Genomic DNA, 72,089 nt, shown 5'->3' with positions numbered 1-72,089 from the left:
GCTCAAACTGGGTTCCAGGCTCCTGGTTTTGCTATGGTCCAGCTCTGGCAGTTGTAGGCAAATGGGGCGCAAACCAATGGATAGATCACTCTGCTTCTTTCTTTGAAAAACTGGAAGTAAACATATTTTAAATGATGCAGAATAATTAAACTCTGTAAAAATATATTTTCAAACTTTCATTGCTGAGCGAAGATTGGATGTTCACATAGCAGAAATTTTAACTATAATAGGTTACTCAATCTTCCTGCAATGGGAAAAATCTCCAGTTAACTTACATGTTTGCATTATAATATTTTTAAACATGCATTGGGTTATAGGGAAGCTGAAGGACAAAGTCTTTATGAGTCGTGTGGCCACCACTAACATGCAATACCTCCACCCCTTCCTGGAGCAGTTATGCTAATAAGGAAACAACCTTGCTAGAGAATTCTACATTTACCTCTCGACATTTATTACAGTTACCACTCTAAAGTTCTGACATTCAGACTTCTTAAACTTAAGTACTGTAGTCAATATTATTATTTTTCATACATACAGAACTTACATTTTAACTCTACGAAACATTTATTAAATGGGAATTAGCTACAAATATACTATCCCCACCTCTTGCTGTAATTGAAGAAAAATTTAGGTGGGTTGGCCTTAGAAAACTAATTAACATGGCTAACCATTTCAGGAATTTAAAAAATTCTTCTAAGTTGTACCACTGTCATCTTAGAATTTTCCCAGACCCAGCCATCATGTAAACCAGATTTCGTGTTAGCATTAAGGGAAAGAAAAGAATAGGAATGATTTGGATTGCAAAGAATGGCAAAAAATGTGCATGTCAGGAGGAGACTTCTGGAAACAAGTGTGCAGCAAGACAAAGGAGGTGAGAATGTGTTTGAGACACATCAGGAAGAGAGGGAATGCCAAATGCTTTCCAGTGTTCACCATGCACAGGAACCCAGAGAATGAGAAGCTTGGATTCTGCAGTTTGAGAGGCTCCTAGGCGATGACAGAGGAGGAGGAACAAGAGCATGTTAAACCCAGCAGCACCGTGACTGCATGACACGTGTATGCAGATGCTATGGCCTCTTAGGAGCAGCAGCCTTGGCATTTGATCACAAGGTTGATGAGCGATCTGAGAGATACCTGGCCTTATCTGACCTCTGCAATGGACCATTTCAGTAAGCTTTGGGGACTCAGGATTGTACTTCACACTTAACTTGTTGTTTTAGTTTTTTTTAGACTTTCTCCTTTTTTAATGTAAATTATTGCAACCACCGTAAAACTCATTCTGGAGATTTCTCAGACAACTGAAAATAGATCTACCATATGACTCAGCCATCTTACTCCTGGGAATATATCCAATTAAATTAGATCTACACACGAGACATACCTGAATCTCCACGTTTATACCAGTGTAACTCACAATAGCTAAGACATAGAAATAGCAGAGATGCCTATCAACAGAAGAATGGATAAGGAGAAGGGTACACTTACTCCATAGAATACTACTCAGCCATAAATTAGAGTGGAATTAATCATTTGCAATAAAATGGACCCAGCTCGAAACCTTTATGTTTAGTGAAATAAGCTAGTTCCAAAAAGACAAATATCATATATTCTCTCTGATATGTGACAACTGACAACTAATACACAGTACACACACACACGTCATAAACTCTGGAGGGGGGATTGGCAAACTGAGAAATAATGCATGTTTACAGAGCATGTCTTCTGAATAATAGCAGGAGCCCTAATATTATTTTTAATTTTACATATATATTTAAGATTTATTTTTAAAATTTTACTGAAAAGTCAGATATACAGAGAGGAGGAGAGACAGAGAGGGAAGATCTTCCATCCATTGATTCACTCCCCAAGTAGCTGCAATGGCCAGAACTGTGCCAAGCCAAAGTCAGGAGCCTCTTCTGGGTCTCCCATGCACATACAGGGTCCCAAGGCTTTGGGCTGTCCTTGACTACTTGACTGCTTTCCCAGGCCACAGGCAGGGAGCTGGATGGGAAGCAGGGTGGCTGGGACATGAACTAGTGCCCATATGGGATCATAGTGCTTGCAAAGTGAGGACTTTAGCCACTAGGTTACCACACCAGGCCCTTTTAATTATATTTTTATGTTACATTACTCTATTCTTCCTTTTCCTACACTTGTCATGTTATGATACATTTATATATCTGCACTGAAACTATAATGGTGAAATGAATGGCTCTACTATTGCAATAACTTGGAGACAAGTAATAGAAGGTGGGTCTTAGGAAGGGGGGGTGGGAGCACGAAGGAGGAAGAGGAAGGATCCCTATACATGTCAATCTATACAATGGGAAAAAAATAAATCTTTTTATTAAAAGATGAAGCATGATTTTTTTTTAATTCTCCTTTTAGCAAGTTTTTAAGATCACATCCAGTCTTCCACACCTTTCTTTATCAATTGAGTATAACTAGATAAGCCAGTGTTAAAAATGCACCATGCTCAAAGAAGCTGAAAAAGGCCTCGTTAAAAGCAAATAGGTGGGCTCTGCATTGTGTAACAGTGGATAAAGCTACAACCCCAACATCCCATATGACTGCCGCTTGATGTCCTGGCTGCCCCACTTTTTACCCAGTTTACTGCTAACGCACTTGAGAAAATCAGCAGAAGATGGCCCAAATGCTTGGTCCCCTGCTACCCATGTTAGAGATCTGACGGAAGCTTCTGTCTCCTGACTTTGGCCTAGTATAGCCCTGGCCATTATCACTGCCTGGGTAGTAAACCTGCAGACAGATAATTATCTCTCCCTCCCTCCCTACCCACCTCTTTGTCTCTGTCTCTGTCTCTGTCCCACTCTCTGTGTTACACTGACTTTCAAATACATCAATAAATGTTAAAGATTCATTTATTTACTGTGTAATTCTGTCTTGCACAAATGTACATTAGGAATCTTCAAAAGAGAGATTCATATGAACAGATGGAAAAGCTTCCCTACACTGTGAAGAGTTAGGTTTTGATGGCTAGTTCTGGCTGCCATTGTCACAGACACCTCTTGCTCGGTGTCATCACTGACCTACATGTAAGAGGAAGTCAGTGAGATCCTGCAGAGAGAGACAGAGCACCAGGTTACAGAGCTCAGGCGACATGGCAATCACCTATGCGCTATTGATCAGGTGCAGTTGAGCGGAGTATGGCTACTGTGGGAAAACTCCAGAATAAACTTCAAGATGCGAAAGAGTCGAAGGCAGATCATAGAATTAGGATATTGAAAGCAGCCTTTTCTAACAGTTCATAAGGAAATGATTGTGGCAAACAGGAGGCGTCTTCCTGGTACCAAACAGAAACAGAACTCATCAGTTGACAAATGTCCATCACAGACACTGAAGCTCATCAGAGCATGTCCGACCCCATGTTGTCTTCCTCTCATTACCTTCACGGGTGAAAAGAAAAGTGAAACGCTTCCCGACAAAACTTGCTCAGGGGTCAAGTGGTGGGACAGTGGGTTAGACTGTCATCCGTGAGGCCAATTCCTTCCTAGCGTGCCTGGGGACGCAGTAGAAAACTTTCACTCTACTTTTCAAATAAGTAAACAGATACTAAAAAAAAAAAAGCTCTTGCCCACTGGGTCCACTAGCAGAAAAGCTTTTAATCGCATAAAATATCTGAAATGATAGTTGATTCTTTTTTTTTTTTGACTGCTCATATGGAAATAAATAGTAGATTGAGATTTTGCTGAGCTTGAGCTGTTTGGGTAGGTAGGGTGAATTCTGAGTAAGTCTGTCATGAGTGATTTTAATAGACGGGTGTATTGTTCAGAGAGTTCCAGCAGGACGATGTTGCACCTAAAATTCCATGCTTTCAAACTTCAGGAGGAAGTTGCAGCAGTACCTCCTGAAACAGTAAGTCTGCAATATTAGAGTTCTATCTCGCAGGCAATTGGCATGCAATCATTCTCAAAATTTAGCTACACCAGAATAAGCCAGAGAGCTGTTAAAGCACCAGTCACTGGGTTCCACCATAGACTCAAGCACTGGAGAGGAGCCCAAGGATTTGCATTTCATAGAAGTTTTCAGGTGATGATGACACTGGTCCTGGTGCCACATGGGGAAGAACACTCCTGGAATGCAAAGAGTCTTAGCTCAGACACAACCTTTGCCTTGCAGATGAGGCATCTGCTGTAGAGTGTGAGGCCAATGGCAACCTCCTGGCCACAGGTCCTGAGTGTAATCACTGCACTCTACTCAGCTGTGCCTCACCAGTGTGACGCATGCCCAGAATCTCAAACGTGTGCAGCCGCTCTTCCCATCCCACCCCTCCATTTCCTTAAAACATGAGTCATGGAAGGCTTTGATATGGGCAAAAAGATTGCAGGTGCTTTGTCTAGTGTGACTTTGCCTTTTATCATCACTCAACTGTTTTACAATTAAGCTTGTGAAAACATGAAATAATGCAAATAATGCTTGTCTGAAGAAATGAAAGAAAGGGGTAAGCATTTTGTGTATTTGTTAAGATATCAAAAGGGGGGCCTGGCATGGTATCCTAGTGGCTAAAGTCCTCCCCTTGCATGCATCGAGATCACATATAGGCCCCATCTAGGTCCTGCTTGTGGCCTGGGAAAGTGATAGAGGACAGTCCAAGGCCTTGGGACCCTGCACCCACATAGGAGACTCGGAAGAAGCTCCTGGCTCCTGTTTCGGATTAGTTCAGCTCCAGCATTTGCAGCCACTTGGAGAGTGAACCAGAGGATGGAAAATCTTTCTCCTGTCTCGCCTTCTCTCTGTGGGTCTGACTTTGCAATAAAAAGGAATAAATCTTTTGAAATCTGACTTTCCAACAAAAATAAATATTCATAGTTTTTAGAAAGCTATCATGTGGGACTCCCACATGGCATGTCAGAGTGCTGGGTTTGAGTCATGCTTCTGCATCCTGTTAATGGGCACGTGTGGAGGCAGTAGATGGCAGCTCAAGTATTTGGGTCCTTGCCACTCATGTGGAAGATCTAGATTGAGTTCCAAACTCTTGACTTAGTTCTGGTTATTGCAAGTGTTTATGAAGTGAACCAGTATGGGGAAGACGTCTCTCCCTCTTTCAAATATAAATACATACATACACACATACGTTCATACATTTTTTTTTAAAATGAATTGAGCCTTCTGAAATATAATTGACCATTGAACTGTAGGTGTTCATCAAATGTGCATCTGTTCGTCAAACTACTAAACTACTTCAGCATTCTCAGTTGCTGGTATATGTTTGTATTCTTCTAATTCTCCTTTATATAATATCTTAATGAGCAACTCAACACATAATAGGTTAAATAAAATCTTCAGCATGCCATTTCATATCTTTATGATTTGGAAAGCAATTATCTTTAACATTCTAAAAGAAAACAAAATCCCCCTTTCTCATCCTAAAAGAGAGAATATACCCTAAATGGAAGAATAAGAAGAAGCCACAAAAAAATCTGCTCCTTCATAAAAGGAATGAGGACAGGGTTAAAAATCAAAATCAACTTTTTCAGAACTCTGGGAAATAAAGCACTGTAAAATACCAAGGTGTATCAAGTAAAGAAAAATGACTGAAAATTGGTAAGAATGATGAGCTGCTTTGGAATGTTTTAGCTTGAGCCCCATCCCTCTCTCCTTGGCTACATGACAACAGTGGAAACCAACAGCCTTGTCGCTGTGGTCAGCTACGGACAGGGTAGAATGGGTTTGAACCTGCCAAAGGCCACATAGCTGATAATATTTGCCCTACGTGGCAGCTCATTGAAAGTTTCCATTACTATCATAGTTTGTCCTTATTTGAACTAATTCAGAATTTTATCTGTGCCAAAAGCCCTATGTCTAGTACATTGCTTTTTGACAATATGTAGAAATTATTTAACACTGTGGTTGCCTCCGACCATCTTATTGGTTGGAGCTAATGGGTGGCTAAGCAAAACACACACTTGGGGAATAGAATGCCCATCAGAAACTTTAAAAAGTCAACACATATTCCTGGAAATCCTGAAAGCCATTCCACATGTGCCAGGCTGAGTGCACACAAGGCCAAGGCCTGATGAATTTCTAATCTTTCACCTTTTCTTATCTTGAGGCTTTGTACGAGCAGAAGAAAGGCTAAGGCAGAATGCAAACTGTTTGCAGGAGCATTAAAGATATCCCTGAAGACAAACTTAGATTCTATCAGCAAAGACTGGCAAACTCACTTATAAAGGTGTTTAGACAAATCCCTGTCTAATCATTAACTGACTACTATAATAAAACCAGGCAAATACTGCAATGGTGATAGACCTTATAGAATTAGCACAGGAGAGTCATTTAACAAATGAACAAGCAAAAAGCAGTAACAGTAATAACAAAAACGCAAGGGGAGCATACATTTAACACAGCCTTCAAGCCATTGCTAAAGGAAAATATAAGTGTCTCATCAGACACAAAATTATAAAAGATAGAAATTCTAGAATTTAAAAAGCATAACAAGTATAGCAAAAAATTTCACTAGATGGAATTAACAATGAACTGGAATCAATGAATTGATTGAGTAGAAGTGGGCCAAACATGACATAGCAGGTAAAGCTGATATCCCATGTGAGTGCTGCTTCAAGTCCAGCTGCCCTGCTTCCAATCCAGCTCTCTGCTGGTACACATAGAAAATCAGAGGAGGATGACCCACATGCTTGGCCTCCTGTATCCATGTGGAAGGCGCAGATGAAATGTCTGATTCCAGATCAACCTGGCCCACCACTGAACATTGTGTCCATTTGGGGAGTGAACCAAGGAATGGAAAATCTCTCTATTTATCCCCCACCCATTGCCTCTCTCTGTGTGTAATTATTTTTTTAAAAAAAATAACTTTTTTTAAAAATTAAAAAGAAGGCTTTGTGAACTTGAAGATAGGCCATTTGAGACTCTCCAGGACCACAAAAAAGAAATGACTGAATTATAGTAACAGAGCCTATGAGGCTTAAGAGACATAATCAAACATGCTAATGTATGGATAATGGGAGTCTCAGAGCATAGAAGTGCGGTTAAAGAAATAACATTTGAGGGACCTCATGCAATGGCCTAGTGGCTAAATTCTTGCTTTGCACATGCCAGTGCCCAGTTGGGCACTGGTTCATGTCCAAACTGCTCTACTTCCCATCCAGATCCCTGCTTCTGGTCTCGGGAAACAGCAGAGGATGGCCAAGACCTTGGGATCCTGCAACTGCATGGGAGACCTGGATGAGGCTCTGGCTCCTGGCTTCAAATCAGCTCAGCTCTAGCTGTGGCAGCCACTTGGGAAGTGAACCAGTGGATGGAACATCTTTCTTTCCTTCTCTCCTACTCTCTTTAAATCTGACTTTCCAATAAAAATAAGTTAATCTTTAAAAAAAAATTTGAGACCAAAAATTTTCCAAATTTGATGTAACATGTAATCTAGATATCCAATAATCTCGGTGAATTTAAGTAGGATTAAAGAATATAGTGTTATGGTCTCAAAAGGACGTGGCTCCTGAACTCAAATAGATATTTAATTTACCAAGTTGAGTGTTCATGTACTGAGAAGGTGGATCTGTAATTCAATCATGGTGCCTAAGAGGTGAGGGCTTCATGGATGTTTGGGGTGTGCGCCCACAAGGAGGTTCTCATGGAAGCTTAAGTTCTAAAGGTCTGAGCTGAATCAGCCACTCCACCTGCTCCTGCATTTTCCTGGGATCCCTCTTCCACCTGCGCTCCCTCGTGGCCTGCAATGGTCTGTGCCACTTTGGCTCTCTGCCAGCAGGAATGCTATTAAAACATGTCACACCAATGGGATTGCCCACCTCAGATGGTAAGCCAAAATCAAGAACCCAAACATGCCTCCTTTGTTTATAAGTAGATTGCCGTATATGTATTCTGTTGTAGAAACAAAGACAGATGATGCTTTGTGGCATAAACAATTAGCTAGCCGCCTGCAACGCCAACACCCTTGTTGTTCCACTTCCAAAACAGCTCCCTGTTTATACATGGGAAAACAGTGGCTAGCCTCCATTGTTTTCTCAGGCCTCAAGTGGGAAGCTGAATCCGAAGTGGAAGCAAGAATCGATGCCAAAAGGCAGAGGATTAGTCAGTTGAGCCATCACACAACCGCCAAAATGAATTGCATTTCTATACACTAGCAGTAAACAATCCAACATTTTAAACAGAAAACAATCCTGCCTTTCTGATTGCATGACTCCCAGCTAGCAGCCTTCAGAGGGAAGTCAGCATTGGTGAGTAGAAGCACCTCCAGGAGCTACAGAGGAAGAAGTTAAAAATTTGACAAATATTTCTTCAAAGATATACAAACAGCCCATAATAAGTACATGAAAAATGCTCATTAGAAGTCATTACAGAGGTGTTGATAAAAAAAAATTACAATTTGATACCACTTTCATGCTTTATGCCAGACAGGGGAAATCAAAAAAGACTAACATTAAATTTGGAGGCAAATATGAAGCTGGCACCCTCACACATTGTCAGTGTAAATATAAAATGTCACAGTTAATCTGTAAAACAGTTTGGCAGTTCTAAAAAAAATTTTTTTTAAGTTGTCTCCATATTTGAATGGAAGAATTAGAAGAGAGCCTGGCTCACTCCCCACAAGGTCACAACAGCCAGAGCTAAGGCTGAACCTTTTGGGGAGCCGGGAACTTCTGAGTCTTCCACACGAGTGGCAGAGGCCCAAGGACCTGAGCCATCCTCTCCTGCTCTCTCAGGTGCATCAGCAGGGAGATGATTGATTAGCCAACCAGTTGGAACCAGGACCCACATGGAATGCTGGTCCACGAGCAGTGGGTTAGCCCTGCATCCCACAACACTGGCCCCGCCCCTCAAATTTCAACTATAAAGACAAAGGCAATTCAACAATTCCTAGGTATGCACTCAATTCCCACTTCTATCCAAGAGAACTGAACATGAACATCCATGGTCACATTGACCTGGCTGCCAGGCACAGGTACCCCAAGCGGGGGATGGGGATAGAAGGCCTTCATGCCTGAAGACACTGCCCATCCCAGAGTACCAGGTGAAGGCTGGAGCAAAGGGCTTCCAGACTGGAGGAGGGTAGATGCTACAGTTTGCCCAAGGAAGGGGATCTGGAGACATTGAAATAGGGGTCACCAAGTGCATGTTTGATAGGTACAGAATGACTTCTGGGGCTTCCAAGAAGCGGGCCACTATATTCACAGGTAATCAAGGGAGCTGAGACAGAATGGTTCAGAAAGGGAAATGCAGAGGGCATGTCTGGGTCAGGCTAAGGCACCCACCCAAGTGGGAGACCTGGGCTGGGCTAGGTAGCACTGCTCACCACCCACTGACATATGCAAAAGCTGGGGCTGGAGGGTATGCCTGGCAGAGCTAGGTTCCAGCACCTGCCTGCAGGTATTAGAGAAGGAGGTAGGCTGGGCCACAGCACACCAGTCTGGGCCACAGCACACCAGATTGCCAGAGAGAACTGGAGTTTTGGGTGGATTCTGCAAGGGATTTGTGGGATCACCCCTACAGGACTACAGTACCCGCTGGTTTGGGTACTGAGCTGAGGTTGGTGACAGGTTGGTGACAGGTCGATCCAGGCAGGACCACAGAATTTATCAACATTCACAGGAGCCAAAGCTGGGAGCCCAGTTCACCTAGTCACTTCACAAATAAAACTTCTCTGTCTGTGACCAGTTCCTGGCTTCTTATTTCTATATAAAGCTGAGGAAAGAACCCACTGAGCTTTTCTAGTAAAAAAAAATTTTTAACCAGATTGATGTGGAATCGCTACAGAAAACCCTCAAGTACATGTTCTAACAACTTAGCCGGTGTGTGGTAGAAGAGCCAACACAGCAGACAGGAAGATGGAGCAGGGGTTTTCCTGAGGGTGTGGCAACAGAATGACTCATGCTACTTCCTTGTTCTCACCCTTTTCATTAGCAGGGTGGAGAAAAGTCACAGTCGGCCTGGGGGAAGCTGCCTTTAAATTAGAGGGTACCTTGCTTTCTGTTTTCCTTTTGCCATAGTGCAAAGCAAAGTAAGGAAATGGGAGAATGGAGTTGAGAGCTGTAACTCTGGGAAGTTGGCCTTGGAGGTTCCGGTCAATGCCGCTGTGGGGTGCTGAGGACTTTGAACTAAAGGACAATGGAAATCTCAGAACTATACTCTCTGGCCTTCTCCCTGCCTGTCTCTGTCCTCTCACTCTTGCCCAAATCCTCGTCCCCAAGGTGGGTCATAAAAACTAGAACCCCCTTTCCTCAAAGCAAGTCATTAAGTCCAAAAGTATTCCTCCAAGTTCCCACTATCTTTCTGTGCAAGAGTTGGCTATAAAGAAATTCTCTGACCTACTTTATCCAGTGATAAATCATGAGACCTTTATTCCAGAAAGAGTCCTTCCCTGTTCCCAGGAAGGAAGGGAAATTACACTTAAAGAGGCGTGCTTTGGTGAATTTTCCCAGCTTGTCTGTACATTAGGACATGTGCTTTTGTCAATCATATTTCTGCAGAGCTGTCTATTCTAAGTGAATCTAGCCCCCCGCCCCAAAAAAAGACATCATTCTCTAGATCTTGGAGTCTTCATTCTGAAAAGTTCTGTGATCAAATTAATTGACCATCTATTCCTCTTACTAACCTATTATTATTATTATTATTATTATTATTATTATTATTAATATCAGTCACAGCCTTTGTGAAGGCTCAGGCATCCCCCTTTTACCCCTTCAGACACAACAAGAAAAGCTCATCTACAATACAAATGAACGCTCACCAAATTTAGCTCTTGTGTATATAAAACAGAGTTAAACTCAGCCAGTTTCTTTTTGTGTAACTAAGTACTGAAGACTTTTCAAGCATACAGAGCAGTAAACCAGAGCAGACACAAGAGCGAGGAATGCAAAGAGGGTAAGTGAGAATCAATGAGCTCTCCTTTGTGGGTCGTCTCAACGTGACCTCGGTTCCCTAAATGACGCTGAGTTTATAGATCCGCTGCTTAATACTTTACACATTTTTTTCTCAGAATGAATAGAAATCAACAGTTCCAGACAATCTGCTCAAAGGAGTCAAGTACTCTTCAATTCTCTCCACTCACAAAAGAAGGAAAAAAAGGGAGGTTTTCAAAGCATTGCACAGAGATTACAATCAGCAATTCTGTAATGTGTTCCATAGCTTGAAACTGAGGACAAGACAAGCTTTTCAGGAAAATGGAGCCCCCAAAATGATGGCTGTTTAACTCACGAAGCCAGACTGCTTTTGAAACACTATGATTCAGTTCATTCCATGAAATTTGCTTCTTCCTTCTCTGTCAAAAACAAGGCACTGAGGATAATTGACCCAAATCACTCCAAAAAAAATGTTTTATTTTACAGACCAAGTTTACAAAGTAAACTAATGTTTCAGTTTCTGTGTCAAATTACAATCGATAATTCTTAAAGGAAACCAGTTTTCTTGCCATTATCTAACATAAATTTAAATCTCAAATTTCTGAAAGTGAATATCTTAAGTATAATATCTCAAATGTGAAACCCCAAAATATGACCAGAGGATACCAAAGTTGTGCTACCCCATCACACACCTTTTTGGCATAATGATAATTTTAATAAACTGTTGGTAAAGAGAAAGCTGCAAAGACAGAGTAATAGCTGTCCTGCCTTCAGGAAAATTTATGTCTTATAAAGAAATCTTCAGTTGTAAGACTATCTCTCCACCTGAGACCAACTGTATGTGAAGAGGCTTATTTAACTCATGTCTTGGGGGCACATATATGGGTGGATAGTGGGGCTGGTTGGGTTGAACTAGGCTTCAAGGCCCATTCTTATGTATGAGAGCTTAATGGGATGTGGGACAGACTGGACTAGTCTGCTGTACATACTGGCAAGTACAGGAACCAGGGCAGGGAACGGGCCTGGTGGGAGTTACTGTGAGTCACTCTGACTAGGCGGCTGCTCCCACTGAAGTACGTATATAAAGGCCAAGAGTGTGATGGGTAGGATCGGGCTGGACTGCAACACCCATTGATTTGTGTAGAACACAGGACTTGAGGCAGAACTGACCCAGCAACTGCAACCAATAGCATGTGCATAAGCTGATTTGGGGTGACAGATTGTGTTGGACTCTGTTTTGCCAGGCACGCACAAGAATCAGGTGTGAGATCACCTCAGATGAAGTTTCTTTGTGGATCCCTACAAGTAAACTGCTGAACTCAGAACCCCAACCATGGAGAGAATTGCAGGTTCCATGGTCTGACCATGAAGTGCATGTGTCAGAGCTGGGCCTCCTTGGTGGCTCAGAGCAGTGGATCCAGGTACACGTGGAGGACATGACAGTACATTGGAGTCTGCAGAGAATACCTGGTACCACAACAGAAGACAAAAGACAAAACAAATTGATCCACTGCCCCAGCCAAATGTTGGCAGTGAAAATCTGGACAAATGGAGACTCTAAAGTGGACTATGTCAACCAGTGGATTCTGGAGAGATTTCATCATGCTTGGAGTGGCAAGACTAGCAGTAATTCAGAACTGCTGAACTATTATTGAAACCACTTGAGCAGGACCCTCAGAGCATGCGTCACTTTGGGGACTCTGGGATGATGTCAGGTGGCTGTCCTTCATCCCAGGGTGCAGAGGCATTTGGGGGCTGTTTCAGAGGCTGGGTGTGGCTTCTCCACTTATCTTCCCCTTTCCCCAGATACAGGAAGGAAAAAAACAGAATGTGAAAATGGTGATCTTACTCACTTTCTCGTAACCCTTGACCCTTACCATCCTAATCAACCATGTAAAAATTATCAAAAAATAGAAATAAAAATAATTTAAGTTAATCTGGGCAAAATTAATTATAATACAAATAATTCCTATCCATAAAATGCCAATTAGGCTTGTCTAAATATCAAGCAATTTTGCATGTTTTGTTTGTTCACCTACCATTCCTTCTCTGACTATACAATATAATTCTTTCCAATAACATTGCCAAAACTAATTTTTGAATTCAATTAAATCATTGACCCACGTTCATTTTCTTTTATATGAAACTTGTCATCCTATTATCACTTCAAATATAGTCTTTGACTGGTATAAACTCATGGAGAAGCACATCTGGAATTCATACACGTAGCTTCCTTGCAAATTTTCTCCTCAAGTTCAGAATAACACCTTTTGTCCTGAGATGTCCAGGCAGCCATTGTCATAGACTCATTCACTCGAAGGTTAGTATCTAAGCCCTGGCAATTTTGAATACTTTTTTTTTCTATACAAGAAACATCTGCGAATCATAAGTCTACACACATAAAGATTTAACCAAATGAGGTGAGGTGGGGGACAATGCTTGGAGAGAAGATACAGAAGCCAAACTTGATCGTCAAAGGACAGTAACATCAGCTCACCCTTTGAGAGAGTATTAAGAACTATTTGACGGGTGGGTCTCAGGACGGGGCGTCTCATGCCTGGATCCCGGACAGCCGCCATGTGCACAGGGTGAGCTGTTCCCCGGGCCTGCTGGGTTCCGGAGGCTGCTTCCTTCGGGGTGAGTAGACCGAGCGGGGAGGCCTCTGGGACTGGGCAGGTCCGGGACCCACTCGCCGCCTTCATTGGGCAGTGAATGGGATTTGGGAGGGGCACGACCTTGGGCCTGGGTTATTTAAACCTCCAGCAGCCTCCTGGCAGCTGGTGGGTCTCAGGACGGGGCATCTCATGCCTGGATCCTGGACGGCCGCCATGTGCACATGGTGAGCTGTTCCCCGGGTGGCAAGTGCGCCATTTGGTGCCAGGCTCCGCCTACTGGCCGCCCGGCCGGGGAGCTCTGGGGATTTGGTTCTTTGAGTCCTTGCTTAATTAGCTCCAGGTTGAACCCATTGTGCTTCTTGGACCTGAAACAGGCAGTAACTCTTCCTTTGCAAAACTTGTAATCACTAATAATGCTGAGCACCAAATACCAGTCCATGCAGAAGCTATAGCTTGGGGCTTGTCCTGCAAAAGTAGCTCCAACAGCTGGCTAATGTGTCAACTGGTAATGGAACAGAGTAGATCAGGCACGACTGAGCAAACCTTAGCCCACAAGTAAAACTAGAAACCAGGAGGGAGCAAAGGTCATGCCAAGCTAGGTTCTTGTACCTACTGGTCTGTGGAAGCCAGGGACGCTAAGCCAAGTGTCTAAGGCAGAGTTCGGGACAGGGGAGGGGCTGTGCCATGTTGAGTCAGAGCATCCACTGACAGGCCAATGATCTATGGCTGAAAACAGGCCTGGTTGGGGAGCTAAGGGGACAACCCTAGCTGGGCTGAGGTTCCCACCAAGAGGCACGTGGCCTGGAAGGGGGGCTGCGTTCTGATCTGGAAACAGTTGTAGTCTCCCTTGGCACAAGTGTGGACTGGGATTGGATGCACTGAACCGGGCCGGACCCCAACTCCCCTTGGTGTTCTGGAGGGCCAGGGCAGATGTGGGATGGACTAGGCAAGGTCTCAAACCCCTACTGAGCCATGTGTGAGCCATGCGTGGGTATGGACAAACCATGGCTGGGCTGGACCATCCAACAGCAAGAACCAGATTGGGTGGAAGGCCAGTCAGGAAAAGCCACAGTTCCTGCTATGACAGGAGGTGGACTGAGTAGGGTTGGCTCATGGACCCACTGGTAAGCGTGAAACCTGGCATTGGGAGAGGTTCTGATGGGGAAGCCCGGGCAACTCCTCTGGCAGGACACAGACCCGGCAGGTAAGCGCAAGAAGCATGATAGGAAACAGCCCAGAAAAGGCCATGGAAAGTTACACACTGGCATACAATTGGCAGACGTGGGGGCAAGACCAGGCTGAATCTGTCCATGTCATCCACTGGCAAATCCAGGCACCAGTGTGGGTCGAACCAGGTTAGGTCGCAACAAAGACTAGTGCACAATATGGAATGCCAAGGTGAGGTTGCCTGTACCAGAAGGGACCACAGTGCCCAACCAGCCTGAGAACAAGAAAGGAAGTGGGCAGAGCCAGCACGGGAATAAGGGAGGGTTCCTTTGCTGGGCAGCTACTTCCACAGGAGAGCAGGGGCTGGGATGGGGGCAGACCAGACTAGGCAGAGCTACCAGACCTGTGCGCCTCATGTGGACTAGATCAGGGAAAAGCCAGGCTGGGCAGATTATTCCTACTGGTGCAAACAAAATTAAAGTGGGCGAGGGTTGTTTGGGCTTAGACGCAGCATCAGCTGGAATCTGGGAATGGGAGAGGCCTGGGAGGGAAATAGTGGGCTCATCCCTCTTGGGTTACCACTTCCACAGGAGGACATAAAACTAAGATAGCGGCTGGGGTGGAATGGGGTGTGGGACAGACTGGATTACTGCTACACTTACTGGCAAACCAGGGTAGGGGGTGAGCCTGGTGGGGGTTATTGTGGATCGCTCCAACTAGGCTGCAGCTCCCATTGGTTTATGTGAGGGCCAAGTATGTGCTGGGCAGAACCAGGCTGGACTGCAACACCCATTGGTTCCAGTGGAAGTCGGGAGTGAAAACAGAACCAATCCAGCAATTGCAACTACCACCTGATTGGAGAGATGGACGGTGCCAGGCCCTGTACTTGTTAGCACATACAAGAAGTTTCATTGGAGATCTTCCTAATCTAAATGCTGGACTCAGAACCCTAACGAAGAAAAGAGAGAAGACAGAACAGGTCAACCAACCATCTCAGCTATGATGGACTATGTCAATCAGTGGATTTTTCAAAGCCCTCATAGTGCTTGGAGTGGCAAGATTGACAGCAATTCATGACTGTTGCAATATCAAAACCACTTGAGCAAGAACCTCAGAGCAGACCCTACATCTGGGACCTGTGGAGGGTGGGAAATTGGGTGGGCCTTCTCCCTTAATACCCCCCTTTAAACATGAAGGTAACAATATGGAAAACATACTAGTATTATCCACTTTCCTGTAGCCCTTGAAACTTCTTACCCTAATTAACTATGTAAAGAATGTCAAAATAAAATTTTATTTAAAAATAAATAAATAAATAAAAAGAACTGTTTGATGTCTGTAAGTAAAATTCTGGAATGATTTTTGAATAACAAAATATCAAGAAAACTTTAATTTATGCATTTTATTATTATACTTATTTTTAATTAATTGTCAACAAACTACTAGTAACTTATTAGAAAATCTTAATAGCTTATTCAGCAACTTTCCTCTAGAGAATATATTGCTGAAATTCCCAGCCTTTCTTTTTACTGACTTTAATCTTATGTAATTAAAGAATTGAACGTTTTATAGTCTATAACCTCACTCCAGTTATGAAAGTAACATTTTATGTAATTGAGATAATTATGTGGCAGTAATTTAGTCAACCCAACTATATGACCATTCATGTAGGTTATAAAATTACAAAAAAAATTAATACATGCTTCTTATGTGAATGCGTGTCACTCCTGACAAGAATGGCACTAAAGTAGTCATTTAACTGGAGATTATAAATTATGATTATTTAATGAATACGACTAAGGACGTTTAACAGAAAAAAGGAGAAAGTTGTGAGAACTTATACATGTAATCAATTTGGAACTCTAATAAAAGACACAGAAAGCTAGTGAGAACTTTTCAGGATTAAATACTGCATGTGTTTTTATTTTTTTAAGAGAATTCAAACCATGTTTTTACACAGATAAAGGAATAGGACAGTAATGAAATTCAAATCAAGTTACAGAAAACAATTATAAGCATATTTCACCTTTTCAAAAATGGCTTCTAAACTCCATTTACTTGAATTCAGATCCAACTGACAGATAGTTTTCAGGTGTTAGGTTTTGTTCTTTGTCACACAGCCCCTTTAATAAACTTTCATAACTGTGTGGGAAACTAAAGGTAGGTATCAATTAACATTGTTTTCAGGGTCATTGTGATGGCTTAATTGTCTGATCTTTTGCCTGTAAACTCTGGGAACCCAAATGAGCACCAGATTGTGTTCTGGCTTATCCGCTTCTGATCTAGCTCCCTGCCTAAGGCCTGCAGAGGCAGAAGAAAGCAGTGCAAATGGCCCAAAGCCCGAGTCCAGGAAAAAAGTTCCTGGCTCCTTATTTTGGATTGGATCAGCTCAACTCTGCATGTGTTTTTATAACTCTTAATGTGGTTAAAGAAACTGTGGCACATCTACTCCATGGAATATTATTCAGCTATTAAGAAGAATGAAATTATGCCATTTACAACTAGGTGGTCCCAACTAGAGACCATTTTGCTTAGTGAAATGAGTCAGTCACAAAAGAACAAATACCATATGTTCTCTCTAATATAAGGAAACCAGCATGGAAACTGTAACTTCAATAATCTGATCCATACTGGTTTGCTTTGGTTTTGTTTGTTTGCTTATTTGTTTGTTTTTGAGTGCATCCCATGTGTTTTGATATTTTTTATTTCAGTTTCATTTTTCCAAATACTTTCTTTTCTCTTGTCGAATTCATCACTGGCTCATGGATTACACAGAGGCATAATTTTTCCCAAGAGACTTTTGTGTTTCCTTTTTGTCACCCATTTGTTGGTTACTCAGTGCAGTGTTTCTTTTTTTATGGTGCTGTAATATGTTGTTCTTGTTATTGTTGTGGCTATTGTTCTAATTCATACCAGTTGTTGACATTGTTTCATGGCTTCTCATTTATGGAAATGTATAGTCATCGAGTACTGGGGTCCACCATATCCAGAGGTGGGGGTATAATGCAACATACATTCCTGCTTCCAAACAAAAGATGGATTCCCAATGAAACTGTTGGAAATGTGTAGACAATGGGATGCCGGACTGTCTGACATGTCTGTACCAGCAATGTTGTGGCACACTTAAATAAGAGACTGATGGAATTATGACTCCTTAGGAAGAACTATATTATTACAGCAATGTGGGGAAAACCTGTTGGGGGGTGGAAGTCTGGAGTGGGGGAAATCCCAAGTAAAATAAAATTAAATTAAAAAAAACTCCTAACGTTTCTTTAGTTATGAGTGCTTTTCATATATCACCTGCAATTAGTCAAATCAGAAGTTGAGACATTTTGTCAATCACTAGCAAAATACCATCATCCTTACTGGGCACTAGGCACAATTAGTTGTGCTTTGCTTTCTGTTCACACAGTGTATCTGCCATAAATGCTCAATAACTGTAATTTCTCTTTGAATACCAATGTACAAATGTGGTATAGTAGAAGTAGCTTACAAGAGGGTCTTCTAAAAGTTCGTAGAAAATGCATATTATGAAAAACATTCATGATTTCAAAAACAATTTTATACACCCCAAGTGACTTGGCTTTCCATTCCATTTTAACAAACTTTTTGAAATACCCTCATAAGTGTTGGCATCGCATCAGATTTGAATTCCACAATATTACTTGTCAATTCACAGATGAGCAAATAAACATTGTGAGAATCAGCAAGAAATACATTAAAATGGGCATAGTATATTCTACATTCATGTATACAAAGTGCTACAGTATTATTGTGAAGATTAAGGGGAATAACATATATTGCCACCTGGAATATAGTAAATGCTTAATTCAGTTTATGGCATTTCCAAAAGGTCATAGAAATGGAAATAAAAGAGGAGTTTAACCATTTAATCAACTTCACCTCTTTCCTATATCATTAACAAGCTATTTGAATGGGTTTCATTATATGTTTACTATATAACACTAAGCAGATGTGGTAAGAGGAAATTGGGAAAGACTAAAATTGCAAATGCCATACAAGTGAATATTTCCACACCATGACATCTTGGTTTGATAAGTCATCATTCGATTTTATTTTTGCTCAGTTTTGTTAGAGACACTGTTTTGACACCAGTGTTTGAAAAGAAAATGCAAACATTGAGCAATACGTGACCCTTGCAAAATGTTCCTGGTATTTCTTCTTCACCATTTGTAGAGAAATGAATGTCTAAACCTAACAAACCAGAGGAGGGTCAGGTATCTGCCCAGGAGATGATCTGGTTCTGCCTGCTCATGAAGTGTCACCAAAGCAGAGAGCAGGGATGCTCCAAGAGCACTGGCTTTGGCCCATGTAAAGTCACCAGAGCTTCTCTGAGACCCTTGCCAGGCTCTCATCACCCTTCTATCCATTGGCCAAACCAGATTTGAGCCAGTTTCTACACCTGCCACTTTGCTTTGTCACATTAGCTTTTCTTCTACCACAACTGCATTTCCTCTCACTTCTTCTATAGTCTTGTCATCTTAGTTCTTACTTTTCCCAAAATCTTTCCCCAATATACCAAGCACATACTCCCCCAAAACAATACCAATTTCCTAAAGCCCATGTAATTTTTGAGGATTGGTAAGATTTAGAAGAGCCAGCAAATTTGAATATTAATAAGCAATAAATAATTATTAAAATTACATGGGCCCGGCGTGGTGGCGCAAGTGGTTAAGGTCCTCGCCTTGCAGGCCCGGGATCCCTTGTGGGCCCCGGTTCTATCCCGGCAGCCCCACTTCCCTTCCAGCTCCCTGCCTGTGGCCCGGGAAAGCAGTCGAGGACGGCCCAAAGCTTTGGGACCCTGCACCCGCGTGGGAGACACAGAAGAGGCTCCTGGCTTCGGACCGGCATAGCATCGGCTGTTGCACTCACTTGGGGAGTGAATCATCGGACGGAAGCTCTTCCTCTCTGTCTCTCCTCTCTGTATATCTGCCTTTCCAATAAAAAATAATAAAAATAAATCTTTAAAAAAAAAAAAGAATTACTCTGGTCCAGGCCCTGCCCAACAAGCCTAGTGGTTGGATCCTTTCCTTGCATGCGCCAGGATCCCATATGGGCGATGGTTTGTGTCCCAGCAACTCCACTTCCCATCCAACTCCCTGCTTATGGTTTGGGAAAGCAGTGAAGCATGGCCCAAAACCTTGGGACCCTGTACCCATATGGGAGATCTGGAAGAAGCTCCTGTCTTCTGGCTTCAGATTGGCTCATCTCTGGCTGTTGCAGCCACTTGGCAGTGAACCAGCAGATGGAAAATTTTTGTCTCTCCATCTCTTTGTAAAACTGCCTTCCCAATAAAAATAAATAAATCTTTTTAAAAAATTAGTGTGGCCCAAATATCCTGTGATGTTATATGGGTACTCATCATTAATTGTCTGAAATTCAAATTTAATTTGACACCCAGATTTAATTCACTAAATTCTGATTTCCCACTGTCTCATTTTTTGTCCCTATAGTATTATGCCACTTGTCCAGTGTTAGGCCGTTGTTCACAAGCATTGTTTTTTCTAAGTCAAGAGCAGTGTTCAATTCCTTTGTTTTCTTTCTTTTTTCTTTCTTTTTTGTTCATTCTTTGTAAGATTTGTTTTTTCTTATTTGAAAGGCAGATTTTACAGAGAGAGAAAGGGAGAGAGAAATCTTCCACCCATCGATTCACTCCATAAACGACTGCAACAGTCAAAGCTGAACTGATCTGAAATAGAAGCCAGGAGCTTCTTTCTGGGTCTCCCACCGGGTACAGCAGCTCAAGGCCTTGAGTCAACCTCCACTGCCTTCCCAGGTCACAAGCAGAGAGCTGGACTGGCAATGAAGCAGCTGGGACCTAAGCCAGCATCCAGATAGGATGTCAGCCCCGTAGGCTGAGAATTAGTCTGTTATGTCATTATATTAGCTGCAAATTCCTTTAGCTTCTTTATCACTTGGATTTTATCTTTTCTGACGCACCCCCACCACATACCCAGCTCGTGTCATAAATGCTGCTGAGATTCCTGCTGACACAGAATCTGGAAGGTGGGAATAATGGACTGGGTGTCTGGTTCCTGTTTGATCCATGTCCAGGACGTGGGTTGGGTTCCTGCTTCCCAGGTTTGGCCTAACCCAATCCTGCTTGTTGCAGGCAGGGAGCTATGTGTGTGTCTGTAGTTCTCAAAAAGATTCGTGAGCTTAAAGAGAGGGAGAAAGAAAAAATATCTATATTCAGAGGACAGGAAGTGGATCCTCATTCTCTTCATTCTTTCATTCCTTCTTTCAGCTAGCAAATATCTGCTCAACTCCTGCCAGGTGCCAGACGTTGACACGACTTCCAGAAACACAACTTTAAACAACATGGATCTGTCATCATCCAGGATTCACTGCAACACACACACACACACACCACTCCCCCAATTCCAGAAAATGAAGATATCATTGCTATTATTACAGCAAGTGCTACAATGGGGTGAGAGTAAATCATACGGGAAATCACTAACACCCATTTTCTGGGGTCGAAGGAATATGTTAGGAGAAAGTAGCAGCTGGGCCAAGGAACAATAATTCATAGTAATTATGACTTATAGTAATTATAGTAAAAATAACCAGACGATGGCAAACAGACTTCCCACACAGAGCAGCATGAATAGATGCTCAAAGTGAAAGAGAATGTGCATTAAAGTGCAATTAATAAATAGAATACTTCTGCTTGTTCTAAACCATTCTTCTCCCTGAGGAAGGTGTCTTGTTGGAGTGGAAAGTTGCGGGTAACACCCGTCTCCTCTTTTTGATCACAGTCTCCCTGTCCACTCTAAGCATCCTCTGTGGTTTTCTTTGCCTCTGTCAACTCTCCCACTCCTGTTGCATTGAGGCTGACACCTATAACCGTAACTACTCTCTAATCCACTTTTGAACAATTTCACTTGTTGCCCTCTGCATTTCTTTGACAAGCAAACTGCATTCCACGAAGTGTAGTGACGTTTGTAGGGTTCAATCTCAAGACGTGGTGGATCGCATCTCTGTTGGGAGGGGTAACAAGTAAAGGAAGAAGTCCTTAGGTAAAATCAGTTTAATAAAGCTTAATCTTCACCAGTGTCCCTCATCGGCATCCACTGGTCTTAGTCATCTTTGCAGCCTTCATTTGTGCATGGCAGAAAGTAAGCACCCAGGGGCAGGTATTTGGGGCAAAATTTAAGGCACAGCTTGGAGTGTGAATATTGTATAGTAGACCTAGTGTCTGTGTTTCAATTCTACCTCTTTCTGATTTTCAACTTTCTGCTAATGCACACTCTGGAAAGCAGGAATGAAGACTCAAGCAGGTGGATCCCTGCTGCCCATGAGGGAGACTCAGGTCGAGTTCCAGGTTCCAGCCTCCAGCCTGTCCCAGCCACAGGTGTTGTGGGTTTTCAGGAGTGAACTTGTGGTTAGGAGACCTCTCCTTCCAACAAAATAAACGAACAAAGAAATAAAGTTTTAAAACATCCTTGATAAAAGAACTCACACCTAATTAAATATTTACTTCTAATTAGATTTTGGCCTAGTTTAAATTCAGTTATGACCAAGTGATAAACTTAAATGATTAATTGTAGTGAACTTTCTATACTACAAGTGAAACCAGATATTGCAAGTGCTGCACAGTGTTTCTGACAAAGGACGTCTGCAACGGCTATTCTTATGTGCAACTTCATTAGGCTGAAAGGCTCCTACGTATTTGGCCAGACACCATTCCGGGTGTTTTCTGTGGCAATGCTTTGGGTGAGATTCAGTCTACCTTCCGAATCATTTAGGAGGTAAGCTGAGCGAAGATCCTTCCTGTGAGAGTGGGTCTCATACGATCATTCGAAAACCTGACAACAGAAAAAGGCTGACGGTCCTCAGAGTAGAGACTCCTTCCTGTCTGGCTGTCTTCACACTGGGACATCGGCTCTTCCTCAGCCTTGAGTCTGCCAGCTGTTAGCAATGACACCATCAGATCTCCAGGTCTCCACAGTGCCAACTCACTCTGTACCTCTTAGGATTTTCCTGATTTCATGATCATGAATTATGTGAACGAATTATTTACAAGAAATATCTATGACTCCTATTTATTTTGATTTTGGAGAATTCTTTCACAATATCGCAGGATACAGCACAACCAGAAGGTGTTTCTTATTATTTTATTCATGGTGTAGTTTTGAAGGTATAAGAATTCCACCCTCTTTCTCTCTGCTTTTTTATTAGAGTATATGCTTTCTTCTTTTTTTGAGATTTATTTTTCTTATTGCAAAGCCAGATATACAGAGAGGAGGAGAGACAGAGAGGAAGATCTTCCATCTGATGATTCATACCTCAAGTGAGCACAACGGCCAGTGCTGTGCAGATCCAAAGCCAGGAGCCAGGAAATTCTTCCAGGAACTTCTTCCGCGTCTCCCACCTGAGTGCAAGGTCCCAAAGCTTTGGGCCATCCTCAACTGCTTTCCCAGGCCACAAGCAGGGAGCTGGATGAGAAGTGGAGCTGCTGGAATTAGAACCAGTGCCCATGTGGGATCCCAGCACATTCAAGGAGAGGGCTTTAGCCAGTAGGCTTCTGCGCTGGGCCATAGAATATATGCTTTTAATTTGCTTTATCAGACCTGCATGGTCTAAAGCTATGCCAACTCCCTTGGCAATTAGTTTGCCCACACTACTTATGGATAACCTAATTCTCACAGGGCATTTCCCCATATTTAATATTAAGAGAGTTTTGTAAAATACTCCCCTCTTCCCATATTTGTAGTAATCAGTCCCGAGGACTATGAAGGTGCCTAAGACAGTGAGTAGAGCCAGAAGAGAGGGGAATATGACAACTCTGATACTCAGAAATAAAGATTTAGAAACTGAGTTAAAGTCAGTATTATCTCATCTAACCCTTTCATGCACCATGGTGTTGTTGAGAGATAAGCTTCTTGGAAGAAATGAAGAATCAGGCACTTGGCAAGAAGAGGTTACAGTAAGAGTTTCGTAGAGAAGAATGCCAAAGTGCACCTGCGTAATGCTGAGGCGACACAGCGCCACAGCTCTACCAGCTGTGCTGGCTGCGCATGCGCACAGATCCCTGTGGCCAGAAGTGCCCAGAACGGTTTAAAATTCTGCTATCACTGAGTCTTTTAATAATTACTAAAACAAAGGCACCAAAGTATTCATGATGAACTGGTTTCTACAAATCATGTCCTAATGTAAGCAAAGCTTTCCTAAGCTTAAGAAACCATTTCTTAAGCCCAGTGTCCCAGTATAAGTCAAAATTTTAAACTGAAAGTTTTTTCAACTTTTCATCTAAAGATTAATCTGATGATGCAATAAGAGCAAACCAAACTGAAGAGCCATGTTCCCAAGTTCTACCCAGGGTGAAAAGACAATAGGGCAAGAAATGACTGGGCAATGGTGGCATTTGTTTTTATCCTGGATATCTAGTAAAAATAGAAAGCTCTGTATATGATTAGTATCTTTCTTGAACTTTGATCTAGTAAGAGAGAAGAAGATACGGCTGCTCAATCTATTCAATGGAGAGCTGAGAATGTTGACCTTTTGCTATAAGGCAGAACACGTACGAGAGAAACAGAGGGAGAGATCATCTCTCTGAGGGTGCATTCCACAAATGGCCAAAGCCAGGGAATTCTGTCTGGATCTCCCACAAGCATGGCAAGGTTCCAAATACTTGAGACATGATTTACTGCTTTCCCAGGCAAATGACCAGGGAGCTGTATGCGAAACAGACTAGCTGGAAATTGAACCAGTTCCCCAGCATCCCGGTTGTAGCTTAATCCATTACACAATATGCCAGTCCCTTGACAGCGCTCATGATCATCTCCTGAACTAAAAGGTCGTACCCACATCATTGCTCATTCGCGGCTACTGCAAAGAGCTTGGGTTCCCCTCCTGTGGGAGAGTCTGTTGATCACCCCCCAAATGCTCCCTTTCTTTCAGATTAAGTTCCAGGAAGTAGAATTGTATTAGTCAGAGTTCTCCAGACGCTGAAACCAATAGGAGAGAGAGGGAATGTTGCCAGGTGTGGAGCAGAGTATGTGTAAGACTTTGGCTCATGCAGTTATGGACGCTGACAAATACCTACTCTGCAGTAGGCAAGCCAGTGACCCAGGAGAGCCTCAGTGTTGGCTGTTGTTCCAGTGCAAACCTCAGCCAGTTTCCACATCCAGGAGTTTGAGTCTGAGGGCAAGAATGACTCAGGAATCGCTTAGCAGCAGGAAGGTCAGCTATTCATTCTATCCAGATCAGTGGACTGCAGAAGGCTCTCCCCTATTCAGGTATAAAACAGGCGCCACACAATCTCCCAATTCTGTGCTTCCTTTTATCCACATTTACCCTCACAGAAATAGAACACTGACCAAATACATGTGTGCCTCAATCAGGCTGTTAAAATACTTGTGGTGTACTCAAATTGCCCCACAAAACTAATCAACGAAGGTGTACCAGGGTGAGTCATGTGGTCCTTCTAAAACTAAAGGCCCCTCCCCTGTCCCTCCTCTTCTTTGCTTTTCTACCTCTGACCCTGGCAACAGAAACATGGATGCTGCCATCTTGAGCAAGGAGAATAACACATATCTTAATCCTGGCAGGAATATTTGAGGCCCTGGATGCTGTGTGGAATACAGTCTCTCAGCCTACATCTCAACCCAGAGGCATACATCTCTATTCTTTTATGAGAGAGGAGAAATGTACTGTGGAAGCCTCTGTTGGCCTGACCTCCACCGCTAATTCCCATCCTGACTTACATATCTCTTTTTTATTCTCATGGCATATAACAGGGTGCACTTACAGATTAGATAACAAAATTAATAAACTAACCATGACTAGACAGAAAAACAGAAGACCTGAGTCTCACCAACACTGCACTAGGGTAACTGCTCCGTATGGTGACATTTGCTTTTACAACATGACCAATTCTATTTTTAAACTTACTGGGAGAAGCAGGGAGGGCTGCTTATTTTATCTTCATTTTTTTTCCCTATGGATAATCTTGGATTTCCCATGCTTATATGATAATTTCATTTTAATTGAGCCTTTATATAACACTAGGCAAAAAGATTCCACATCAACTGGCCAATCTAATGTCTCATTAGATAGAATGCTTTCATTTGGCAAACATTTATGAGGAGCTTTAAAACATCTTTCTGAATGAAAGCAAAATTATGATATGAAGACAAAATTATGCTTTAACACAATGAATACCAAAATGATTTAGTTAAATTTAAATAGCACACCAATCGATATCTACGGTTACTGTAAAACCAAGAAGTGCTTAGCCTCTCATATTTTTACTGTGACTTATTTAAAGATTCGTTTATTTGGAAATCACAGTTACAGAGAAAGAAGGAGAAAGAGAGATCTTCCATCTGCTTATTCACTCCCCAGATGGCTGTCATAGCTGGGATTGGATCAGGTCAAAGGTAGGAGTCAGGAACTTCTTCCAGGTCTCCCAGGTGAGTAGCAAGTGCCCAAACACCTGGGCCTTTTTCTGCTCCTTATCCAGATGCATTAGCAAGGAGTTGGATCAGAAGTAGAACAACCAGGCCTTGAATTTGTGCCCATATAGGATGCTGGCAGCATAGGCAGTGGCTTTATCTGCTATGCATAATGCCAGGGCCTTAAACACTGGCATTGAAAGAACATAATTTCACAAATGCTAAAACATTCTGCATCAATAGCAGTGTTTCATCACAAAATATATGCTGGTGGAGCACAAGGCTTGAAGAGGTCCAGGGTCATAAAGACAGACTTGTAGAGCCTTCTCCATACCAGGCCCTTGTCCAGGGTTATCTCTCTATATTTATACCAGCACAAGCTGCCTACTTCCCATTGGATTTCAGATTAACAAGATTTTTTTCAAATATAAATGTATTTCACACAATATTTGGACCATTCTTTATCTGACTCCTTAAATTCACTTTTAACTGAGAGTCTTGTATTTCCTCTCACATCCTAGCCTGTGGCCCAGCCTTGGAAAGCAGCAATTGATGGTGCCCTGAGTTCAGATTTCAGACCTTTCTGCTGTGACTATCATGGGAGAATAATTCTCTTGGCCATCCTTCCATCTTCTCTACCTTCTGAAACCCAACTCCTTAGCTTATTGGGGGTCTGCCTGGAGTTGTTCCGTGTATCTCCTTGAGTTCACTCTCCACCCCCCTTTCTACATTGCTTTTTGCTCTCAGAGCACAGCAATCAGGCTCATTTGCCCACTGGATTCTAGTTTGGCCTTGACCAATGAGGCACCAGAAGAAGAAGAAGGAAATCCAGTAGGAAAGACTGAGGGATTTGTCCTCCTTTTTAATCCCTGCCAATCTCTGGCACAGGTCCCTGTAGGTCCTGACTCCGCTCCCTCCTCTGCTTGTCCTTAAAAATCTAGAAGAAATTTTCCAAACTGACCAGCATGAAGGGCCTTACCAACCTTTTTTACTTCCTTTAGCTCTGCCTGCAATTTAACAAGTGGCACCTTCCTTAAGTTCTCTTTAACCTGTCCTTTTGGTATGTGCACCTGTTTCCTACCAAGAACCTGACTAATGTGGGATGTTTAATCCATCATTTGCATGCTAATAATGCAATGCCACAAAGTAAGCTGTAAATCACACACACACACACACACACACACACACACACACGTTTTTGGCTTACTGTTCTGGCCCAGTGTTAGGGGGATATACCTGCTGATGGCAGACTCAAAAAAGCGTACAGTGTCTATGGTAACTGACAAGGAGAGTGCCTGGGTACGAGTATGCTGGTCCTTCTCTCTTTCTTATAAAGCTACCAAGATTCAGTCATGGGGCTCCACCAGATGACTTCTCTAATCCTGATCACCTTCTAAAGACTCCTGCCTTCAAACACTATTGGTAGATTCCATTTCTTCTCACTTCTCATGGTGGAGATTAATTAAACTCCAAGATGAGTTTTGGAATGGATAAACCATTGCACAACAGAAACACAGAATAAGTGGCTATTCTCTGCCTGAACCTTAACGCCAAATATTATATTCACACTTGATTTTGCTGAGGAATCCTACTTTAGGATTAGGGGTATAGCATCTGCGTAGCAAAAGCTATCCCTTTTTGCACTGATATTCTTCAGTGAGTTCAACAAGTACATTTATTATTATGTTATTTTTAGCAGCTAACATCTATGTTTATATTGAATGGTTGAGTAACAGTTTAAGGGAGGAGGTCAGTGTATTGAAATGCCATCAAGGCACATTTCTACTTTATTGGAAAGAAGCGATGACCAAAGCCAGATCTGCATGCAGTTGGCTGGAACACAGTGGTTAATCTTCCATCTGCCTCTTGCCTATGTCCCAGATCCCAGATATCTGGCTAGTGTATTCACGCTGTGAGCTTTCAGAATCATAAATCTCTGAGATTTGGTTGGCAGACTAGCTGTTCTGAAAGCAATGGAAACCAAAACCAAAACAGACCAAACTCACCGTGACTGATTTCTTGATTTTTTTTTTTGTTCCCAGCTCCTTTTAAATAATCAAATCATCATACTTTCTGTGGCATTTTGGAAGTTACTGGTTTCTGAGTCATGTCCTTATTTACAGGAATGAGTGGGGGTTAGGGTCGGGGTCAGCCTGGACTCAGCAGTTACTCCATTTATGAGAAGTGAGCAAATATAGAAGAAATAATGGGAAAACTCTTTCACACATTGTTCTTCTCCATCCTGTAAGCTCTTCATCAATCCCTGGTCAGAACTCTGACCTGAGAGAACAGTCACTGCCCAGACATGGTCCGTGTCAGACAGAACAAAGTGGAGCAGTTTTCAAGTGCAAATTTCTTCTCTTTTCATTGTGGAAAAACCTTGTTTGTTCTCTATTCACACCGAGTCCATCTTTCCTAGAATATTTGTCCTAAACTCCTTGATCCAAAAATAACCAAAGTCTCTACAAATCCAACTCTTAGGGGAAAACTTTGTTTTCCAACTTATGTGACGCAGGCCACTGCTTTATGGTCATTATCACAGCCTCAATAATCCACATTGTTAAAAGCCAATCCTGTGACTGTTGCTTGCAAAGAGTGTCTACACAGGGACTGAGTACATTTTCAAAATCCCAGGGAGCCAAACAAAAGGGTTAGGATTGGGCCCAGTGTGATGATTCAGTGGCTGAATCCTTACCTTGCAAGCATTGTGATGCCATATAGACATATGCTAGTATCCCATCCCCTCTGCTTCCCATCTAGCTCCCTGACTGTGGCCTGGGAAAGCAGAAGAGGATGGTCCAAAGCCTTGGAAACCTGAACTTATGTGAGCAACCTGGAGGAAGCTCCTGGTTTCTGGTTTCAGATGAGCTCCACTCTGGCCACTGTAGCCATTTAGAGAATTAACCAACAGACAGAAGATATTCCCCTTTGATTCTTCTGTCTGTAAATCTGCCTTTCCAATAAATATAATGAAATAAATCTTTTTGAAATTTTTAAAGGTTAAGATTTTAACACTATCAGTAAAAGCTCCTAAATACAATACATGTTTCCTCTAGGGAGCATTTGTAGACTGCATTCCCATCTAGTTAAAACACACATTATTGGTACCAAAATGGAATGCTGACAATCTAAAGTTTAAGATTATCCGCATAAAGAGTTCATCTCTGTACATTCCTTTATTGAGGCTCACATTTGATGTGACCACAACTCCAGTCCAAATTATTATCTTTCTATAACACTGTTTGAATAATTCTTATCGTTTGAGAGTGTCCTGCTACCAGTTTCGAGTTTGGAAACTTTGTTACACTAGGCAAGCATTAGACAATGAGTGAATGGTAGAGATTTTCATAGAATGCAAAACTTAAAGTGGCACCAAATTGAATATTATAGTGGTAACAGCAAAGGTCTGCCTTTTATTTTGTCAGTTCACTTGATACTTCTTTTCTTATAACTATTCTGTAGAGACTTAATTTAAACTGGATGTAATGATTCTATCATCAACCTATTTATCACCAATCCTCTGTATTATCTATTATCTATCAAAATATGTGTAGTATAAATAATCTTAGCACTCTAAGTTGGCAACTTAAAATGAGATAGCATAAAACTCTTAGGGCATTTTCTTCTAGCAGAAAATATGCTGCAAATGTAACAGGCTTAATTAGAGAGGCAGGCTGTCAGCTACAGACACATTCCCCAGTGCCCATTCCTAGCAGAGCCACGACCTGTGGGAATTTAATCCAAGTCTCCCATACGTTCGCCTGTTAACAGGAAGTTGGAAACAGGAACAGAAGCAGAAAGCAAACCCGTGTACTCTGGTGTAGGATCTGAACCTCTTCGCTGGTTCTTTTTTTTTTAAGTAGTTCAGAGTTCCACACCAGCACGTTTAAAATACTTTGATGGCTTCTCTTGGCATTTATGGTAAGACTAAAATCCTTAACACGAGCTTCAAGGTTCTGCCTTATTCTACAGCATCACGTTGTGCTGTATTCTCCTTATCCCTTCATGTTCAGCCACATCAGCCTTCTTCAGGTCTTTCACCATGCCACAGGTCCGTGACACGTGTTTTTGCTCTGTCTAGACCTTTCCCCCGTCTGCCTTCTGTGCCTGCTTAGCTCTTACTCATCAGCTATGATTACCTCAGTAGTCACATTATCTAAGGAATCCATCCCAGATTGCTTCATCTCATTCAGATTCCCTTTTTTATTTGTATTCATAGATTATGATCCTTTCCCATTTAGCCCTTTTTTTATTTAACTGAGTGTCCATTATCTATTGACCTAGACCAAAGCCAACATTCATCGTCTCAAAGTTCCCAAGAATCAAGAGCCAAGGGTAGTTAGGCTGGATGGTTCTAGCTCAACCAGTCTCCTCAGAATTCACTCAAGGTGCCGGCTGACACTTAGCCATCCAAGGTCCTCAAGGATCTGCTTCTGAGTTCATTCTTGTGACTTTATCAGGTTTAGGGCCTCAATGCATTACTCTTTGGCCCTCCAGTGTCCTGCTTGAGTCTTCTCAAATGCAGCTTCAGTTTAGCCCAGAGTGAAGAATCCAGGAGACAGGAGAAATTTCACATTTCTGGTATGTCCAGTCTTGCAAGTCACTTACTGCTGTTTGTGTTTGATTCCATTTGTCAGAAACGTGTCTTTAAGTCTGAGTCACACTGACAGGGAGAGGAATCGGGTTCTACCTTTTGAGGAAATTTTGGACATGTTTTTAAACTGACTCCTGTGAGTATTTCAGTAGATGCCTATCTCCCTTTCTTTGCTTTTCTTCACTTTTTCTTTTTTTTTTTTTCTGTTGCAGACAGAAAAGTGTATTTGTGAAGGGATCAGGTGAGCAGGGAAGGGTGAAGGAGGGAGGGGGAAAGCACCTCCCAGGAGAAAGCCAGGAGGTGGGGGTGCCGCTTGGGGAGAGAGAGACACCTGCCCATCTCCCCTTCCAGACTATGGGGTTCCTTGAGAATAGAACACATTTCTAGCCTTTTCTGTTGTGCCTCTGTCAAATCTCAGGAAGCCAGACAAAGCAAAGGCATGAGATCAATGTTTGATGCTTGAATTAATGCAACCATGTCCTCGAATCCCAGCTCTGGGAAACTGTCCAAATTATGAACCCTGAGTGCCTGGTTTTGGAAAATGAGAATAAGTGCTGGAAGAATAAAACAATGTGCCCTGCACATTAGACCCGGTATAGTCTGCTGCTGAAGAAGTTCATTAAATCCTGTTTCTGCTTCATCTTCTGTGTTTTGATCAGCCGTGCAGTCATTCTCACTGTGTTTCTCCATCTCTCCTGGCCTGTTAGTCTGTTTCAGCTGCCACTGTGCTAAGATTCTTCTTGCATACACCTCTGTGCAATTGTCTACGCCTCTATCCTCTCAGGCCACCAGGTCAATACACAGAAACCAGATTGGTTATTTTCAAGTCTTTGTGTCATTCATTCTGGCATCCTCTATGAAAAGTGTCCTGACTCGCGCTTGCTAAATGTGTAACAAATTTTCTGTTGATTCCAGATTCCTTTGAATTCCTCATCTGTACTGTCTTCGTAATACATCCAAGTATAGGGTGCCAGAACGACGGAGGACATCTCTGTCTATACCAAGAGAGATTTGATCTCCGCTGCACACAATCGCATTCCTTTCGTGTCTACACAAAGCGATGTCCCCACCCAGCAAGTTTTTGAGTGGAGCCAATGCAGAATATAACGAGCTTCATTTTCTTTTAATCTTAAGCCCGTTCATGTTCACCCTCATGATGATAAACTTCTAGGTTCATTTTTAATGCTCTCTAACACTGTCTTTGTTGCTGTAAAAACGATCTTGTAATTACGCTTGAAAATACAAAATTCCTAAATGATCTGTGTTATCATAGATGATTTGCAGCAGTAGATAAGATCAGTGAAAATTTGCCAGGTGTATGAGAAGATGAAACTGATTAGAGATCCTGATTTTATATTTCTCTGACTTGCCTTAACAACTTGCGATATAGGTGAATCATGCTTTAATGAATAGAAATCAGCTTAAAACATACAAACTTTAAAAATTATTCTTCTTTTTGAATGAATATATATGAACAAATATATAGTACTTAAAACATAGCAAGACCCAGACTGAGACTAACAAACAGTAAAGTGTTTACTCAGTGACTCTTTAGTAGCAACAGAGGTCAGTTAGTCTCACCTTATTAAACTATCATCATTCTGATAGAGCGAAGATATTTTGAAGCTGTGCTTCCCTGCCCCCTATTTACTACAAGGGGCCATAACTGCTTATTCAGGCCCTATTCAGAGAAGGTGCCAAACATAGATCCTTGTGTTTAGTTACTAATTAACCCTTCTCCCACCCATTGTATTAACCCTGGATTTGCACAAATTTAACAACTCTTTCTTTATGTTAGTATTTATAAGCCTAAGAGTCACCAAAAAAGGAAGTCAGCACAATGACTCAATTAGCTAATCCTCTTCCTGCAAGTATATGGTTACCAACTCATGTCCCGGCTTCTGCATTTCCCACCCAGTTCCCTGCTTATGGTCTGGGAAAGCAGCAGGGGAAGGACCTGTACCCACATGGGAGACACAGAAGGAGCTCTGGGTCCTGGCTTTGGATCGGTTCAGCTCTAACCAGTTCTGCCATTTGGGGAGATAGAAGATCTCTCTCTCCTGCTCTATGTAATTCTGCCTTGCAAATAAAAGTACATGGATCTTAAGGAAAAAAGAAAATAAGAGTTAACAAAAAAGCAGATTCTTCCAGAACTACAGGACTTTCATTTTGGTCGAATGATAAGGCTGCATGGAGGTAGATAGGTTCATACAATATTTACACTGGCTATCTATCAAAAGTCTTTATTTTACAAATAAAGAAACAGGCCTCCAAACTCCATGCCACATGCCAAGAAACTCAGGAACCTGCCATGTGCTCACCCTTGTCTTTTTCCAAAATGCCCAGTGATTGATTCATTTACTTTAAAGCATGCCAACCTTAATGCTGTACAAAATTGTCTACAGGCATTGCTAGCTGTTTCCTTGAGACAAAAATCACTCTCAGTTGGAGACCACTGGTCTAACCAAGGCCATCTTATTATTTTAATGAAATATTCTTCATTTGGAGCAAATACTTCAAGGCATAAATGCATTCATATTTAGTAGCAGACCTCTGAGTTGGTTATGCAAAATGTCATTCTTGGAGCAGGCATTTGGCTAAGATTTTAAGACAGTATGAGGACTGTCCACTTCCCAAATTGCAGCACCTGGGTTCAAGTCCAAGCTATTCAATTCTGATCCATTTCTGCTAAGACAGACACTAAGAGGCAGCAGATAATGGCAGGTTCTTGGTTCCTTGCCGATTACACAGGAGATCCACCCTGCTTTTCAGGTTTCTGGGTTTGCATGACCAATTCTCACTATTTCGAGCATTTGTGTGGGTGAAGCAGTGTCTGTCTTTCTGTTTGTCTAACTTTCAAATAAATCGAAGCAATGTTTTAAATGTCAATGTTGGGGGTTGCCTTGTGGTGAATTAAGCGCTGCTTGGCATCCCATGTGGAAGTGCTAATTCAAGCACCAACTGTTTCACTTCACGATTATGTACCTGGAAAGGCTATGGATGACTGCTCCACAGATGGGGCACCAGCCATCCTTGTGGGAATTCCTGACAGAGTTCCTGGAACTTGCCTTTTGCCCGGCCCAGTCCTGGATACTGCCACCGTTCAGGGAATGAGTTAGTTGACGGGAGTTTCTCTCTCCATATCTAACTCTCTCTCTTCCTTTCCTTTTCTCTTTGTCTCACTCTGCCTTTCAGATAATAAATATTTTAAATATTAAGATTATATTTAAATATTAAGATAATATTATATTTAAATATTAAGATAATATTAAATATTAAGAGCTTCTTTTTCAAGCTCTTACAAGTGGGAACAAATTCTTAGCAATGTTTGACAGTTCTAAGTCTAAGCTTTAAAAAGGGGTTAAGAACAGAACAGACTACAGGCTGGCAGATTTGACCCATGTTTAATGAAAAAGAAGTTACATGAATAGAAATGGACAAAGAACAAAGAGATCAATTTGGGAAAATGTGGTGATACATAGAACAATGAGGAAAACAATGTGCATTCTCAATTTCCTCACGTACTCGTTATTACTGATCCAAAATAGCTCCTTAAATTCAAAACAAAGTCATAGTTATAATTTCGCTGATGTTTTCAAAGGAACTCACTGAACTGATGTCCAAACAATCCTTTTTCCATTTCTGCCATGCGCCTAGAACACACACAAGCAAAGGCAGAGCGGTTTCCTGGGAGCTGATACACTGGGAAGGAGAGGCAGTCCTCTCTGTTTCTTCATTGCAACAGCAAGTTAGCACTGGCAGCTGAGCTTTTGGCACAAACACGATTTCTGCTACTATTTTCATAAGAAAGCTTTTATGGTATGCAACCATTTATTCTTAGAACAATCAATCATTGAAGGATTAAACCTGACTCTGATAATCAACAGATGCAGAGAGGTTTCTGAAAGTTAAAATTTGAACAGACTTGAAATGTTAAAAGCATGACATTTTAAAATATACACGTGGGAAACTGCACTGAGCATCCTCCTGGTGTGTTTCACAGCTCATGATTCTTAGCAGGATCAGCCGGTAGACTTTTTTATTATTACTATTTTCTATACTGGTGGACAGTTTGATCACACTTTCTTAAATAAGAACAAATATGTGTCTTTGGGAGAGAATAAGGAGCTCTGAAACCACATATTGGTAATATATTTGTGCTCACGATCTCAGTGGAAATAATCAAACTGAAAGCTGACAAGCACCCAACTCAGGTTAGACACGTGCTGTACAGATAGTGAAGAGAAGTGCTAGGCTTTACTCACTAGCCTTTTAAATTAAAAAAAAAAAAAATCTTTGGCCAGTGTCTAACAACCACCAACCTCTCAGGCTTAGTTTGAATAGTTCCAGGTTAGGAGGAGCCCTGCCTCTTCTGATACTGTATTCTCAGTTTTTCTAGTTGTTCCACACACTGTGACTGTGCCAGCTTCAAGGTGCGATTTTCCTCCGTCAGAGCTTCGAATTCCCGAACCAGCTGAGCAGCATCCACCTTCTCCTTTTCTGCCTGGTCCAGCTTGGCAATGAGCTCCTTCCTGAAGATTCCAGATGCAGGGCAGAGAGAAACACAGAATGCAATACAAACAGATTAAATTATGCCACTGCAATGGATGGAAGCATAATGCGTTCATCAGCTTGCTTCTGTGTTTCTTCCCTCATGAGGCTTGAACCTCTTTATTTTTACTCCAGAATCTGAATTAGACACATCAAAAAGATTACACATACCCCAGGGGTTCTTCCATAGTCCGAAAAATGCTCATTTCAAGAGTACAATAAATAATAAAAATTACATCTATGTTAGAAAAAGATCAGTTTTTTATTTGAAGTGCTCCCTACTGTCTTACACTCAGAAGAAATGCTAGTTCGCATTTTAGCGAGTTTCTGTACTTGAAAATAAGTTAATATTTCTTAGTTTCCTGTATCTTGACTAGACTTCCTTGAATTGAAGTATCCAATTCTCTCCTTACAGATACGATTTTACACGTCATTTCTGAGTTGTTGCGTATATAAAGTTGTCACTCGGTTTCTGTCAAGCATCAGTTCCTGCACCCCAAGAAATCCAAAATCCATGGATGCTCAAATCCTCTAGGAAAAACAGCACAGTACATGCATATAACCTATGTATTCCTCCTATATGCTTTAAAGCATTGATAGGTTACTTATAAATAACTAGTTATTACAATATCTAATGTAATGTAAATGTCACCGTACTGGTTAGAGAACAATGATAAAAACGAAGTCTTCAAGTGTTTGGTACACAGTAAGACTAGATACACAGTACCTAATCTAAGTTTGGTTGGATTGTGCAAATACGGAAGCACAGGTACCAAGTGGTGTTGTGGTTCTAATTAATAAAATACCGTATCTATATCCAGCCTAACTAGAGCTGGAGAGACATAGAGTGCTAGAAGCAGTTTATAATGATCATGTCTTAATTTAGGAAAATATTTTTAAATAACTCATTCATATAAATGCATATATGATAAGAAGGTATAGTGCTAAGTCCACATTTCAATTTAATGAACACAGAACCCCAAAAAGATGTTAGACCCCTTCCCCTTATGTGAGTCAGTTAATCCTAACTTAATCTAGACCTAACAGATGCTTGCTACCTCACATTTCTTCCTGTTTAAAGTGAAGAACACCCAATCATGTTCTCCAGACACACAGCTTTCCAGATGATTTCCTAACGAGAGGTCTTTGTTCTCCTGGTGTCAACATTGGTTAAGCACAGGTGGTGCCTAAATAACACTCTGTTTAAACCTTTCGAATTTACTTAACATGTATTTTTAGATATAAAGCAATGTATCTCACTCATGATTTCAAGGATCTCATGACCTATTTAGAGGTTCATATTTAAAGAAACATCTAGATAAAGCTCATATAAAGAAAAGTATTTAGTAGATAATACTGCAGATGAGACACAAGTCATCAAAGTTGGACACACAGTGCAACCATCTCCAGTCCCAAGCCTCCTCCCCCTGGGATCCTCCCACTCTGCAAACTGCCGGGGATCTGTGGCTGTGCTCTCAGATGACAGTGCTGCGTCCCTGTTCCAACAATCTGTGTGCTGTACAACACGTGCAAATACTGTCTTTGCATTCCTTCATCACTGGCGTTGGCCACCTTTCTAGAACGTGTCTCTTCTACCCTCTCCATAATGTGAAGGGAAGAAAACATCTAACCTATTCCTGAAGAGCAGCAATATTCAAGTTGCCATCAGAAAGAAATCCAGAGCCACTAGAAACCAGGCGGGTCTCCTGAGCGAAAGCCCAACTTACAAAGTTCAGTATTCCAGATCTAGAAAATAGCCTGATCATCTCGTTCAATCAGGCCTCCAACATCTTTCACTTGTTGTTGTATAACATTAGTAACTTAATAAAACACTTCGAGCACAAATCCCTATTATGTCTTATACATCTGTATATTCATTCATAAATTATATACTTGCTAATGCATTGGACGCATTGTGAAGACATGTATGGTAAAATTAATGTATGGAAAACTTAATGTGTGAAAATCTGACCTGAGTGTATCAATGAATCCCCAGATTATTTGTGAATTGCAAAGATGACAAATGTGAATAAACCTGAAAGTGATGAGATACGCAGACACTAGACGTACTGTGAAGGACTCAGTACCATTTCTGTGCCTTTTCTGACAAAAGTGTATAACAAGATGTATTCATGAAGAGCACCAGACAACACCAAATTGAGGGAAATACTACAAAATTGTAATTGTAGCCTTTATCTTTCCTATTTAAGAAACCAGAGAGAAATGACAAACGCAATGTGTGATTCTAAACCAGAAGACACCTAACTTCCAAAGACATGATTGGAAAATAGATGCCACTTGAATATGGGCTTTGAATTACATTACTGATCATTTTCTGCTCTGGTTAAGCAGGAGAATGTTCTTGCTCATGAGAAATACTCAAAAAAGTATTTAGGGCAGGGGAGTATGACTGAATGTACACATTATCTATGCATGCATGTGTGTGTGTGCAAATATCTCTCTATAGAGATATGACAGTACTTCAAAACACATTTTATTCTGGTACAAAACACACTACAAATCCCCTGGACTCTTCTTGATCTTTGGATCCACCAATGTGTTCAGAATAGAAGAGCCTCATAATAAATACTTGCTGGAAGAATAACTGAAGAAAAAGGCAGATGTTACTGATATTTTAAAGATAGGGAAACAGAATCCCAAAATGTCCTGTTTAACTGAGATAATGCATGACTAATAAAGTAGTGCAAGAAATCAAGATTATCCTTCTGGTTAAATATGCCCCTGAGAAGAGTTTAGAAAGTAAATGACAGTAACTAAATATTGATTATGAAAAATCCTCTTATAACCATCTGAAAAGAAATTAGAATAAACTATGTATATTGAAAGAGAGATATGCCCCAAATCCTTTAGTGCTTCGCCGATTCTTATTCTACTTTTATTCTTTTCAGATTATCTAAATCCTGTGAATAATTTACAAAGAAATAGTTTTATTTGAATCATAGTCTTGGGGTGGGAATTACTAATACTGACTTTAACAATAACTTTTCCAAGCTTGTTATTTTACCTCATTTAAAACCCTCAAAACCATATACATTAGTCCTGACTGGTAGAGATAAAATAGATGCTATCACAGATCTTACAACTAAAAAGAGCAGTCAAGATTGTCCAGTCCAATTTTCTTATATTATAAAAAGTCAATAATAAGTTATTCTTTAATCTAGAGACTCAAATTAATTTCATGTATTTGATAAGCAATTATTCAGATATTCTTTGAAAACTGTCAAAATGCCTATTGTTTTCCATCCTGGATATATTTAAATAGACATATTTATGCTCATCCATTAGCAATTCATAATTAAACCCTGGCACATGAAGTTATAGAAATGATCTTATAAATAGACGATGTGAGGAACAAATCAATATGTATAATTAACTCGAACATGGGCCTTTCATTTCTTGGCTGTATCATTTTTGTAATTCTTTTCAATATAATGTGATACAAGGGTAGCAGATCATAGGTACAGGAATTTTATTTCTGAAGTCAAAGATTTATAACAAACAGCTTACTTCACTCTTTGAAGTTCACATCATAACCTTGCCATCTCTCATAGCTCTTCTGTATCTGATCCTAAGTTCACACCTAGAAATTCTTTTAGTTGATAAAATATAAGAGGCAAGAAAATGTCCAAGTGAATGGATAAAGAAAATTTTGAAGCTTGTTGAAAACAACAAATTCCAAAATTTAGGACTTCTTTTATGTTGTAGATGGTTGGAATGCAGATTCATCATTAGGACAGATATTTTTTGTATTCTGGAAAACAGCTATAATAGTTCTGGGCACATTCAAAGTTGACTATGGATTTTTACATGAAAAATAGAAAATTGCAATCAGTTTGGCCACAGACAAGTATTAAGCTTTGGAAAATAAGATAATAAAATATTATCTTCCTTCAACATGACATTTCTTTAAAAATAAGGTAGTACACTGCTCTGTTGGGGTTTTTTGAAGTGTATGATCAATTATGAGCATTGGTACCCAAGGGAAAGAACACAAGCATCTAGATGACAAAAAGGTGAGAGCCTACCTTCAAGTCTAACAACAATCAATGGTATTGAATTGGAATTTCCAAAGGTTAGCTTAGACCACAGTAGTGAAACCAAGAGATGAACAGTATAAACAAATGCAACAATATCTCTCGTTATTCAAAGGGCAACTTTGCAGGAGGACATAAGGAATAGGTAAGACTGGCTCTAAAGTTGAGTTTCTCAACCTTGGAATAACTGACATTTTGGCTGCACAATTCTTTTTTGTTGAAAGAGCCCTATACATCGGCATAGGAGGAGGGTTAGCACCTTCTTTGGTTTCTGGTCAGGAATAATTCCCAGTTCCAGTCAGATACAACAAAAAATGCAAACATGCCTCTGGCTGCTGCCAACATTGTGAGGACTAAAGAATCACCCCACTGAAAATCAGCACTACCAATGAAATGGAGATTTCCTTCACCAACCATTCTGGGGGAGAATCATGATGGAATAGATATCAGATGAAAACCCAAATGCTTCCCGGCTCTGCTGCTCCAGAGGTTTAGACTGAGCCTCCTGTCTTAGCAAACGCATTTACACTCACTCTCCCGTAGAGACGTGAATATATTATCTGTTCCAACCCAGCTTCAGGAAGATAACCCAGTGTAAAGATAGCTAATAATGCAATTCCTGCTGAATGACTGGCCTGCATGTAATTGACATAAAACGTGTAAGTCATTTCCAACTTTGGCTCCCCATCCTCTCTTGCAATGACCATCAGAAATGCTCTGGAGCCCCCAAAATTAGATCAGATAGACAGAGAGACCAATAAGGAAAGCTTAGAACAGACAAGAAGAAGTCAGCTTGGACTCTCATATACCTCACTAGGTAGGACACAAAGATCAGTTACTCCTCACTAAGAGATTTCTCTGCACACCCCTCCTAAAACTGTTCTGCTCTTCAATCATTAATATATGGCTTGTTAGAATTATAACTGTGTTTGGACTATCCTAAAATCCATGAAGTTCAGTAAAATATCGCTTGAATACTATAAGATGCTAAATATAAATATGAAAAAAAGACACGAGACAGCTGAATAGTACCCTACAACCATCTTAAGGTTTATAGCAGTCGGTTATGTATAAACTAAATTTGAGATGTCAATGAAGTAGTTACAGGATGTGGTTAAGACCTTGCATTTTCTAACACATTGGTCACTCAGTAGTATGTTAGTTAACTTCATAATTTTGTAAATTTACATTTTTCTTCCTGATGATGAATTTGTGTTATGGCTTTTCATTTGAGGGGATGATACTCTGCCATTACTCTCAGATCAAAGATGGTCTCCCAATGAAACTGTTGAATTTATCTTGACAATAAGATGCTGGACTCCCTGCATAGTCCATGCCCACAATGATGGAATCATGACCATTTACAAGCTGTGCTACTGTAATAATACAAAGGAAATCAACATGGAGAGGAAGGCCTGGGAAGGGATTGGGGGAATCCCAGAGCCTATGGAACTGTGTCATAAAATGAAATTTTTAAAAAGTGTAAGTCATTATGATTTAGGGCATTACATGTAATCACACAGCTGAATGACATCTGAGATACCAGTGTTTCTTGTAAAATGAGATCCTCTGGCTTTCCCTCTGTCTCCTCCAGCCAAGAAAAGAATAGAGGCACCTCCTCGATGCTGATATCTATTCTGTTAGCAAATTTACTTGGAAATGAGGCACTGTTCTCCATTCTTGCCAGTCAAAGCAACTTGGGAAGCCCATCTTCATTGTTGTGAGATGAATTCACAGCTCAAATCTTACCCAGAACACCTCTTGCCCATGTCAGATACTACAGGGAAGGGAAAACTTAGCTTTTTCATCACCTTACTACATACTCTCAGAGAAATATAGGGGTAGGCCAAAAATCTCAAGGAAGACAGAGTTAAAAGGTGAGTTTATTGGGACCAGTGTTGTGATGTAACCACTTAAACCACTACCTTACAACACCAGCATCCATGTGGGTGCTGACTGTGTCCCGGCTGCTCCATTCTAGACTCAGATGCCTGTAATGGCCTGGCCCAAGCATTTGGGCCCCTGTACCTAAGTAAGAGACCGTGAGGAAGTTCCTGGCTCCTATCTCTGGGCCCATCCCTAGCCACTGTGACCAGCTAGCCAGTGAATAGAAGATGGAAGCACTCTCTCTCTCTCTTTCTCTCTCTCTCTCCATGTGATTCTTTCAATTAAATAAATAAATCTTTTTAAAAAGGTAAGTTTATGGAGCTGGCAAAATAGCATAGTGGCTAAATCCTCACCTTGCATCCACCAGGATCCCATGTGGCGTATCCCAGCTGCTCCACTTCCCATCCAGCTCCCTGCTTGTGGCCTGGGAAGGCTATAGAGGATAACCGAAGGCCTTGGGACCCTGCAGCTACTTGGGAGGCCTGAAGAAGCTCCTGGCTTCTGCCTCTTAGCCCCACGCTCCTGGCCTCAGATCAGTTCAGCTCCAGCCACTGTGGCCACTTAGGTAGTGAGCCAGTGGATGGAAGATCTTTATCTCTTTGTTCCCTTCTCTCTATATATCTGCCTTGCCAATAAAAAATAATAAAATAAATCTTTTTTAAAAATAAGTTTATTGTGTCAAAATATAAAACTCTGAAGTCCACACCTAGAGCATCTGATTTCTGTAGACTTATTAGTTACTAAAATATATACTTTGACTATAAGAGCAAAGTTTAGTTTTCAGTGTTTCCTTGCTCTAGAATCCTTTTTCAAGGAAAATCAAATCCTGAAATGAAGCAAACAGAACAGATAAAATTAGACCTTCTCTGACCTTGATACAGCCCTGCCTGATACTTTCTTTATTCCCAGTCTTGAGAGACTCCCCAGATGACAGTTTCGAAATATTTGCTTTTGGTAATATGTTAAAGAATTAAACGTTCCAGGTAAATTCAAAGAGCAGGCAATGTGGTGTACCAGTAAAGCCACTGGCTGGTAATATGACATCCCATATGGGCACTGGTTCATGACTCAGCTGATCCACTTCCAATCCAACCTGGCAAAAGCAGCAGAAGACTGGCCAATGCTTGGGCCCCAGACACCAATGCAGGAGACATGGACGAATCTTTGTCTCTTGGCTACCACCTGCCTTAGCCCTTACCATTTCAACCATCCAGCAGATGGAATGTCTCTTTCTCTCGCTTCCTTTTTCTTATTGTAACTCTGACCTTTAAGTGAATAAACAAACCTTTTCAAAAGAACTGGACTAGTCTGCCACACATACTGGCAACAAGGGTAGGGGTGGGCCTGGTGGGGGTTATTGTGGGTCGCCCTGACAAGGCTGCAGCTCCCACTAGTTTATGTGAGGGCCAAGTATGTGCTGGGCAGAACCAGGCTGGACTGCAACATCTATTGGTTACAGTGGAAGTCGGGGCTGAAAACAGAACCAACCCAGCAATTGCAACCACCAGCTGATCAGGGCGATGGACTCTGGCGGGCCCTGTGCTTGCTAATACAGTCAAGAATCTGGTCTGGAAATACCTCAAAGTTTCTTTGGGGATCTCCCCAGTTGAAATGGCAGACTCAGAACCCTAACCAAGAGAAGACAGAAGACAGAACAGGTGAATCAACCACCTCAGCTATATGTTGGCAGCGAAGTACTGGACAGATGGAGACTCTGATGGGCTATGCCAATCAATGGATTCCTCAATGACCTCATCGTGCTTGGAGTGGCGAGATTGGCAGCGATTAATAACTTGTGAACCATCAAAACCACTTGAGCAAGTATCTCAGAGCATGCCCTACATCCGGGACCTGGAATGGGTGGGAGACTGGGTGGGGCTTCTCCCTCAATATTGCCTTTACCTCAGATACATGAAGGAAACAATATGGAAATAATAGTCTTCCCCACTTTCCTATACCCATGTACCTTTTTACCCTAATCAACTATGTAAAGATTGTCAAAAATATAATAATAAAAAAAGAAAAATAACAAAATAAAAAGAATAAATTTAATACCATGACTAACAACAGAAACAAGATTCATTTAAGACCATATTTTACAGTTTACCTAGGTAACTTTCTCCTTATCCAGATATGCTCCAATCACAATATTGCTTCACTAGCCATCATTTTAGCTCCCTTTTAAAGACATGACTATGTAGGTATCACTTCGATGGTGGTAGTACTTAATTAAAAAAAAAAACTTCCTCTTAATGTTTTGCCTGAAGCTACTAAAATTGTTTAACTTTTAAAAACTCAATAAATAAAACTATAGGCAAAGGATCTAAATGGTGATTTCTCCAAAAAGATATAGAAATGGCCAATAAGTATGTGAAAAGCTGCGTGATCTTATCAGCCAAGTGGCAGATTAAATCAAAACCACAATGACATCATTTCACACCCACCAGAATGGCTGGAATCAAAAACACATAAGTGCTGGCAGGAATGCCAAGAAATCAGAATCCTTGCACACTACTAATGAGATCATAAAATGGAGCACATATTTTGGGAACACTCTTGACAATTTCTCAAAAGTTTACCATTGAATTATATGGCCTAACAATTTGAGGTACATATTTAAGAGAATTGGAAACACATTTTCACACAAAAAACTTAACACATGGAGTGTTTATAGCAGCATTGCTCATAATAGCCAAAAACTGAAAATAGCTCAAATTTCCATTAACTGATGATAGAATCAATAAAATACTGTGTTTCATGCAACACAATATTATTCAACCAAATGAGGTTCTGGGGCTGGCTCAGAGGCACAGCAAGCTAATCCTCTGCCAGCAGCTCCAGCATCCTATTTGAACACCAGTCCATGTTCCAGGTGCTCCCCTTCCTAACCCAGCTCCTTGCTTATTGACTGGAAAAACAGCAAAAAATGGCCCAAGTCCTTGGGCCCCTACACCCACATGAGAGACCCAGAAGAAGCTCCTGGCTCCTGGCTTCAGGTGGGCTCAGCCATTTTGACCATTTTGGGAATGAATCCGGTGATGGAAGAGCCCTTTCTCCATCTCTGCCTTTCTCCCTCTCTGTAACTCTCTGTAGCTCTGGCTTTCAAATAAAAATAAATCAATATTAAAAAAAAAAAAAGAATAAAAGAAATCCAAGACATACTTAAAAAAAAAAAAAGGTAAGTGCTGACACCTGCAGAACGCCACACGGGTGAATCTTAAGAACAATGCAAAGTAAAAGAAGTCAAGTCAGCCGGTAAAAACCACCTACCTTGTGATTCACTCATATTAAATGTCCAGAGAGAAAATTTCATAAAGATACAAACTAGAAGGTTTCTCGGTGGGATGATGAAATTCTTTCCAGGGTGATAAAACTGTGGTAATGGTTGCACAATGCTGTGAACACACTGAGAATCACTGGATTATTTGTTTAAAAGAAGAAACATTATGCAACATTCCTCAATCTGTTGATTTTCAGAAACTATCACTTTTTCTGACATTCTAAGTCAAATTTTTCATTTTTAAGATTTATTTTATTTATTTGAAAGGCATAGTTACAGAGAGTGAGTGAGAGAGAGAGAAAAATTCTCTCATTCACGGATTCACTTCCCAAACCTGCACAGCAGCGGGGGCCAGGCCAACCCCAAACCAGGAGCCACAAGCTTCATTCAGGTCTCTTACTTGGGTGCAAAGGCCCGCTCACTGGAGCCATCTTCCCCCACTGCTTACCCTGGTACATCAGCAAGGAGTTGGATCAGAAGTGGATCGGCTGAGACATGAGCCGCATATAAGATGCCAGAGCGGTAGGCAGTGGCTTAACCCATACACCACAACACTGGCTTCCAAAGTCAATTTCCTGAATATCAAAGGACCCAGCATAATGTCTAAGGCATAGTATGGGCAAGTGTTTCCGCCATTGAACAAAAGGGATATTCTGTCTGAAACAAAGCAACTTTCACAGTTGAACATACTTTCATCAGATACTTTCAAAACAGTTCTGTCAAGTAATTTGAGGCTGTGTTCCAAAAACCATAAAATATCCATATTTTGCATCCACAGACTTGCACTATAAATACAAAAATGATTTATGTGTTTTATACAGAGGTATACGTTATATTTACTGAAAATCATGTTTTACATTTTACGCTACTGAATATATATGATTATGGTATGCATAACTCTAATGGTATAATTATACTAAAATATCTATTTATATGCAAAAATCTATAGTGAGGGTTTTTCAATATGTTAGAATTCTAGGTGATTTTTAAAGCTTTCCATAAATTATTTTTATAGTAGAAATTTCAATAAAAATTTCAATTAAAAATTTCATTAAAATTTTTCAATAAAACTAATAACGAGCATCCCTTAAATCATTGGTGATAAACCATAAGTCTGTAAGTTAGCTGCATCCCATGCCAGGTTTATAATCCTAGACAACATGTGCCTCTTTATCCGTATAATAGAGCCACTCTGAAATACCAACTCTTCTCATTGCCCCTGCAAATTCTCCCAAAGTTGATCCAGAGTGACCCCCTCTGGAGATAAGAGAGAAGTTCAGCTTGAGACACAGGCCTTCAGCTGGGCCAGAGTTAGCCTCTCTAGCTTACGCCAGCTCACCACCAGATGCAACATTATCGGCTCTGCTTTATGAAGTCATGAGGAAGAAATTCTCATCAGAATCACCAGCAAATGCAAAGCAGATTACTTGGATCAAATGCATGTGGTCCAGTATGCTGAAAACAAAGATTTCTGCAAAAGATCTGATATAAATAAAATGATTTCCTTTTTCCATAAAGTATAAATAAAATCAGTGGTAGCTAATAACCTTTAGAACATCTGACACATTTATTTACTAACATAAATATAACAATATTCCCTTTTTAAAATTTCTTTTGCAATATTTCCATAATGATCTTAGTCCTCTAGTGATGATACCAACTTTCTGGTATAAACAAAAAGCATACAAACTATAAATAAGATATAAATACACACAAAAACCATTACTAAAGCCTAGAATCAACAACTCCACTCTACCCTTATTCATACTTAGTCCTGTGTGCAACTCCATGCTAGGTGGCAAAATACAGAAGAGTTCTTAAAACGTGTCCATCTTTGTGGGAACTGTGATCATCGGAAACAGGGACTACGAACAAACATAGTGACAATGGTAACTAATGGTAGCACTAGCCTACAACAAACACCAAAAGAACCGTTCCAGCGAGTTCTCTTTTCTCTCAGCGAAAGAACTGATCACTCTGGTTTATCTGGATCAGGGGACACAGGTTGAGACTTCGCCGGGAAAGGGCAGCATTTGTGTAGGCACCAGGCAAAGCCAAGGCTGTGATGAGAACCAAGGCTCAGATGCAGCAGGATCCAACTCCTGCTACTGGAAGAGACTGGGCCGACATAGCTGAAGTTAAGAAGTGAGATAAACAGTGCCCCAGAAGAACCAAGGATAGTAGGCTCAGCCTTGGAGTTCAGCCAAAGTCTGGCTGTCATTTCTTAGTGACAAGAAACAGTAGGTAGAAAAGCACTTACACTTTAGGATCAGTCAAGATGTAAAGTAACAGGCCCCAAACCCAAATGGTAAGAGTAGGAATGGGAAAAAATGGAACTTGAGAGACTTTATGCAACAGAAAGAAAAAAAATGATGAAGCAATTTGACCTTTGCCCATATCTAAGCCAATTATTTAGACAGAAAATCCAAATAGGTCTAGAGAGGAAATGAGAACTCTACACAAAAACAGGCAAGGAAATTAGGCCTACTTCTTTGTGGTTCCAAAAGATTATATGAAGTGTCTAGCTAGGAGCTGGCTACGTTATTTCCAGAAACTGACCTTCTCTTATGTTGGTGATGGTGTAGTACCCACAGTCAGCATTGTTCACACAGGTCGACAGCCAGGCTTCAAACGCTAGGTAGCTGTCACTTTCATGTCAATAGCCTGCATTTTCTTAAAATACAACATACAGATATACAATCCTGAAGAACTTGAGATTTAGTGGGAGAGTCTTGTATTGCCAAGAGGGAAAAAACCCACACGTGCATTTCAGTGCAAAGGTTTTTTTTTTCACTACTATGCCTACACTGTTTCTCTCTTTCTCTCTCTCTCTCTCTCTCTCTCTCTCTCTCTCTCTCTCTCTCTCTCTCTCTCTCTCTCACACACACACACACACACAGGAAAGGCTACCAGTCATACAGGTCCTCCTTTGAGTTCATCTTCAACACTTCTTATAGAATCATCATCATGAAATACTTTTGAGGACTCAGGCAGTGCATAAATGTATAACCTGAATGCAAGCAACATATCAAAACTCCTAGACCAAAAAAAAAAAAAAAAGTCATAGATACAGAAGGGGAAGAAGCTGTTTCTGATTTCCTAATAAGCATCTTTGAATCCCCTATAACCAAAGTCCAAATATGATTTTATGCTTGAAGCATGGTCAAGCAAGGAAAGAAGAAGTGTTGTACCATACTGAGGTCTAAGAGACAGTTCTCATCCCAAACCCATATTGCCTACCAGCTGCTAGACTGTCCGACTACAATTCTGAACAGTCTCAAACGAATTCTCAGAACTTCATACTTTTTTTCTTAAAGGTTTCTCTTGCTTTTATTTAAAAATCAAGTAATATATGTGTGTCATGTCTCACTCCAGTAAGAGAAAGGAGAGAAGAAACAAATTTCAAGAGTTGCAACAGGTTCAAATCATTCTTAACACTCTCATTAATCACTTATTCATTAAGCATTAATGCAGGTGCCATGTACGTTCCAGCGCTTCAGGATCCGATGCCTGACAATCTGTGCATTACAGTACTCACCACTTAGTATGAGATTCAAATATGAATGAAAAAAACTTTCCCGATAATATGTCAGTACAAACTGATAAGTGCTAAGAAGGAAACAATAAAACTCAATTCTTTGAAAGTTTGAAAGAATTGAGAGTCACTGGATCAGATATTGGTAGAATCAAGTACAGGACAAAGGAAGATTCTGAAACAAAACTTATGAGTAATTAAAATTCTTTGATTAGTTCTTTGATTAGTAGAGCAGTATCATTCACTACAGCAGAACTGTAATGGTGATAGAAGCTGCTAAGGTAGAGACTTACTTGGGCTATAAAATGCAGCTAGCCAACTAACACATTTGCATTATTCCAAAAAGCTTCCCCAGTGGCTTCCTCATATGATGTTTGTACCCCATGTTTTATGCCAAAGTGCCATGGGCACATTCACAAAGACTACAATGTGGCTCTAGTCGCTATTTTGGCTATTTTAATTTCCTGAACTAAAAACAATAATATTAATACAGTTTTCTGTAGAAAGCAGTTCCTCCGTAAAGCAGAGCACTGGATCTAGCAAGCACGGTTTGGATCATTCTGGTTTTGCCCTCCCTCCAGTCCATGCTCAACCCAGCACCTCCCTTCCTATTCAGCCCTTGCCCAGTCAACAGAGCAGAGGTGAGAGTGCTCCAGGGGAAGTACTTACTTCCTTTCTTCAAGCAGGGCAATTTCTTTCTTGACCTCATGGTATTCTTCCGCAATTTGGCAGTGCTGTTTGAACACCTGCATGGATTCCACGGAGTCATGACAAGGTGGCAGAGGCTTCAGGGACGAAAAAGAAATTAGCTCATTTCTCTTTAAGTCAGAAGAAATTGCCAATGATTTTTGCTCTACTCGTTTCTTCACAAGAAGGGTTTTTTCCCCACTTCTTTTTTCATGACAACAGCTTTGTCAGTCAGTATTGGACTGAGTTCAGCTGATTCTATTTGACTGCAAAGAGACAGGCCTGCTGATAACCCCCACATACACTTCCCAGTGTCACTCACAGACATCCCAGAACATCCACTACCTGCCGCAAGTTGGGGTATAAATAAGTCTCCAAATGATTCTCTTATTATCCCCAGAAATGGTAAACTTTGTCTTAGGGCTGTGGAGGGGGATATTTCAGTTGTCTGTGTCAGTTCCCCGATGTTTTCTATTGCTATAATCCAGAGAAATGGTCTCATTTTGTAAATTGGAGTGGCGGTAAAAGAAAGGCTGTCTGCTTTTTAGCGAATGTTTGTTTTTGTGTTTCAAAGGCACAGCAACACAGAGAAGCAAAGACACAGATTTTTTATGTACTGGTTCACTCCCCAAATGGCTACAACACCTCGACGCCAGAAACTCCATCTTACTGGCCAGAGTCAAAGTACTTGTGCGTAGGCCATCCTCTGCTGCTTTCCCCAGCCCATTAACAGGAAGATGAACTAGAAGTGAAGCAGTTGGAACTTTAACTGGCTCTGATACGGGATGCTAAAGTCACAAAGCAGATGCTTGACATGCTCAAATCACAACACCTGTGCCCGGAAAGGCCGCCTTCTGAAACGTGGAGCCTGAAGAAATGATGTTACGCTAAATATAACGCCTGCAAGGGTTGATCACCTGTGTGAAAGACCAACTCGTACCCTCCCCGCCCCACCCCCACCCCCACGCACAAAGAGAGTCTTCTGACATGCAGAATGGACAGCACCTGTCTCTTCTTCTCTATCCACAGAGGAAACAAAGGCCAGCCTGGCAAGTCATCCTAACCTCTCAACATGGTGAAAAGCGCATTTTTTTTCTTTTTTAATGATTTTGTTTTGGTAGGAAATGAAGAGTTAAAGAGGGGGTGGGGGAACCTCCATCTACTGGTTCATTCTTCAAACGGGTGCAATGGCTGAACTGGGCCAGAACAAAGCCAGGAGACAAGAACTTCTTCCAGGTTTCCTATATGGGTACAAGGGCCCAACAACTTGGGCCATCCTGTGCAGAGAGCTAGATCAGCAATAGAACAGCAGGGGACTCAAGCCAGCATCAATATGGGATGCAGAACTATATTGGATTAGCCCACTATACCATGCATCAGCACTTGAAAAGCATACTTACTTTTAAAATTTATTTATTTTTATTAGAAAGGCAGAGCCACAGAGAGAAGGAGAGACAAAGAGAAAGAGCTTCCATTCATTGGCCCACTCCCCAAGTAGCTGCATTGGCCAGAGTTGAGTCAATCTGAAGCCAGGAGCCTGGAGCCCCCTCTGGGTCTCCCATGCAGGTGCAGAGTCCCAAGGCCAGAGGCCATCCTCCACTGCCTTTCCAGGCCACAAGTAGGGAGCTAGAATGGAAGTAGAATAGCCAGGATACAAACCAGTCCCACATGGGATCCTGGCACGTGCAAGGCAAGCACCCAGCCACTAGGCCATCACACTGGGCCCTGAACAGCCTATTCTAAAAACTATTTTGAAAAATTAATTTTCCTTAAGTTTAACCTAATTTCTACTGTATCAACTTATGATTAAACATTCTACCTTTAGCTAGTTAATAGTCATTTTAAGGGTTTTTAAATAATCTTTTTCAATTCACTATGTAAGAAATCATGTAAGATCTGAGAAATTAATTAATTGGTTTTTTTATTTCATTTTATGACACAATTTCATAGGCTCTGCAATTCCCCTAACCCAATTAATTGTTAAATAGGGCCTTCAATCCAATCTCTTCTTCCCAATAATCTGTGTATGTAAATCATGTATCTAACCAGGCCATATTCTCATTTTATCTTAGTAAATTGAGAACTAATGAATTTCTTACTATCTGTTTCTCTCATATTCTTCCAGGACACACATTTCTTTTGGGGTTGTATTTAGTGATTCTATGGCACAGCACCGCCTCCAGCCCCCAATGTATCCTGTAAAGGACTCTTACGGGAAGCCCGCTTCATTTCTACACAAACTATCTCTCCTTCTCAAATTTCTCACCAGAGAACTGCAAATTTCTCATCTCTGTGTAACCCCTAGCCACTTGTCACAAGGCCCAAATGTCACTGGACACGTCAGTGGGATACACTTATAGCTTAGAATCAACTCAGAATGAACAAACTCCTTCTTACCGCGTCTGGGTGTAGGCAAACTAACTGATAACTTAACTTCTAGGCCAAACACACCCCTACCTTGTTCTTTGCTATTCGGTGATTGTTTATTGTGAGAAATCTTGAAAATATAACAAGGAAGTAACACAATCCCGCTTAGAGCGTGTGAGCATACTAAAAATATCCTGAAATATGAATTGTCCTCATGTCAGTTAGAAGCAGAGACCACCTGTATATCAAAGTATCTTCAAATTTCCCATAATTAGGAAGTAGCAGCAACAAAGAACAAATTAAAACTACAACCAAATGTCATTGGACAAATGGATAGGGTCAACTTTTGTCTTGAGAAGGCAATGGGCATCAGCTATTTGCCTTTGTTAAGGAAACTGATAAAAACAATTTGCTTAAATATATATGTTTTTCATCACAGTAACAATTCTGGTGATTGAAAATTTTGAGATGTTTAGTTTCACACCTACTATCAATAGTGGAACTACATGATAATGTGTATCATTCACTACAGAATCTTTTCATTGCTTTGTGCTATAACATGAGTATGGATAAGGTATCAAAAGGCCATCATTGGGAATGATTCTCCTACCTTCTTTCAGTTCTAAAAACAAGAGCCAATGGGTAAACAACAACACTTACTGAACGAATGTTTCTTCCTGAAGAAATAGATCCCTAAAACTTAAGCACAACAATCAGGTTTCTTTCTGCAAATGTAAGTATCAATAGATTTAAATAAAGTGACATCTGAAACACCACCAATCAGGAATTAATTCACCATACATGGTATTGAGAGACTGTAGCACATGTTCAAATTAACAGTTAGGCCTCCGCCTGGGACACCATCATTCATAGCAGAGCGCCAGTTTGAGTCCCAATTACTCTGCTTCCAATTCAGCACCCTGATAATAATGAGCACGGGAAAGTAACAGAAGACAGCCTGACTCCCACACAGGAGACCAGGCCCATGTTCGCACCCTTGTCCAGCTCCACGCACTGCAGCCATTTGAAGAGTGAGCCAACAGAAGTAATATCCTTTTCTCTGGAATCAGCTCAGAAGCATATGTTCTGTCTATATTACCATCATTCTATACAGGCACCAGTTTGAGTCCCAGATGCTCCAATACAGATCCAGCTTCCAGCTAACAGCCTGGAAAAGCAGCAGAGGATGGTTCAAGTCCTTGGGCCTCTGCACTCACATGGGAGACCCAGAAGAAGCTCCAGGTTCCCGGCTTTGACAGGTTTAGCTCTGGCCATTGTGGCCATTTGGGCAGTGAACCAACAGATGGAAGACCTCTCCATAGATCTCCTTTCATATAAAAATAAATAAATCTTTGGGGGAAAAACAAAATCTCTTTCTCTGTGTAACCCTCACTCTCCCTCTTGATCATTCTGTCTTTCAAATACATAAAGTAAACTTTTTATAAAAGCAGAAGAGCTCAGTGTGATGGCTCAGTGGCTGAATCCTTGGCTTGCATGCACCTGGATCCCATATGGGCCCCAGTTCGTGTCCTACTGCCTCACTTCCCATCCAGCTCCATGTTTGTGACCTGGGAAAGCAGTTGAGGATGATCCAAAGCCTTGGGATCCTGAACCCTCATGGGAGACCCAGAAGAAGCTTCTGGCTCCTGGCTCCTAGATCCTTGGAACAACTGCAATCATTGTGGCCAGTTAGAGCATGTCCAAGTGGACAGAGATTTTTCTCTATCCCCTTCTCTTTATAAATCTGCCTTTCCAAAAAACAGAAGTAAATCTTTTAAAGCAAAAATTTAAAATACTTGAAAAATGCCTACTTCAAAAACCACCTGAGAAACATCTATTGACTTCTTGGATTAATAGCACCCTATTTCAATTCTCAGTGCTTGATTTTGATTGTAGATAGGCAATTTATTTTTACATCAAGATATTTGCCTTGCAAGTTTCCTCCATAATTGTGCTACATCCTCCAATGCTTTGAAAATATTTATCCTGCATTCTTGCATGACGAATAACATCATATTCTGAAGAAAAGAAATCCAAACATAGCTAGTTCAAATGATGAAAAGATAAAGATATTTCTAATGTCCAGGGATACGTCAAAAAAGTTGTGGAGAAGATGAACTAAAACACCACCACCAACAACAAAAAAAACCTTACGCATGGATTTCAAAGATTTTTGTGCCCAAATAAACTTATCTTCTCATTCTGCTTATCCATGGGCTTTTTGAAGCACTCTCATATGAGAGCACAATTCTTGCATGACCACTGAAAACTTCGGACCCACTCAATGTGAGAGTATCTGGTCTACTACCCAACATAGCAGGTTCCAAGAAACATAAAGGAAAGCATTCTAACAGTGTGTCAAATCCACTTTGAGGCCCATTTTTTTCAAGTTGCACATTGGTGCTTGGATGAGTTTAGAACCCAGGAGGGCGTTCTTCCTCCTCAGCCCCTTACCTCACACTTCCTCCCTCCATGCGTGGGAACAGGGCTTGCAGAGGCTTTAAATTACAGAGCAGTACAAGGCAGCTGCTACTCTCTCTGGTATCCACCCCAATCATCAGGACAGATTTAACAAGATGAAGTAAGAGAGAAACCACAGAGTCCTGATCCAAGAATGCAGGTTTGAACCACACCATAGCATCCAGGCTCTTGCATGAACCATCCATTCATAGCACACTCCTCCCATAGTGGATTCCAGCCCCTGGAAAGAGCCCCGTGGGAAAGGTCCCAGCCAAGCATCCCTCAGCGAGGGGCAAAGCTGGATTAAGTGTTTCCGTTTTCTACTTGGCTTCTTCAAATACTACTGGTCTCATCTACTTCAAAAATATAAGAATTGAACTTTCCTAGCTCAGCTTCCCACACACAGGATATATTTAGGAAACCTAATATGCTACAGTCACTAACCAGCCTTTGTATGCATTCCTTGAGTCTCAATGTTATCTATTTTAGGGGGAAAGTGTGTGCTTCTCTTAAATTTATGTTGCATTTAATACCCCAATAACCACAATCATACTTTCTTTAAGAGGAAAAATAAGCCAGATTTATTCTAATATTTAAAAACTATTTTCTGAGCATTTTAATTCTTTCCAAATTTTTAATCTGACATCTTCACAGTACCCACATTATGATCCAAGTAAGCCCTAATACTCATACTGTATATCTTATACACTATGTTACATTGGATTAAGTCATTTCCAGTGATATAAGGATACTTCAATACATTCACAGAAATTCATTATGAAGAAAAACTGCATAGACTCAAAAATGCTTATGCCAAATGAAACTTCTTTTTAAATTCCATTTTTCACGAAGTTTTTGAAGTACTCTTGAATAAAAGAGTGCCATAACCCAAGAGCATCCTTAGATTTTTCCAATAAGCATTACCACAGCAGCCACCGAGCTTCTCAAATCACAAAATGAGCAAATAAAGGAACTAGGGTAATACAAAAAGGTAGCGCTGGATGTTTTCTGGATGGTCACGGCAGCCAAAGACCAGTAAGATTCTTTTCAACTCGTTCCTTAGCTATTTTCAATGCCTTCTATGAACCCATTTCCTAACTGCACTTCTGTCCAAATGGGTGTTAGGCTACAGTGCTAGAAATCTGGACTTTTGAGACTCCTTTATTTTCGGTCATTTTCATGTCTCGGGTATCAAGGGGTATGTTGATGTAAGGTGTCAAAAAAATTTCTAGAGAGGTTTCTCGAATATCAAGATATTATAGTACACAACCGAAGCTACGAAATTGTTTATTTGTGGCGGTGACATCAGTTTCTGAACTTATCGGACTCAGAAAAGGCAAGTTCAGTGTGTACTACAGAGACACCTGTCACTGTCAGATTAGATTAGTACTTCGGGAGAAATTGAAGCTATTGCTCAATTTAACTTCAAAAATATCATACTACTGTCCAAGTATCTTTGTTTGATGAAAAGAACGGACATTTCTTTTCTTTTATCTTGCATATACAAAGATAAATTATTTACCTGTTTCTAAATAGCTTACCCAATCAATAATTTCACTCATGAAGAGAATTTATATCAATTGAGCAATTATTTTTCTAAAGATTGTACTAGATCTACTCATAACTGTATTGAATCCTAATAGTGATATGAGACTAACTCATGATAGTCTCATAACAGTGTTATGATAACATGTCTCATGATATCATAGTCTTATGATAACACAGTTATCAACACTTTGCAGTTGAGAAAGTGAGGCTTAGAAATACTAAATAATATGCTAGAAGTCATAACATTTGTAGGTTATCCAGACCACTCTAATGCCCACGCCTCAGTCATTGCCGATTCCAACTAGGACATGAATTACAATCTATCTGTTATTACTTTCTGCACCTGATCATAAAAATATGTTACCTATTTCAATGCATTAAGATCACATTTTAGCCATGCTTTGGATCATGTATAGTTCAAAGCACAGTTCCCAAAAACCCAACAAGACTAAGATGTAAGACACATTTTTCGTGTTTCCCAAACTGTGGGACCACTACAGAATTTTTTATCCTTCAGGAGGAGGTGGAGGAGGGAAAAGAGAGAGCGAGAGAAAGAGAGAGAGAGAGAGAGAGAGATCTTTACCACTTCTTTGAATAAATGGAAACTGAAACCTAAACAAAAATATTCATCTTTTATTTGTCCATGGAAGTAGGCATGGAATAGAAACTCCTTTCTTCTACCTGCAAGATCTAAGCCGTGTCTGACCAAATACTGCTAACGACTGCGGGGAGTTTAGAAAATCAGTCCCAAGAAAGAAATCTGCTCAAAGCAAAATCACCTTCCACCTGCCGCTGGGCTAAGTTCCAAGGCCCACAAGTGAGCACTATGAAGAGATGTTTGCTGTAACACCTACTTACTCTGAAGTCTCTTGCCCAACATTTTGCATTAATAGAGCCATCAAGAGAAATGCTCGTCACTGCTATTCTTACACGAGGCTTTTTTAGGCTTCCATGAAAATAGTAGCACCATGAATTACATGTTCAAACATGTCCACATTCTTGGCAGAGCAACATAAAAATCTAGAGGGGGGGTGTCACATTGGTGTTAGAGTATTTAACAAATAGACATTTTGTAGCTGCATTTTTAAAACTACCCAAGAATGTGTAATAGATACGTCAAGATCAGAACATGTTTTATGAGATTACTCTATACTCCATCATAACAACCTTGCTAACCTAAAACAAATAAACAAAAATCTATACTTACCAAATTAATTCAAGTGGAACTTTAGTTTCACAAAGCATCTATGGCAAAGAGGAAGGTAGCAACTCTTTTGGCCCCAGATTTAACATCAGCTTTCTCATCTACACAGTGAATTATAATATTTAGTTTACATAATTATTTCAGTAGTCGACTGAGATCCTATGTAGGAAACCACCTCTCGCCTACTGGGTATTCAATATACATTAATGAAATTTCAGTCCAAGGGTTTGCAGAGAGTGGGGCTGGCTATCATCACTTGGCATCCTTTATTTTATGCTAGGCAAGATTTTGAGGTTCTATTCTCAAGAAAACAGTAACAACCCCATATGCCTTCATAACCCAAGTTTTACACATCCACAGTAGGTTGCAAGAGTTGACAGCATAGTAAATGCCATTACTATGTGATGAAAACACATGAGACTGGCTATAAAGAAGGCCTGCTCCATGTAACAGACTGCTCCTTTGATATATAAAGCAATTTTATCGTATTCAGTACTGCAATTCCCTGCAGTAGAATGGCTTAAATGGATGTGCTTATGCTAAGCATGAAAACAAGACTCTACTTACGTCATTTTCTGTGTTAAATTTCCCTCTCTCAGTTCCTACCTACTTGCTTTTTACTTATTGATGCTCCATTACAGAGAATACAGGTAGCAAACAATAGCTCTAGATAGAGGCACCAATAACAAGTATCTCAACTGATAAACATTAGCTAACAAACTCAGTCCTTTCCTTCCTCTGTCAGCAAGCCCTAAAACATTTTTAGTTGTAATTCTGGAGATAGTCTAAGTCCATGAAGAGATAAAGCACTAAGAGGAAAAAAAAAAAAACAAGCCTCTGAGTCTGATATCACCCTCTAAGCTATATAACTCATTAATGATCAATACAGATGAAATTCTCTCATTAGAATAAAATAATTAAATGTATTTAATTTCTAATGTATGTCAAGTGAAATTAAAGCTATAAAATTTAAATAGACTTAGCAGTACCGTAACAGAAAATTTATCTGGGTAATAGCCAGGGAATCCTGAGAGTCCTCCACGGCAAGAAAGACTGATAACATCACCAAAGAGGGACATTGTTTTCCAGTCCACAAAAGCACAATTCATGATTCCAAATTTGATGAGATAGTAAGAACTTGAATATGGTTTTACTGGGGTTTTTGTTCCAGTACATGTCTACTTATTTCCATAATAACATGTGGAAGTGAGATGAGGGTCGCTAAATACTTCTCCAATCTGAAAAGAATTATTGGTGGGAGAGAAAAGGGTAGAAAATGTCCAGTTAGATACCAGGAACCAGCAAAGCAAGTCTGAAGACCCTGCAATGTGGTCAGAGGTGAGAAAATGGCTGATAGTTGAAGGGAAAGTCTTAGGGAATGACCTAGGCTGCCTTTTGGCAACAACTGTTTGATCAGTAATACCTTACCACTCTTAGTCAACTTTTAGTAGCACCTGCATAACTGGTGCTACTCAGTAAAGCCAGCTTTCTGTAGAAGTGCTGCTGCCCAGGTGAGAAGAAGGAACCTAAAGGAAACCAGAGCACACGTGACTCCTGCTCAGGTTTTAGAGACCACCCAGCAGTGGAACACCAGTTCCTTCCAACTAACCTAGCTGTTTCCGGGTTTTTAGCTCTGTGCCCTGAGTACTGAGGTAAGAGCAGAAGCAAACAAACGGGAACATCATCTCAAGTTGCAGAGAGATCATTCTTACCTCCTCCCCCTTTTGCCAGGGACTATCCAGGAACAAGATCCCAAATTTATAGGACACCAGGTACACCCTCAAATGGAAGAAGTGACTGGGTACAAAGCACAGAAGGAGCATCCCTAAACCAAAATCGAAACTGCTTCAAAATCTGAAAACTTTTCATCACCGTATGATGCTGCAAGTGGAAATTTTCACACCTTACCACTTGGGACAAGCTGCACTCATACCTCACACACACTAGAAACATTGCCTAAAGTTACCGTTAGGATATGGTACATATGAAACATAAATAACTCTCATGTTTAGATTTGAGTCCCACTGTGAAGACACCTTTATGTATATGAAAATAATCCAAAAATCTGATTTAAAAAAAAAACCTTAAACACTTGTCATCCCAAGCATTTTGGATAAGGGATAATAAATTCATAATAGGGAATTTCAGAACTTGCTGGAAGCTGGAGATTATAGGCTCCTCCTGAGTGCTTATTTAGGGAAAGAAAGTAGTAACTAAGCCAAGCATCTATGTCTGGGAGTTAGATTTGCCTTGTTTGACTTGCCTAAATGTACCTACAAAATTAAATACTCCAATAAATGGGTGGATGCAAGGCCAGAATCAGATATTTTCAGCAAACTCTTTCTAGAGCGATCTTTGCCTTGAATTACCATACATCGTCTAAAGGAAATTGAAATGTCATAAATTAGCTCCTTTCAAATAATTCTGGTACATTTAGATGAGATATATTTTGATAAGTCATTCAGAAACTCTGTATATAAAATATTTGTCTTACAGATCAAATCAGGCAGTTTTCAGGTTAACTATATTTATATCCAATTAAAAATTCTCAGAGAAGTGGGCAATGAGCTAGAAGTAGAATGCAGATTATCCAAAGTCTTGTCCAAAACAGAAGTTTTCTCTATAGAGTTCAATCACTAACCCAAAACAGAGCCAAGTTTCAATGATCTAGAGACATCCACAGCAAAGGAGATCAGGGACTAGTCCTAACCCCAAATGGCAACTGGAATAAGCCTTTGGCCTAGAGGGTCAAGATGCTGATTATAATGCCAGCCTACCATTTTGAAGTGCCTGAGTTCAATTCCCTCACTGCAGCATGTGACCCAATCCAGCTTCCCACCAGTACAACCACATTTGTACCAGTCACCCATGCAACAAACCTGGATTGAGTCCTCAACTCCAGACTTGAGCTCCAGTCCAATGCTGGTTGCTGCAAGCATTGGGGAGTGAACCCAAATGCTCCCAAGCATTTGGGCAATAGATAGGAGCCTTCCTGTTTCTCTTTCTCTCTCTCTCTCTCTCTCTCTCTCTCTCTCTCTCTCTCTCTCCATCTCTCTGCCTCTCTTGATTAATTAAAATTTGTAAAAAGTGTAGTAGGTAGTTTATACTGAGGGACTCTTCAAAAAGTTCATGAAAATGAAATAAAATTTTTTTTTCATCAACAATTCTGAAATCCATGAAGCTTCCTTCAGAACACATATTTTACATGAACTCTTTGAAGTCACCTTGACTAAGTTCTCAGTGTTCTTGTGCCATGGCCAAACAACCTGGGGTACTGCATAAGGACTTGGGCCTGACTATGCAGTTCTAGAGAACTTCGATGACTTACCTACTCTGTCTGCAAATCAGTCTTTCCCAGTTAGATCAGCTCACTGCATTTTATAACACTAACAATTAAAGGGAAATTACAAGAAAATTCTTACCTGTAGCTGTTGGTCTAATTCTGGAAAGACCAAAGGAATGGAGTCTTCAGGAGGTGTATCATCTAAACACAAACACAAAATGTTCAGAATGGAGCCCTTTCTCTTATTAGGAGTCGTCTGCCAGGAAACCCAGGTGGATACAATTAGGGAGCCACCTATATAAATTGCTTAGCTATGGGAGAAGATAAGATGTAAAAGACAACAACTTGCTGCTTTTCTGTACACACAGAAATATGAGGAGCTCAATAGGTCCTGCCAGAAAAAATAAATAAATAAATAAATTACAATCTGAATTAAGTATCCAACCTGGAAGCACTCCAATTAACAAGACTGCTTGTCTTTGATAGTCTCACATTAACCAGAAACAAACAAAAAGGGAAAAAATATATGATATGCGCGAAAATGCTTTAACAAGGAGATAATGAGACAACCAGAACAACCTCAGTGAGAGAGAAAAATCTGTTAGTGAAAAATAGAAGCATTACTTCTCCAAGTGAACAGCCGAAAGTGTCGCAAGCTCTGATGGTTTTGCCCTGTGCTCTTAACCACAAACCACCACTCACAGGCCGTTAACCAGGAACTCGCTCTGGGTTCCAGAGGCTAACAGGCAGCAACCCAACCAGGCCATCTCTCCCTGAGTGCCAGACAGCACTTGCAACCTGAAGCAGAATCCCTGGCTTTGTGGACAGTGTGACTGAGTACAGAGCCCTGCAAACCTCATGTGCCACTGCTGTACAGTCATCCTGAGCCGGTCCTTAAAGGACTGATGTAACATCAGCAGCTGCAGCTGGATGAGAAGCTGTATTTCTCAGAAGCACTAAGGAAATGTGGCAGCAACTTGGCCTGAAATGCCCAAGTCTCCCCCAAACCCCTCCAGGGACAGGCCGGTGCCTGGGGACCAACCCTTGAGAAACAAAACCTCCAACCTCTGCAGGCAAAATATGACTTGGAAGGCTCACTCGCCCTAGCCAACACCTAGCCCAGTAACTAGGACAATGGAAATAATACAGACCACAGGCCAAAAAGGGAAATTTGTAAAATCAAACCTACTTTCCATCATAATTAAACAAGGAAAGCTAACATCTTTTTATTTGCACAATCACAATTAGATGTATTGATAATAACTGAATAATCCCTTTTGTTGAGAAGTGATTAAGGTCATTCATGATATCGAAACATCCCTTGATGTCTGTGTGATTTCAGGATCTTCATAGATTCCAAAACCCATACATACTCAGATCTAAACTATAAATTGATGACACGTTTATGCGCAACATATGCACAACTTCCATATACTTTAAATCATTTCTAGATTATGTATCAATGCAATGAATATGATTAGCATATGCAAATCCACAGACACACACAACACCAATCCATTCTTTTTAAATATTTCCAATCTGCCATTGGCTGAATCCACGGGTATAAAACCCACAAATATAGAGGCTATCCCCTCTCTCTATCAATAGAAAGCATAGTCCACAAGAAAAATGTAGAACCCAGTACAGTCCTAGTTTCTAAGGGGCTGTGTTTCTTTAAAAGCACCAAAGATAATCCTCCAAAAGAACCAAACAAGGATGATATTAACGTCTGCCAGACACCTCAATGGCTGCATTACTTAATAGTATTTGATAAATGCTAGCCAAGAGTAGTACAATAATACTGCCACTTAAATGTAGCTTAAAATAATGCAGTACCTCAGCAAATATGAATCCATTTTACATTTGCACCTGTGCCAGACAATAGATGTCTAGAGTTCACTAATGCTTTCTAACTTTAGCTCAACAGACCAAGGAGAAACTGAACATTTTTTTTCCCAAGACCTTTGTCAGACAGGCCAAAAAAGTCTTGAGAATATATGGAGCTGCAACTCCCAGGTCCTTCTGAGACTAGAAGTGATAAATTCTGCCAATTACTATAGTTTTTTAAATCCACTCCATTATATTAAGAGGTGGATAAAAGGCATAAACAGCTTGTTGTCAATATCAACCATCTAGAAGTAGGCTTCATTATCAAGTTTAAACTGTAAAATTGAGTTGCTGCCTAGGCGCACTTATATTTACTTCAGTATAAGTTCAATCACTTGGACATCGTGGCTATATTATTTCATTGGGGGAAGGCCAGAAGAACTTGGGATAGGTAATGGGAACATATTTCACTTGGGCATCTCAAGCTTAATAATCAAGTGCCCTCACGAGAGCAGGCACGGGTTAGCAGGAAAATCCTACGCTGCTGAGTATAAGAACAGGCAGGGTAGTCAAGAATTCTGGAAGCCAGCCAAGAGTGGAATGCAAGGTTTCCTGAGACTTTATCCATGCTTGCCCCTCTGAAGTCACACTCCATCCTGTTTTATTTTCAAAAGAAGAAATAGAAATTATACATTTGTATTAATGCAAATAGTAAGTAGCGACTATAGTTATGAAATGCACGGTCACTGCCAAGTCACCGTGTATTTCATAAATACGTACAAACACTAAGTGTTCATGAAAAACATTTTTAATGCTTAAGGAAATGATAGTTCTAACTAATGTGATTTGATCTTTATGCATTGAACATGTATCTCAAGCCCTCTAAAGGTGTACAACTAAAATAGTCATTTTTCAAAAACCAAATAGTTGGTATCACTTGGCATTAATGAACTCCTTATGGAAATATGCAAACTTATTTATAGTCATACCCTGTTAAAGCATGTCTGTGGTCATACTGATGATTCTGCAGATGCATGCAGGCTTAAGCTTGGACTCCCTGAGTTAAAGTCTAACTAGTTGACATGAAAACAAGCACATAGTGGATATTTCAGAGAGATCAGCAAAATGAAAAACTTTTGTTCAAGCATGGATCAACTTGGACCAGCTCAAGCAGGAAACGGCAGCAGAGACAAGAAAACCAAAGGCGAACGTAAGGATACTTCCAAGCCTGGAAGCCAGTCCTCTGCCTCACTGCCTGATGCCATGTGGCTTAGCTGGCATCCCTGCCAGGCAGAAATGTCAGCCTTGCGAAGCTGCTTACAGAGCTGCCCCAAGTTGATGTGTAGGGTGTTTACTTTTAAACAGTGGCTGCCTTCTTTGACTGGTTTTAAAAATAGGCAGATATTCTAACAGCAGAATGATGAATCACAGGATTGGGCCAAAAGGGAAGAAGGGAAATGACTCAGGCAGACTAGTAGCACAGCTGTTCTGCAAACATTTGGCCGAATCGTTGTAAAACATTTTGACAGTGATACTGGATCAGAGTTCCTGTGAGTAGGGAAGTTTGTTTTGACAATTGCAAAAGCATAAAGCATGCTGTACAGTAGCCACACAAGAGAACTTACTAGCAAAATTAGCCCCTCAATGTAACAAGAGAGAGAGAGGGATGGAGAAATAGAGAGAGAGAGAGAAAACAGCTGTTAGCTATGTTTATAAGCATGCAAAATCATAATGCAAGGGCATTTTAATTAAAATATCTTTAAATTAACCTACTGAATGCTTATTACATGCAACAGAGGGACTTTGACTTTACGCTAAATTGGCAGTATATGTTAGCATATTTTTAATGCATTAAGAAAGCAATTTGAAAGCTTCCTTTTTGAAATAGCCTTGAGGAACATTAGTGAACCAAGCAAAATATATTCTAAGGAATTTTTTTCAAGACTGAAATACAAAATAAAGGGAAGACAAAAACAGATGTTCAGTGCTTGTTTGGCAAACACAATGTCACTAAGCCAATGGTCCTTAAGACAGAATTTTCCCGTTGGTATCCTAGCTGTTTTGACACACCATATATTTTATGATGGGTTCATCTGAGCATCTATTGTGCAGCTGTTCAGTTGCTTTCATGGTTATTCTGTATTCAGTTTCCCTTAAATCATCCTTTTTCTCCAAGAACTGGATATATGGGACACATTGGGTCTAGAATGCAAAACCTCTCCGTCATCAACAGAGTGCTGTTTCTGAAAGGAACTAACCGCTGAGCCAGATCCCTGGAAGTAGAGTTAAGGATAGGAACTCCAAGAAAAGAAACACCCACTCTGCAGGATCCGCAGCCCTGTGAGACTAACTAGCACATTCCTGCACATGCTCTTTCCACCATGCTACTCTGCTCTTCTTTGGCTTCTGGGCGTCACATTTCCAGGCTTTTACTTCATGGACAAGTGAAAACTTCTCCCAAAATTTGGGGAATTGCACATCATAGCATGAAACATTTTATCTAGTTAGTGAAGATTATTCAAAAATAACTATCATGTACTACTAGTACCCGTTTATGATATAACCCCTCGCAAAATTAAAATTCCTAGATACCTAGGTTCCTCTTAGAACCTCACATAGTTTTAAGACACACCAAGTGCTTTTTAAAATTTTGTTTCTTGCTTTTTAGAGATATGAATTTTAAAATATGCATTGTATTCTCTCTACTTATGAAATTAAAGGATGCTATAGAGATAGATATGATGCAAATATGGATGTGGATAGAGATTTGATGTGGCACCTAGCAGTCTCCTAACACTGTAATTCATAAAATTAATCTGTGCCCAAAAGTACCAGGCAAGTAAGACTATGTCTCCATAGACTCACTGAAGTTTCTCTGCAGAGAGACACCAACAAAATTTAAGGACAGATTTTATGATTTGTAGAAATATTCATCAGCCTGCTGTTATTACAGCTATAATCTTATGAATTTGCATGCGCCAGGATCCCATATAGGTGCCAGTTCGTGTCCTGGTTGCTCTACTTCCCATCCAGCTCCCTGCTTGTGGCCTGGGAAAGCAATCTCGAGGACAGCCCAAAGCCTTGGGACCCTGCACTGGTGTGGGATACCCAGAAGAATTTTATTGGTTTGTCCTTTTGTAAGAATATTTATACTTTCCTATTTTATAACATGTTTACTCTCCTTCCCCCCACAAAAAAATCTGCTTTTATAAAGAGAAAACTCCAAAGCCAAGATTTACCAGAGATTTTGCCAGATTTTAGCTTGATAGGAGATAAAGAAGAACTCCTAATCTCCACCCAACTGTAAATTGCATTTAATTGGAGAAAGACTAGTGACTCTCTAGGAACCCAAGAGATGAGATTTATCTTTTTCTTCTGCACATTTTTTTCCACAAAGTTTTAGTATTTTGTGAGCACATCATGTTTCCCTAGACTCTGAGGTTTTACTTATGCTTTCTGTTTGGAAGAACAAGGAAGAAAACTGGTTAGAAGATGTGCAGCATCTTTTTTCGTACTTGGTACCCAGAAAAGACATCCTCCTTATACTTGTCTTCTATTCCCTGCCTCCCTCACGCCCCGTTCGACTATCGCCTGTCCCAAAATGTTGTTGCCAACTGTTCTGGGTAACGCATTTTTCTCCAAACCTTGCATCATAAATTCCATGGCAAATACCATACTGCACTCTTCTTTGGGGCATCTCCCACCCATGCCACAGCGCCAGAATTAAAGAAACCAAATAAAATCCAGTTCCTTGAATAATTGAGAATTAGGAAACTTCATAACTCTCTAACTGGATAATGAGCACTTAAATAACCGCAGGTCATTCATACCATACAGCCTACCCTGACGTCATGTGGCTTGCCCTAACAGAACACTCCATAGTATTTGTTATAATTACAGTGACAAATTTAGTGCCTAATTTGTGTTGAATACTTTGCTAAATGTTTTAATTCGATTCTTGTAATAATCTTGTGACTCTACACACTTCTCATGGAAAAACTGAATTTCAGGGAGTGTGAACTACTTATCCAAGATCATATGCACAATTCATGATGGATATGGTTCCAGAAACTGTGCCATTCTGACTTCAAAGCTTTATGAGCTTAACGTCGACACTAAATCATCTCAGGAATGTGTACACAAACTATGCTAAAACAACTGAGGACAATAAACACTAGCTTGGGCCCATGAGAAATGAACATGTCCACATTTCCTGTTCTCACAGACACTGCTTCATTATCAGCAATGCATAATTCCTCCCCCCAAAAGTCTACCTTTATTTCCTAAATTAACTTAGAGTGAAAGGCTAGGATATTCTTCATCTGAATGTGTGGTCTGTGGGCCATACACGATGGAATTCAAAAAGCACGCAGAGCTTCTGAGGCAACAAGTGTTGCTCCGTGTGACACTCCGCACACTCCTATTCAAGAATTCAGAGGGAGTGTCCACAGACATCTGTAAAGTGGCTTCCATACGCTCACAATCCTAAGTGCATGTGAAAAATATGGAGTCCTGGGGCCTGACAGTTCCAGAGAATCTTGCATCTGTGCTGTGCGTAAGCACAGGGGAGGGTTTTCCCGTTTCCTTAAAGCACAAATGGTACCTTCTGAATCGGAATATGTGAGAATGCAGCCCTGGAAGACCACGTTTGCAATGGGTGCTTTCATGTGATTATTTTAATTAGGTAGGGTAGAAAGTGCTATAGTTTTGGCCTCAGTTTTTGCCTCTGATTCCCCAGTAGGGTGCCCCTGGTGGAGATATGTAATCACCTTTATCATAAGATTAAAATATTTAATATTGGTGGATTGTTCGCAAATCTTCATAGGCATCTTCTTATAAGAGGATAAGAATTATGAAAAATAAATTGTAACCTTTTTTAAAGCTACCTATTAAAAATGAATTTCAAAATGAGCATTCTTGAGATGTTTGAAAGAGAGAAAAAGTAGATAAGAACTCATCAATCTAAGCTGGTTAATGAAACACATATAAGAGTCCTCAGGGAACAAGAGACTTGAAATGGTGGTGACAAACTAAAGACAAGTTACACATCCTCTATGCCAATGACAAGTCCATTCACACAACCCAGAGGCTGAGATGCACCTCTCCAGATCTCTTCTCTGTACAAAATTAAATCCTGTTAATATATTGACTGGGGGAAAATGTAGATATGGTCCAAAACGATAGTGTAATAAGATTGCATGGATAAACAAGCTGTATATATGTGGGTTTCTTGGTAAAGTTGCTGATTGCAGCAAAAACAAAATTAACAGTTTCTTTCCAGATTTGGAGTTTTCATGAATTTGTCTTGAGAGCTGGCCACTCAAGGAATAACGATTACTTGAAGTGTTGCATGTATGAAATCCACAAAATGGAAGGAGCTGTTCGTTTTTCCTTTCAAGGTAGCAGCAGGAAGCGATGGAGACCAGGTCTAGGCTCTTGATGTGGGTCCAGCCCTTAATCTCTGTCTCAGTAAACGAGGACTGTGAATGCCTACTTCACATGGTCATTTGGAGGATCAGAAAAAGTATAGGTTAATGTCAAATACAGAGAATGTCAGTTGTCTTCTCTGTATTAGAATGGACTGATTTGTCCATTAAATGACATCTCTGCACTTGCTCCTTCCAGAACAATCTCACACTAGGGAAAGACACAGTATAAGAGCTGGTCGTGGGAAGATCACTAAACAAACAGATCATGAGAAAACAAGATTGTAGCTCTTCTACCTCTGGAATACATCCTCTCCTTCAGGGTAGCCGTCTCCGCTACACAGTTACCGAGCATAGAAGCTCAAGCCCCTTTGCCTGTATCACACCAGGCTTCACGGAGCACAACTCTGGGCTTTCTCAAAGGCCATTTTTTAAAAGCAGCAGCCCTACATGAACATTGTAGAAAGAGTGTTTCAGGCCTCCAAAGACCCAATATAGAAGTGGTACTGTTGTTTGAGCATGTGATTTTAATAGATGACATGAAAATAACAGCAATGGCCGATGCCCCTGAAAAAGAGCCAAGTCTTCCTTTCCTCACCTCTAGGCCCTCCCAGTGTGTGAAGTCCCTCATTCAAAGGAGGTGCAATTCAATATGTGTGTTAAGAGGTCACCAAGGGGAGCCATAATGAAGGGCTCTAAGAATGGCAGTTTTATCTCAGAGCTTACTATTCTGAGAGGCCCCACCTCACCAGTCCCAATCAACACCCCTACTGAAATTTGCTTACTTAGCCAGAAGGGAAGAAATACCAATGAGAAACTAGTATTTTGAACTTACACTTGGACAAATGTTGTTGGAACCAAACAGTAATATTTTTATATTACCTATCCAACTGCCTGCTCTTGATAATTGTCTCTTTGTGCACTGTTAACAATGACACACACTGCTATGGTTAAATTGTTACAGCTTTATGAGCTTTTCTCTAAAAGAAAGTTAAAAGGGGGGAAAGGAAAAGGAGAAGGAGGAGAAGAAGAAGAAGAAGAAATAATGAGCTAAACTAACTCAAAGTTAGGGGGTGGTGCTGCTATCGCCAAAGGCATTTCTGGAATCTGCACTCCAGCCATGCATGATGAGCATTCTATCACCAGGTCACTCAAACCTGCAATTTTACATTTCCCGTGGAGTTACACAATTAGAGAAGCAGGTGAAATGATGGGATCAGAGGGAGGAAGCACTTTTTCTCAAGCAGGCTGTACCTGAGGCATCATTGAGACTAAAGGCGATGCGTACTGGCTTATCCGCAGGTACCCTCGCTGTGCTGATCATGTGGGCACCTGAGCCCCCGTCTTCCCCTGGGTCTTCCAGCTGTGAAGACAGGAAAGAGTTGTGGTCACATCACCCAACACCATGCCTCTAAAGATTACTTAGAAATTACATAGGAAAATTCCAATTGCAAAGACCCTCCTAGTGCTGAGTTGTTTTTGCTGCATTAAAAGTATTCGCGTGCCCTATCTAAATTATTTCTGACTCATAGAAGCATCACTTTAGCAATCTGCATCTAGAATGAATGAAATGTGACAAAAATCTCCACCTGCCTCACTCTGGCAGTATCTCTTCATACTAATCCATTTGGTTCTGGCCCTTTAAGATCACATAAAGTGTTTTAGTTTTAATTGAGGAGGATAAAGAAAAGGTATTGGCTTAAAAACTATAAATCTATCAGATGTTTCTAAGATTGCACATTTTAACAAAGCATAATACAAGCAAAAGGCAAAACTTCAAAATTTTCCATCAATGTTTGACACCAAGGAGCAACTTATTTAATTGATACGCTCAAATGAAACAAGTATGGGGAAAAAACACGCGACAGAAAAGTTGGGCAAAGACACATGAATTCTTCTGGGTTGTAATAAGAGAATTTATCACAAACACATTTTAACCAAGATATATTTGATAACTTGATGCCCACAGGGACTAGGAAAAGTTGTTATAAATATGATGTATGTTATCTAAATACATAAATTTAACTTTTCTATTTTTGTTCTGATCTCTTAAACTGTCCGTTATCCTTCTCATGTAGACAGTAAATTAAAAACTCCAAATATTTCAGGGGAAATTATCTCTTAAAATGACAAAATATAAACGATTTCATCAACCATCCTTAGGGGGGTCTGGGAACTACGTTAGCAGGACGTTTTCTCACAGCAAGGTTTCTACTTCTTTCCCATAACTTTCCACCACCTAAAAATAAGTGTCCAGAGCACTGAATTCTGTTTTTACAATTATTTATAGAGTCAAAACCAATGCATATAACCATGTATATTTAGACATTCATCTCTCCGGAGTCATCTTACCCAACATGTGGAAAGAGAAAAGGCTTTGGAAGAAAAAAAAAAGTGACTGTTTAACACCCAACCAAATTTGTGCCATTCATTTAATACAGCAGCAACAAATGACAGGACACTCCACTCTCCATGTCATGGAATTCTAACTTAAAAAGAAAAGAAACACGAAGCGTTTCATTTAAGAAAAGGATAATAATAGACGTGGTTGTTAGCTGACTCGAGACTTGTTCAGTCTTTGCTCTGCCACACTTTTGTGTTGTTGCATCTGCTCAGAATCAAGCGTTTTGTTACCCACCTGTTCCTGTAGAACAGCACAGATTGTCTCAAATTCAGGAAAACAACTAAGACCCCCCTCAAGGCTACCACTAAAAGGAATGGTATTAGTGCTATGCATTGTGTAACCAATCTCCAAATCACTTCATTTTAAAACATAAGGCTAGAAATCCGTACTCCGCATTTGGCTAGATTTCCCCAACACTTTCTTCCAACAAAAAATAAAGCAACAGAAGTGCAAAAATTGACCTCCAGAATTCTGTAGAGTTTTCATAGGTTTCCAGCTACAGGAAACAGAACCGATAAATACAGCTAATCACAATCCCTCCTCTCCACGAAATAGAGGGTAATGTGAGGGTGAGTAAGTCCGGAGTTCAGAGAGCAACAGCCACCACCTTTGTTAAACCAACTTGCCTTTTCATCACACCACCTGGGCAGACAGCCGCTGATTCCTTCTCTCGCCTCCAGCTGTATAACAGAGCTTTGGTTAGGTGGCTGATGCACTGAGAGTTTAAGTCCGTTTTCACACCTGTTGCCTTACCTCACTGGGTTGAGTGTCTGCACTTGAGTAATCCAGAGCCAGCCGCTGCCTTGGCCAGCCGATGCCTTTGTGGAGTAAAGTCTCAGCGAGAGACCAGGCTGCACCTGCTACATAGCAGCCGCTGACAATCTGAGGAGCAGGAACAGCTGTCAGGGCAGCACGCTGCTACCTGCTCAGCCCCAAACCCCGGCGTCCCATGGGACCTCCCTGTTTTGCTCCCCTCAACTACCCTCCACTCCTTTCCTTGCCTCTTCAACAGCCAGGATGCTGTCATGCTTCTAGAAAAAGCAAGCGTAAAAGAGAACCCTCCTCCTGTCAGAGGCATTGATAAACGGCAAGTTGTGCAGAGTCCAAATGTTTTAATTCACTAGTCCTGGCAAACTTAAAATACAAACAGACTTGCTTCACAAGACAGGAATGTCTTCAGTGTGACCCAATCGGTGTCTGTGTCTATTCCAGCAAACTGGCAAAGATAGCATGACTCCAGTCAGCAAAAATGCCCTCCACTCCAATCGGTGCAGCCAGACCCAGCCAACTTGGACAAGCCATAAGGGATTCTCAAATGATGGCAGCAATGATCCCGCTTAAGAACGTGAGGTTTGAGGTTGAGCCCGGCTGTGGCTTGATGACTTGATCCATTCTACAAAGGCAACCAATCACAAAAAGAATCCATGCCAACAGGAATGGAAGGATAAGCCTTCCCAAACTTAACAACACTGAACCTGGACTCTTATTACTCCTTGGAATATACCTGGAAGATGACACTGAGATTAAATAATTAAAAGTAAGCATGTGTTAAGAAGCTGCAAAGACAAGACATGGACCAGAAGGAAAGCATTGCAAAATACATATCAGATGCAGGACTGATATCCAAAAAGGAACACAGAATCCTTAACAATAGGAAGAGGGTCTAAGCAAAAAACTAGGCTGGGACCAGTGCCTATGGAGTATGAGGTTAAGCCTCCTCCTATGACTTAGGCATCCCATACAGGTGCTGGTCCAAGTCCTGGCTGCTCTACTTCTGATCCAGCTTTCTGCCAGTGTGCCTGGGAAAGCAGTGAAGCATGACTCAAGTCCCTGGCCAGTGCACCCAACTGCTATTCAAACTGTAGGAGACCCAAAAGAACTCCAGGCTCCTGACTTCCGGCCAGCCCAACTGTAACCACTGTGGCCACCTGGAGAGTGAACCAGCAATTGGAAGATCTCTCTGTATCCCCCTCTTTCAAACAGAAATAAAATTAAATACTTTTTTTAAGAACTTAAAACTTGGCTAAAGATATGTACAGATGCTTGACCAAAAAAGATTAACAGCTAGCTGTAAGTGTGTGAAAAGCTGGTCACACATCAACAGGGAATTGCAGTTTAACCTGAACTATGCTTGCTAGAATGGTTAAAAATCAAAACACTGAGAACAGTAAATGCTGGGGAGGATGTGGAACAGCAAGAACTTTCGTTCACTGCTGGTAGAAATGCAACGTGGCATAGACACTTTAGAATAAAGTTTGGCAGGGGCTGGGTGATGTTCTTGACTCCTGGCTTCAACCTGGTCCTACCCTTGGCTGTTGCAGCAGTTTGGATAGTGAACCGGAGAATGAAAGCTCGCTCTCTTTTTCCTCTCAGTCTCTCTCTCCTTCTCTCTATTGCTCTACTTTGAAATAAATAATCCAAAAAGAAGAAAGTTTAATTTCTTTATAGACCAAACACATTCTTGCCACGTGAATCAGTAATCACATTCCTTAAAATTTAATATTTAGTAAAGTGAGTTGAAAGTGTGTACAAAAGTTAGAGATGTTTGCAATGGCTTTATCCATAATTACCAAAGCATGGACAATGATCTTCAGTTCGTGAAGGAGAATGAACAAACTGTGATGCCTCCACACAATCAAACGCTATTCAGACTACAGAAAGAAGTGAGCTATCAATCCCACAAGAAGACATGGAGAGAACCTAAACAACACTAGCTAATCTGAAAAGACAGCAGACTGTATGAGCCCACCTATGTGACATGCGGAAAAAGGGAAATTATCAAAGCAGTAAAAAAAGGTCAGGAGTTCAGGGAGAGAAAAGGAAAAAATGAACAGGTGGAAGGTAGGGGATTCGCAGGTGACTGTTCTATATGATACTGAGATGGTGGGGAAGCACCATTACACTTCTACCAAAACCCATAGAATGTACTACACAAAAAGCAAGC

The 72,089-nt window shown here is 40.8% G+C and overlaps 1 protein-coding gene across 2 annotated transcripts; it reads right to left on the bottom strand.

Moving 5' to 3' along the window:
* Positions 1-34,019: 34,019 nt before the first annotated feature.
* Positions 34,020-60,305, bottom strand: MAP3K7CL (MAP3K7 C-terminal like). Of its 2 annotated transcripts, none has more exons than XM_040980701.1 (4): positions 60,191-60,305; positions 59,628-59,689; positions 48,609-48,724; positions 34,020-35,163 (listed from the first exon to the last, which is right to left on the bottom strand). In XM_040980701.1, exons 3-4 carry the CDS (start codon positions 48,689-48,691, stop codon positions 34,983-34,985), a joined length of 264 nt encoding a protein of 87 aa, XP_040836635.1. In that variant the 5' UTR covers positions 48,692-48,724; positions 59,628-59,689; positions 60,191-60,305; the 3' UTR covers positions 34,020-34,982. The 2 variants fall into 2 exon arrangements, with proteins under 2 accessions (XP_040836635.1, XP_040836636.1); XM_040980702.1 differs by lacking the exon at positions 60,191-60,305 and adding an exon at positions 60,113-60,188.
* Positions 60,306-72,089: the final 11,784 nt, after the last annotated feature.

Source organism: Ochotona curzoniae, unplaced genomic scaffold (genome assembly GCF_017591425.1).
Source record: "Ochotona curzoniae isolate NIBS_2020 unplaced genomic scaffold, NIBS_Ocur_1.0 contig_3498, whole genome shotgun sequence".
NCBI lineage: Eukaryota > Metazoa > Chordata > Mammalia > Lagomorpha > Ochotonidae > Ochotona > Ochotona curzoniae.
The sequence above is the reverse complement of the archived record's forward strand: the minus strand, read 5'-3'. Positions and strand labels throughout refer to the sequence as shown.

What these genes read in the sequence shown, in the direction of transcription:
- MAP3K7CL (XM_040980701.1), bottom strand. Translation starts at nt 48,691, where the DNA reads ATGCAGGTGTTCAAACAGCACTGCCAAATTGCGGAAGAATACCATGAG. An exon ending in GCCCTGCTTGAAGAAAGGAA is followed by an intron (nt 35,164 to 48,608) that starts GTAAGTACTTCC and finishes TGGAATCTTCAG; the next exon opens with GAAGGAGCTCATTGCCAAGC.